The sequence below is a fragment of the Ochotona princeps genome, chromosome 4 (genome assembly GCF_030435755.1).
Source record: "Ochotona princeps isolate mOchPri1 chromosome 4, mOchPri1.hap1, whole genome shotgun sequence".
NCBI lineage: Eukaryota > Metazoa > Chordata > Mammalia > Lagomorpha > Ochotonidae > Ochotona > Ochotona princeps.
This window is the reverse complement of record NC_080835.1, coordinates 96083954-96156042: the sequence shown is the minus strand read 5'-3', so window position 1 is coordinate 96156042 and position 72089 is coordinate 96083954. Positions and strand designations below refer to the sequence as shown.

Here is a 72089-nt window from a genome sequence, read left to right as displayed (position 1 = left end):
GCCATGTGCTCCCACAGGAGGTCATTTCTCTTCCCTTTCTACTCTCCATCAGGTAGGTGTGCAGCGGGAAGACTGCCACTCAATGCTGTTTTCCTTTAGCTTATGCTTCTCAACTTCCAGGACTGTGAAAAACAGATTTTTGTTCTGTATATATTACCCAGTCTTAGGTGTTCTGTTATAGCATCAGAGGAGCATTTGGTATGCAGAATATGCAAAGAACTTTATTCAATAGCAAAAGACAAACAAGGCAATTAAATGGAGAAAGGGCTTGGGAGGATGTTTCTCAAAAGGAAAGAAATACTTCTGACAAGCACATGAGAAGATACTTAACATCATTCATTATCAGAAAGTCATAAATTAAACTCTTAGGGAGACATCACTTTATGTTAAGTAGGGTGACTATAATAAGAAAGATTGAAAAAGCACAAACGTTGGTGAGGATGCGAAGAAACTGAAACCTCCATAGCTTCTTTTCTTTCAGAAAATGGCTTTACTGAGATGTAATTCACATATCACGTTGTTCACCTGTTTAGAATGTATAATCTTGCGATTGCACTAACTTTACAGAGTTGTGCAATCATCTCCACCATGAACTTGAAGTATGTTAATCACTCTAGCCTTCAAAACCTTTAGCAGTTATTGCTAATTCCTCTGTCTTTCCCCTGCTATGCTTTCCTCCGTAGAATCTCTCATCTACCTTCTGTCTCCATGTGTTTGCCTGTTCCGGATTCCTCTGCCCCTCCCCCAGCAGCTACCTGTCATTACACATTCTTTTACCAACATCTCTCCAATTCTTTCCCCCTTAAACACCCAGCTTCTGGTAGCTGCTCTCTTCCTTTGTCTTTCTATGAGAGCAGCTCTATTAGCGTACACACATATGAGTGAGATCGTACGATTATTGGTTTTTCTGTCTTGGGCTTATTTCACTGAATTATTTTTTTTAAAGATTTATTTTATTTTTATTGGAAAGTCAGAGAGAAGCAGAGACGGAGAGGAAGATCTTGCTGTCTGTTGATTCATTTCACAAGCAGCCGCAAAGTCTGGAACTGAGCTGAGCCAAACCCAGGAGTTAGGAGCTTCTTCCGGGTCTCCCACATGGGTTCAGGGTCCTAAGGCTTTGGGCTGTCCTCAACTGCTTTCCCATACCACAAGTTGGTAGCAGGATGGGAAGCAGGGCCGCCAGGATTGGAACCGGTGCCCATATGGGATCCCGGCATGTGCAAGGCAAGGATGTTAGCTGCTAGGCTACTGTGCCAGGCCCTGAATGCTTTTTAAAAATCTAGATTCATTCAGGTTTTGCAAATGGCATGCATTTTTAAATGCCTGATTGAACTTCATTGCATGCATATCCTATTATCTTGAGCCATTCAACCATGAATGAACACCTAGGTCGAGCTCATATCTTGGCTATTGTTTATTGTGTGGCAATAAACAGAGGAGTGCAGATACGTCTTTGAAATATTTATCTCCTTTGGATGTATACCTAGCAATAGGATTTCTGGATCACGCTGTAGCATAGTCCTGATTTTACATAGTCCTGATTTTACAACTTCCATGATGGCTGCATTTATTCACATTGTCTAGGATGAAACTCAGTTACTGTAGTGTGGCCGTTGTGGGAAGGAGTGGCAGTTACCAAGTTAAGCACAATGATACCATTGTATTCAGAAAAGCAGGATGTGTTCCTTTAGAAAGACATAATCAAAACCAGATAAGAAAAAAATGGGAATTGAAAAATTTCATATTAGTCTGTAATGATTATCATTCTTAACTACTTAATGTCCGTTCTGTCAGCTATTATTTTATGGATTCATGTAACTTTTTTCTAGAGTGGATTCATATTATATCTACCGAGAGCAGTTTTATTTTCAGTGTTGCATTGCAAAATAGTAGCTGTCTTTGATTCCACTTGTCCTAATGACCATGCCTACCCTAACCCTGTTCCTTCATTTTAGCTACTAAGGCATCTTCAAACTCTGTGAAGCAGCAGTAAAGATAGGCAGATCCACATTGCCCCATGAGCTTTAGCTCTTGAATCACTGTGTCATATATGATTGCCTCTATTTTTTAAAAATATTTATTTTATTTTTATTGGAAAGTCAGATAAACACAGAGGAGGAGAGACAGAGAGGAAGCTCTCCCAGCTGATGATTCACTCCCCAAGTGACCACAATGGCTGGTGCTGCTCCACTCCGAAGCCGGGGGCCAGGAACTTCCTCCGGGTCTCCCACGTGGCTGAAGGGTCCCAAGGCTTTGGTCTGTCCTTGACTGCTTTCCCAGGCCACAAGCAGGGAGCTGGATGGGAAGGAGGGGGCTGCTGGGATTAAAACTGGTGCCCATATGGGATCCCGGGGTGTTCAAGGTGAGGACTTCAGTCACCTGGCCACCATGCAGGGCCCATGCCTCCATCTTGAGTAAAGGATTTGAAGTTCAGAGAGAAGTGAAATTGACTGCTCTTGTTTATCTTTGGAGTTGCAGAGCCAGAATGGAGAGGAGTCTGATTTTAAGGCTTATAGTCTGAGTACTTACTGGGATCATAGATTTTGTCTCTCAGCTTGGACATATGTGAAAGCAGAAGGTGATGCTTCTACTGTGTTGTCAGCAACAATGGCAGAGTAGCTGGGGCTGGCATTGTGGCAGAGCGGGTTAAGCTACCACCTTGCAATGGCAGCAGCTGATATTACAGCTCCCATTGGGTCTCTACTGCTTCACTTCTGATGCACCTCCCTGTTAATGCTCTTGGGAAAGAGGCAGTAAACGGCCCAAATGTTCGGGTCCCGCCACTCGAGCGGGAGACCATGAAGGAGTGCCAAGCTTAGTAGTTGTGGCCATTTGAAAAGTGTACCAATGGACTGGAGGTTTCTCTCTCTATTGCTCTGCTTTTTCAGGTAAATAAAACAAATCTTTAATAAAGAGGCAGAAGAGGAAAGTCCTAAAGCCCTCTGTCACTCACAAAAGTATAGCAACAAATGATCTGGCAGAAACTTTCAGAATCAACTTTTCTTAGAACTCCAGATACTAATTAAAAAATTGCAACCACCAGGGGAACACATAAAGAAAATAAAGCTGCATCTCAGTAAGGAGCGAGTGGCATTTTAACTCAGCCTGGAAGCATCTCCTGTTCTAGCTGTTGGCACAAGCCTTGCAGATAGCAGCCCACACGCCTGGCACAAGTACCCAGTACTGAAGGCAGCATAACAGATCATATTCCCGTAGAAAATTTCATTTTTAAATGGTGGGAAATTAAGGTGTGCAACATTTTTGATATACATACGGCAATGCTTCAGAGATCTGTGTGTGTGGCTGGGGCAGCGTTTAGTCTCACATTGGAGTGCTTCGGTTTGATTCTCAGCTTCAGCTGCTAACACAAACCACGGGAGAGAGTAGGGATAGTTGAAATAGTTGAGTTCTTGCCACCCACATGCGAGACCTGGATTGTTCTTCTGACCTGGTTCACTCTGTTGGACCAGCCGGTGGGAGCTCTCTGTTTTTCATAAAATCAGTCTATGGGCTTCTTGGTTGTGATAAGGTGCAGTGAGGAGCACTTATTTGTGACTGCAGCCATACAGTCCAAGGGCTGCTGCAGTCCTTACAGGTCTTCTGCCAAGAAGTAGGCTACCAGCTCTAGCACATTGCACAGGTGGCCCCTGGAGCTGATGGAACCATGCATGTTGCACTAGGTTTCCTGGAGTGGACATCTGTGTTTATGAGAAGGGCACAGATTCCATGACCAAGATCTACGTTGCCAACCTATTTCCAAAGCCCCGATGGCTTACTACCGGTGTTTAGTGGCTGTTCTTCCAGAAAGGAGGCTAAAGACGTTTTTATATAATGAGACCTTGCTCATAGTGACCCCTAACTACTACTAGAAACCCTACAGACAAGTTCACCACCAAGGCCATAGGTCACCTTTATAATAAGCTAAGGCTGTGAAACCTTAAAGTTTCAAAAAAACAAAAAATGAAAAAAAATATGCTTATTATGGTGCAAACTTTGATAGTTGCTATGATGTAGTGTTTTCTTAATATTTGTTCATATGAATTTTTGCAAACTCATGTTCATGGATTTCAAGATTTTTTTTTGCACCAAAATAAACTATTCTTTTAATTACATTTTCAAGAAACCTTTTTAAAAGATTTATTTGCTTTTTATTGGAAAGTCAGATATACAGAGAGGAGGAGAGACAGAGAGGAAGATCTTCTGTCCATTGATTCACTCCTCAACTGAGCTGATCTGAAGCCAGGAGCGAGGAGCCTCTTCCGGGTCTCCCACACGGGTAAGGTCCCAAGGCTTTGTGCCATCCTCAACTGCTTTTCCCAACTGAATGGGAAGCAGGGCCGTTGGGATTGGAACCTGCGCCCATATGGGATCCTGGTGTATGGGATCCTAAGCTACCGTGCTGGGCTCCAGAAGTTTTCTAAAGTATCCTTGTATGGAATGAAAGGACTGAAACACTATTAAAGTAACATTTCTGGGCCCGGCGGCTTGGCCTAGTGGCTAAAGTCCTCGCCTTGAACACCCCGGGAACCCATATCGGCGCCAGTTCTAATCCCGGCAGCTCCACTTCCCATCCAGCTCCCTGTTTGTGGCCTGGAAAAGCAGTCGAGGACGGCCCAAACCTTTGGGACCCTGCACCCACGTGGGAGACCTGGAAGAGGTTCCTGGTCCTGGCATCGGATCGGCGTGCACCGGCCTTTGTGGCTCACTTGGGGAGTGAAACATCGGATGGAAGATCTTCCTCTCTGTCTCTTCTCCTCTCTGTATATCTGGCTTTCCAATAATAATAAATCTTTTTAAAAAATAAAGTAATATTTCCATTGTTTCCCATTCTTTCTTTTTGTAGTTATTGTGCCTACAATCTCCTCTGTTAGAAAATTTGTTGCATGTGGTGCTGTAGTATTGAGTCTTTGTACCATACATTAGCCTTCTAGACTTCTTATTCATCCTACATAATTCAAGTTTCGTAAACTTTGACATAGGTCTCCCTTTTGCACCCTCTCTCCACATTAACCACAATTCAGTTCTGTTTCTATGCACTGCACATTTTAAAGATTTTACACATAGCAGAAACCACATACTGTATGTCTTTCTGTACTTGGCTTATTTGACATAGCATAATGTCCTTCGGGTTCATGTTTATACATGTAGTGACAAATGGCAAGATCTCCTCTTAAAAAGCTGAATAATATTTCATTATATACATATGCATATACATATGGAAGGAATATAATTTCTCTCTATCCTTCACAAGTCTGTATTTGGGATAGACTTGTGTAACCAGACTGATTAACAAGAGAAAAGCAAGCACATTTATTAATGGGCACTATACAGGAAAATCCACAATAGTAACTGCAAGCAGTGGCTTGGAACTCTGACTGATACAGGCAGCATCTTCAAGAAGTGACAAAGAAAAAACAAAGTATTTTAGGCTTCCAGAGGTGAGAAAGCGTGGGACGGCAAACATAGGGAAGTAAACTAACAGAGTCAGGTTTGTTTATAGATTCTCTGATCTGATGAATGTTGTCATCTGGTTTTGGCACAGCAAAGGGATTTTCTGTGTCTTCCCATAGGTAGGAAAGAGCAGTTCAGGTTGCTATCTCTGTACCTGCTGCTTTTCAGGTGTCTTTTGTTAAACGTAGTATTCCTTGTAGGAAAATCAACTCAAAGTGGATCAAGGACATAATATGTGCCCTAATAACCACTGAATTACTAGAGGAAAACATTCTGGAAACTCTGCAGGACATAGGCATAGGCAAAGACTTTTTGGAAAAGACCCCGCAAGCACAGGCAGTTAAAACAAAGATAAAGAAATGAGATCCTATCAAGCTAAGAATCTTCAACAAAGAGGCAACCAACAAAAAATATTTGCAAATTATGCAACTGAGAGACTAATATATAGTATCTACAAAGAACTCAAGAAACTCAAGAAGAACAAAACAAAGGATTCTGTTAAGAAATGGACAAAGATAAATGAATAGGTCTTTTTCAAAGGATTAAATGCAAGTGGCCAGCAGACACATGAAAAAATACTCAGGCTCTCTCATCATCAGGGAAACACAAATAAAAACCACAATGAAGTTTCATTGTACTCCAGCTGGAATGGCTAGCACCAAAATTAAAACAACAACAACAACAACAATGAAACAGTAAGTGCCGGCAAGGATGAGGGGTAACAGGTATTAAAGCCTGGCAAGGAAGTAAATGAAGACAGTCAACATGGAGGACAGTTTGGAGATTCCTCAGAGATTTGAAAATGCATCTACCATGTAACCCAGCATCCCACTCATGGGGATTTGCTCAAACAAAATCAAATCAGCATATGAGAAAGATATTTGGACATTCATAGTTATTGTCGCTAAGATATGGAATCAGCCCAGATGTCCATCAATGCATGACTGGATAGAAGCAACACACACACACTATGGAATATTACCCAGCCATAAAAAGGATGAAATTCTGTCTTTTGTAACAAATGGATGCAACTTCAAATCATTATGCTTAGTGAAATAAGCCAGTCCCCCCAAAAAGAAATATTAGGTATTCCTGAAGTGCAGTAACTAATATGCACATAAAATGCAACTTATATGAACAAGGGGTGAGAATTGAGATTTGATTATTGTCTACAACCTGTGTCTATATTCTTGAGGAGTTGGAGATTTTTTCCCCTACTTGTTATTTCTTGATCCAATTATTTCTTTATCCAGTGGGGTGTTAAAGCTGTGATTGTAAAGTGAAATGAAAATACGCCATTGAGGGCCCAGCATGGTAGCCTATTGGTTAAAGTCCTCACCTTGCATGTGCCAGGATCCCAAATGCGTCCTTGTGCTGGGTCCTAAATCTTTTAAGTATTTGAGATGATTTGTTTTGACCACTTTGGTGGTATATAGGGCCTATCTCAAATTCTCCCTGAAGTGAGATGGTTTTGTTGGGTGGAAGAAAGAAGGTGAGGCTTGTTGAATATATTTAAAGGCACACATATTAGTCACAGCCAGAGTGAGAGTCAGTGATCGGGGCAAAGAACAGATGACCCCAGAAAACTCTAAGACTGGAGAAAGATGCTTTGGGGAAAGATTTTGAAAAATCCTCACATATTGCTGGAAACTTGGAGGGCCAGGTGCAAGCCTAGTGCTCAATTTGGCTTAGAGGAGACCCAAGAAAACCCTAAGAGCTCATGTATAACAGCCCAAAAACGGAAGCAGTCCAGATAGCTGTGACTAGAGCAGGAGAGGGTAATGTGGTATCACCACACACTGGAACATGACTTAGTCACACCAAGGAAGGCGGTACTGATAGAAGCTACAATCCACATAGAACCTGAGAACCTTATGCTAGGTAAACAAATTGAACACAAAAGGCCACACATTGACATGAAGTGCTTAGAATTTGTGGAATGGAAAAGACAGGGTTGGAAGCGTTAGGGGAACAAAGGATCTGTTTGTTTGAACTATCCCCAAATAATCTATCTCAACGGAGAGTTGCTCCCACGAAAGCATTGTTTTCTTGTGACAAATAAAAGAGGCGGTGGAAAGATACACTTCCCTAAAGAAAGAGGCAGTTGAGGCAAGGGCTAGGGAACTGTCTGGGATGTGGAAAATGAGGAGAGGGAGGAGTTTCCCTGCCCTAACGTCACGTCTTCATGCGTCATTGCATAGTTGGATCTCCCACTCAGCCTCCCCTCTTACCGCCTTCCCCTTTTGCCATGGTCTGAGTACGGTGTGATAAATTAAGCCCTCCCGGGATTCCTCTGGAAAACAAGCCCAAGCCAGGAAATAATTTCAGATCCTCTGCCCTGTTCTGTACACACCGTTCCCTTGCCTAGATCATATACTCTCGGGCATAGGGGTAGCAGGAAGTGGAGAGTGAGAGGTTTCTTGGGAAATGTTATGGAATGTTCTGGAACTAAATAGGATTGTTGTTTGGACAGCATTGGGAATGTACTAAAAGAAACTAGATGCACACTTTACAAAGGCTTAAAATGGTAAATTTTATGGTCTGTGAATATTATCTCAATAAGGCAAAAGTAAAGAAAATTTTAGAAGCACGGAGGAGCAGATGCTATAATAATGTGATAGTTCATTTGAAATAAGGCCTTCCTGGCAACAGTCTCTTTAAGTGCCTCTGAGTTTTCCCGCTGTTGCAGCATGCAGATAAGAACCGGCAAAGGTTTCTAGAGAAAGTGAACGCCTAATGAATCCCAGAGGACTTTCTGCTCTTGTGTCTCAAGGCAAGCCTGCCTCAGGGGACTCATTTGAAGTTTTTCTTAATGAGCTGTTTTTCTCTATTTGAAAGTTTTGTGCAGTAGGATTGGGATTAATTAGCATCTACACTGTAGGATGTGTCAACATTTCATGTGAACATGTATAAATAAGGTCCTTTGACTGCTGTGTCTTGGTTGCATAAGGGCGAAGTAAGAAGATACGCAATCAGTGATAAGCGTGTGCAACTCTGTCTGTATTCATGGACGTAAACAGGCCTCGAGGGGAGGAACAGGCTCTCTGGCCTTTGTCATATGATTGCATTGCCTCTGTAAGAGGACGCCATTCCTTAGCTCTGATAAGAAAAAATATATATGGGCCCGGCGGTGTGGCCTAGCGGCTAAAGTCCTCGCCTTGAAAGCCCCGGGATCCCATATGGGCGCCGGTTCTAATCCCGGCAGCTCCATTTCCCATCCAGCTCCATGCTTGTGGCCTGGGAAAGCAGTCGAGGATGGCCCAATGCATTGGGACCCTGCACCTGCGTGGGAGACCTGGAAGAGGTTCCAGGTTCCCAGCTTCGGATCGGCGCAGCACCGGCCCGTTGCGGTTCACTTGGGGAGTGAATCATCGGACGGAAGATCTTCCTCTCTGTCTCTCCTCCTCTGTATATCTGACTGTAATAAAATGAATAAATCTTTAAAAAAAAAAAAAAGAAAAAATATATATAAAACCTATATGCTAGCTGAAGTAATTTCCACAGACATTCATTTCTCTAGATAAAAACCCGTCTTTATTAAAATACATCACTTTTGGGGCTTGCTCCATGGCATGGCAGGTTGAGCCTCCATCTGTGGTGCCAGCATCCCATATGGGGCGCTGGTTTGAGTCCTGGCTGCTCCACTTCTGATTCAGTTCCCTGCTAATGACCTGGGAAGGCAGATGAGGGTGGTCCAAGGCCTTGGGCCCCTCGACCACATGGGAGACCCGGAGAGGCTCCTGGCTGTTAGCTTTTTTTTTTTTTTTTAAAGATTTGTCTACTTTATTACAAAGTCAGATATATATAGAGGAGGAGAGACAGAGAGGAAGATCTTCTGTCCGAAGATTCACTCCCCAAGTGACAGCAACGGCCGGTGCTGCGCCGATTCGAAGCCAGGAGCCAGGAACCTCTTCTGGGTCTCCCACGTGCGTGCAGGGTCCCAAGGCTTTGGGCCGTCCTCGACTGCTTTCCCAGGCCACAAGCAGGGAGCTGGATGGGAAGTGAAGCTGCCGGGATTCGAACTGGTGCCCATATGGGATGCTGGTGCATTCAAGGCGAGGACTTTAGCTGCTAGGCCCAGCTTTTTTTTTTTTAAAGATTTATTTATTTTTATTGTAAAATCAGATATACACAGAGGAGGAGAGACCAAGAGGAAGATCTTCCCATCTTCTGATTCACTCCCCAAGTGAGCGCAATGGCCAGTGCTGTGCCGATCCGAAGCCAGAAGCCAGGAACTTCCTTCTGGTTCTGCCACGCAGGTGCAGGGTCCCAAGGCTATGGGCCGTCCTTGACTGCTTTCCCAGGCCACAAGCAGGGAGCTGGATGGGAAGTGGAGCTGCCGGGATTAGAACCGGCGTCCATATGGGATCCTGGAGTGTGCAAGGCAAGGATTTTAGCTGCTAGGCCACGCCGCCAGGCCTGGCTCTCGGCTTTTGATCAACTCAGCTCTGGTCTTTGTGGCCATCTGGGGAATGAACCAGCATATGAAAGACCTTCTTTCTCTGTAAAATCTGCCTTTTAAATAAAAAAAAATATATATATATTTTTTAAAGGAAAAATTGCAAGTGGGACTCAAGGCCTAAACTACATGCAATGCTAGCACTGAAGACAGTGGCTTTCCCTACTACATCACTGTGCTGGCCCTTGTATTTAATTTTTAAAAGTATTTATCTCTCAGCTAAGGAAGCTCAAAGGAAGTTTTGCTAAATATCTGGACTTCTTATAGAAACACTTAAAAATTGGCACACAATAATTGTACATAGTTGTGGGGTGTAGTGTGGTATTTTGATATATGAATACAATGTATGATGTTAGGTTACTATGACTTCTGTCACATTTAAGATGATAGGAACTTGTAGGATTTTATTGCATATAGGTTACTATCAAAACAAAGTAATGGGGGCTGGCATTGTGCTGTAGCCAGCTAAGGCACCGTGTGCAATACTGGTATCCCATACGGGCACTTGTTCTTGACTATCCCACTTCCAGTCCAGCTCCCTGCGAATGCACCCGGGAAAGCAGCAGAGGAGGGTGGATGACCTTGGGCCCTTCAGCCCTGTGGGAGACCTGGAAGAAACTCTTGACTCTGAGCTTCAGCCTGGTCTGGCTCCTGTGCTTACAGCCATTTGGGCAGTAAACCAGGAGACATAAGATCTTTCTCTTTCTCTCTCCCTTTCTATAATTCTGCCTTTCAAATAAATTAAATAAGTCTTTAAAAGCAGTAGAAGATGGATCAAGTGCCGGGCCCCCGCAACTCACGTGGGAGACCTGAAGGAAGCACTTGGTTCCTAGTTTCAGCCTTATGCAGTTCCAGGTGTTATGGCCTGGCCCAGCCCTTGCTGCTATGGCCATTTAAGAAATTAATCAGTCTATGGAGGATTTCTCTGTTTCTGTCTCTCTCTAATTCTGACCTTCACATAAGTAAATAAATCTTTAAAGAAACAAAACAAGACAAAATCCCACAAAATGTCCAAGTTTTGGAGTCTGTGTTGTGATGGGGCATGTTAATTCACTGCTCGAGATCCCAGAATTCTGTTAGTCAGGGAGCCGGCTGCTTGGCTTCTGTTCCTGTTTATGCACCTGACACTCTGCCCCACGCCTGCATCACCCACGTGGGAGACCAGATGGGGTGGAGTTTGGGGCTCTTGGCTTTGGCTTGGCCCAGCCCTGGTCATTACGTCCATTTGAGAAGTGAATTGCAAGTATAAAAATCTCTCTGTCTGCTTTTCCAACAAATTAATACATCTTTTTTATAAGACTAAATCTCAGGTAGCCCTCCACGCAGATTTGTGGATTGCTCTTTCCCAAGTACCCTTCTCTTGCGCCCTGGCACCAGGCTTGGTGCCCCCAGTTCTGCCGTCCACCAGGCCCTCTTAACCTCCTGATCACTGACTCTCTCTTTGGAACATGCCTCCAAGCAGATGGTCAGCGTGATTTCCTTTCTATAACTCTGAAACAGTAGTTTGCCAAAATGAGAAAAAAAAAATCTGCTTCATCCATTTTGGGTATGTATGCAGCAACGTAAGCTGGAGGGGAAGTTTGGCCTTGTTCCCCCATTGTGGTTGGGAGAAAATGTCTCAGTGGTCCTTTTCACGTGCATTCTTGGATGATGGATATGGAGCAGATTTTCCCCATACATTTAAGACCAGGAGCGTTACTATTTTCTTTGAAATTTTGGTTAATATTTCCCATCCATTTGGGGGGAAAATTTGTTTATTTGAAAGGCAGCCCTACAAAGAGACACAGAGAAAGAGAGAAGACCTTCCATCTGCTGGTTGGCTCCCTAACTGGCCACAACAGCTGGAACTGAGCCTGTTCGAAGCCAGGAGGCAGGAGGTTCTTCTGGGTCTCCCACGTGGGTGCAGGGGCCCAAGGACGGAGCCACCACACCCCTGTGTTCCACTTTCTCTAATTCTCAGATTAGGCCTGAGAAGATTTTTTTGATTCTCAAATTCTAGAATCTCTCTCTCTCTCTCAAAAAGATATTTTTCCCATTTTGTAATTAATTGTTGTACTTCTGGGTAATAAGTGCTTTTAAAAATGTAATCACTTTTTATTAAGGTGCCATTTATAGTCTCTGGATTTCAAATAATAGCCAAATATTCTCTACTTTCAGGTTTTAAATAGTTTTATTTATTTTTTGTTTTCTTTCCAGAATGTGTATATAATTTGTAGTCTTTACATTTGGAAGCACATGGAATTCATACTTTTTTTTTTTTTTGGATGTGAGAAATAGCTCTAACTTTATTTTCATTGAACTCTCCCACTGTGCTCCCAACCCTAGAGGTTCAAGATGCTGCCCTCGTTGGCTGTTCCAGCCCGCCTTCTCTTGGGCTGTAGCTGAGTTCCATGTTCTATCCGAGGGCTCTGCCATTTGTGCCTGCATGAACATCCTGTTTGGAGTCCAGAAGCTCTGCGTTCTTTCCTATCATTTAGGGTTGGCTTCTGCATGTTATATCTCCCATCTTCTTCCTCCAACCATGACTTTCCTTTCTATTTTTGCTTAATTGTTCTTTCGCTTAAGCTTTATAATTGGTCTTCTTCCAGAAGAGACAAAACTCAGATGCTGAATTTACTGAGAGCATGTCACACTTTCTGGAAAACTTGGAGAACACTGGTATATTTCACTGGTATATTTTGGTACCTGTCAAACCTTGGGTGAACAGGCCTATCTCCCCACATATTCTCTCTGCCTTTTTGTCCTGTTGGTGTGTTTATAGCTTTAGACCATATAAGTTTTGTGAATTTCTTGTCAGATTTTGATTTAGGAATTTTATTTTACTTCTAGATTGTAACACAGCCTATTATTATTATATATTCAAATGAATTTTTATTTGTACATGAATTGTAACTAGAGTTTTATTCCTACAAATTAGCTGGTTATGATTTTAGTATTTTAAAATTGATTCTTTGAGAGTTTTCAAATGCATACTAATATTATTAGAATTACAAACTGTAAAAGAAATTTCTGATTCTTCTGTCTCTAATTTCTTTCTCTTGCCTAAAATAGTTCCTTTTTAAGGTAGGAGATAAAGTGGGTATCTTGTCTGGTTTAGGCTTTTTGGGGGTAAAATTTATCTATTTGAAAGACAGAGTTAGAAGGAAGAGACAGAAAGAGGGGTGGACATAGAAAGAGAGATCTTTCATTTGCTAATTCACTTGCCAAATGGCTGCAATGGCTAGGGTTGGCTCAGGCCAAAGCCAGGAGCCAGAAACTTCAGCTGGGTCTCCTACATGGGCGGCCAGGACCCACACACTTGGCCACCTTCTGTGACCTCCCATGTGCATCATAGACTGCAAACGGAGCAGCCATGACTTGAAGTGACACACCTATGGGATGCTGGCACTGCAGGCAGTGGCCTAAACCACTGAGCCACATTGCCTGTGCCTTGTTTAGGTTCTAATGGGAGTATATCCATTCTCTCTCCGTTTGTATTTCATTCACTGCTTAAAAACGATGACTGCATAATTCATGAGCATGTGATGAATTTGACTAGAGAAAAGAGATTATTTGGAAGGAACCAAACTGAAATAAAAACATCAAAACACATGGGATACAGCCGAGAAAGCAAACAAGTAACCAAAAAACAGTGTGGATTGGACTATTGGAGTTACGATGGCATCATTTTTCCCAAGAAACTTCTATGTTTCTTTTTTGTCACTCATGTGTGTGTTGGCTACTCAGTGGCGCGCTATTTTTTAAAGGTGCTTTAATTTGTTGTTGATGTTGTTGTTGTGGCTGTTCTAACTCATATCAGTTGTTGACCTTGTTTCATGGCTTCTCATTTATGATAATGTATAGTGATGGAGTACTGGGGTCTATCATATACAGATGGGAGGAATAATGCAACATGCATCCCTGCATCCAGACGAAAGATGGATTCCCAATGAAACCGTTGGACATGTGTAGACAATGAGATGTTGGACTGTCTGACATTGTCTGTATCAATAATGTCGGGGTACACTTAAATAAGAGACTGATAGAATTATGATTCCTTATGAAGGACTACACTATTGTAACAAAATGGGGAAAATCTGACGAGGGGTGGGAGTTTGGGGAGCAAACCAAGCCTATACAAAAATGTATCACATAATTCAAAACTTAAAATAAAAATATTAAAAATAAAATGATGACTGGCATTGAAATTGGTCCTATGCTTTATTGTATGCTCTTTTTCCCACCTCTTCATATCCTCTCTGGTGCTTAAAATTTTTAGTATTTGTGTTTTCCTCTGGCATCTTGAATATTCTTTCAAAAAAGTTTATAATAGCTTCTTTCTTCACTGTGCAAATATGTCTGTGTCTTCACTAAACCAAAGTTCTGTGGAATCCTGTCCTTGCGTTTCAGGCGTATGGCCACCAGGTGGCAGTAGTGGAGTCAGCCTGTGTTTACTGGTTTTTAAACACCATCTTTCAGCTCTGTGCAATGGAAGGAAATGTGTAAGTATAAATGTATATATAATAAACATAAACACACAGTATAGATATTTTTGTATTTGTTTGAAAAAGTAAGCATTCAAGAGCACTAAAGATATAATTCAATAAAAATTTTATTTTCAGAGGGCACTTTAAAAACAAACTGCCCAACTGGGTATAATTAATTCTCTTACTCCAAATTTTACTTAGATTTCCTTGGGAATTTGCACGTACTAAGTGTTCCTTGAGTGAAAGAATGACTTATTCATGCAGAGAGCGTCTGCCTTTCTTGCCCCAGTTTGTGCCTTCCTGGTTTTGATATGATCGTTTCCTGTTGGCTCCAACAGGAGCAACGTTGTTACTCAGAACCATTGAGAAAATAGACATTGACCGTTTCTCCTGTGATCCGTGTGAATATATGTCCTCTCAAGGCATGCAATGAAAGAGCTCAGGAGCTTTGACTAATTCTGTATAATTTCCTTGAAGATGGTGACATGAGCGGGGACTCAGAGAGAGTTAAAACTGGCCAACTGCAGGTGCACAAAGTGTGTTACTGAATGTTGTAGGGTCCACATAGAGATACCCCCTGAGCCTCAGCCCTGGGACCAGGAAGATAGGGGAGACAGAGTGGGACCCTCCCTCTTGCCTTTAGTGTTGAGGGGAGAGTGAGGGGATGTGAGCTTGTACGCTTGCTTCATGGGCAACCCTAAAGGCCTGACTTCTCTGCAGGCGCTCCAGCAGACAGCCGACTCAGGCAACTCAGCATTCCTTTTTTTTTTTTTTTTTAAGGTTTATCTATTTTTATTTGAAAGGCAGTTACAACAGAGAGAGGAGAGATGGAGGCAGGTAGAGAGAGATCTTCCATCCGGTGGTTCACTCCATAAATTGCCACCACTGCCAGAACTGGGCCTGACCAAAGCCAAGAGCCAGAAGTTTCCTTCAGGTCTCTCACATGGTGCAGGGAATCAAGGACTTGGGCCATCTTCCGCTGCTTTCCCAGGCCACAAGCAGGGAGATGGATGGGAAGCAGCTGGGACTAGAACCAGCACGATAGGGGATGTTGATAAACAGGCTGAGGCTTTACTCGATAAGCCATGGTACTGTGCCAGGATTCCTCTTTAGGTCTCAAATATAACTACATTGTAAAGGAAAACATAAGCTATTGTACCTTCTTTGGTGGCTTTATACATGGCATACATATTATATATATATTTGTCTCCAAATTATTCTTGAATTCCCAGAAGCAGATCCAGTTTCTGACCAGTAAAGGCAAACAGCTGAGCTAAAAGGAACATTATCATTTTAAGACTGTGTCTTGTGGCTAGCACTGTGGTGCACTGAGTTAAGCTTCTGTCTGTGGCGTCAACATCCCATTTAAATGCTGGTTCAAAGCCCAACTGCTCCACTTCTGATCCAACATCCTGTTAATGCTCCTGAGAAAGCAGTGGAAGATGACTCCTTGGGCCCCAATGTCAATGTTCAGAGACCTGGATGAAGTTCCTGGCTTCTGGCTTTGACTTAGCCCCAACTGTTGCTGGTCATTTGAGGAGTGAACATGTGGATAGAAGATCTCTCTCATAAACAAACAAACAAATAAACAAATCTTTAAAAAGAATAATACTTTTTATAATCTACTGTAACTGTATACCTTTTTCCCTTTGCTTAACAACCCAGCAAAATCTGGCAGGACAAAGCAAACCTAAAGTACAGTAGGAGTATTGTGTGGAGCGAGAGAGGGGCTATTTTCCAGAAGGTGGTAGAGAGGTTTAGGACCAGCCAGCCATTGTGCCTAGAGAGCCCCACACAGCCTGGTACCACTGCTCCCACACTCGCTGGCTTCTCGGCGCTCCATCTGGCTGAGTTCATGATGGTGCTTTTCTGTGAAAAGCTTAACCTGGTATATTCCTGCAGAAGGAGAGTTAAATGGAAAGATGTGAAATAATTCACAGGCTTAGAATCATTAGATTTCAGGGAAGCCAGGAGCCTCAGCTAGGGCTCAGGGCCTAAGTAAAGAATGTACTGGGTCAAGCTGTGCTGGCCACCAGCACTGGTCCCACCGAGCCCACAGCACACACGGGTACCTCCCAGGAGTTGTCATCCTTCTCTGGTCAGTCAAGGAGGGGGAATGAACTCGCGTCTCCGTCCTGTTTGCTCAGGAGGGAACTCCTGCGCAGCAGCGGCACCTGCTGCGCTGCGGCTGAAAGTTCCGCTGTCCCTGTCGGAATTCGGCAGAGCGAGTGTCTGAGTTTCCTAGGTTCCCAGGGAAGTTATTGCAGCTAGGACTGGAGCTAGCGCAGGTTCTCTTGCTGGAGGTGGAGGTTCTGACGCTGGGAAGAAAGTGTCAATTGCAGCTGTTTGTGCTTCAAGTCTCTTTATCCCAGTCACTCAGCCTCCCCAGTGGGTGCTTCCGTACAGCCCTCACTTGCTGTGGAGCACTGCATGGTTTCAATTCGTTGCAAGTAGTAACAGGTAAGGCTTCTCTGTCACACATTGTTGGTGTGACTCTTCTCGGGAGAGTGTGAATTGCCAGTGAGTGTGGGTGTGGCTTGGGTTCTCAACAGAGAGCATTTTCCAGACTGCCCGCCTCAAGCTCTCAGTCCCATGCAGGGCCAGGGCAGAGGTCACTCTCACCAGCTCCCTGGCAGGGCAGGTTCTTTCCAGAGCAGCGGTTCAGGTCCCACCCCCGGGGCGGTGGATTTGTGAGGGCACTGGGAGCTCACACGGCTTGTGATCCTTCATCCCTCCTGGGTGTCCGTCATGTGTGAATACCCAGGCTCTCGACCTCTGAGAATTGGCACATACTCCTGCACCGGCACTGGTCCCTGACTTCATTTAACACACATTTCTGCGGTTTCATCTCTGTTTTTTTCCTCCTTCACAACAATATCTCTTCTTCTCCTACAATCTCACCATGCAATAGGTCAGTTTACTATTGTATACCCATGATTTGTACATGTGCTTTAATGAGGGACTTTTTAAAAAAAAATCTGATCATGAACATTGAAAAGCCTTTTTCTTTTTAAAAATAATAATTTATTTTGGGCCCGGTGGCGTGGCCTAGCGGCTAAAGTCCTCGCCTTGAAAGCCCCGGGATCCCATATGGGCGCCGGTTCTAATCCCGGCAGCTCCACATCCCATCCAGCTCCCTGCTTGTGGCCTGGGAAAGCAGTCGAGGACGGCCCAATGCATTGGGACCCTGCACCCGCGTGGGAGACCCGGAAGAGGTTCCTGGTTCCCGGCTTCGGATCGGCGCGCACCAGCCCGTTGCGGCTCACTTGGGGAGTGAAACATTGGACGGAAGATCTTCCTCTCTGTCTCTCCTCCTCTGTGTATATCTGGCTGTAATAAAATGAATAAATCTTAAAAATAATAATTTATTTTATTTTTGATGATGTTTACATAATTGAAAGGGATGCATGTCCATGTGGACCATTGCTTAGGGTGGGAGGGTTGAGGAGTGGGGGGAAGTGGATGAGACAATTGCCTCCAATCTCTGTTTTTCTTCCTGAATCTGGGGAAGTGGGGAGAGAGGGAAGCTCCCGACCACATCAGGACCAGGGTATGGGGCCGGCCACCCGATGTCATGCCAGGGTCCCCGATGGTGGTTTCGATAGTTCTGAGATGCTATTTTATTCCTCCAAGGTTGAGGAACTCCTTCCAAAGTCCCTTGGCTGGCATAGTCTACCCTAGAGTCTCTATTTGCCTAGATACTCACTGTCAAAGCTTGGTTGGGAGAGCTGTTGAATTTGTTCTGCCCTCCGTGGTACTGGATATTCCCTGGTAGGCCTCAATAAACTAGTTGTCATGTCTCCCATGTGTATCTGAGCATGCTGTCCACGACACAGGCCTCAGTAACTGAGGAGACCCAGTTTTAACACATGCACTCCTCAGTCAGACCACAGATCCTGTGATTTTCCTGATGATTGGAGTTTTGAGTCCAGTGATCCAGTTGAGGGGATCCCCCAAAAAACCTTACCAGAGGTGACCCTAGATCTGACTCCGGTGTGTGCCAGCCAATGTGGAGTCCAGCTTAGTCCATCACCCATATCAGCCTACATACACACAGGCTGGTGGTTGTGGTCGTCTGGTCAGTTCTGTCCCCAGGCCATTCTCATATATGAACCGACAAATGCTATTCCTCAGCCCAACTCTCCCCACCACACTTGGCTCTCATGCACATCAGTGGGAACTGCAGCCTAGTTGGAGCAACCCCAATAACCTCCACCAGACCCAACCCCAGCCCGGCTGCCACACAAGCTGGCGTGTGCATCAGGCTGGTCCAGTCCATCCCCCAACCCCAGATCTCATGTGTGCTGTGGCTCAGACTAGCATGGCTTGTCTCACCTAAGCATTCACCAGTGGGTGATGTAACCTGGCTTGGCCTGGTCTGACTCCATTCCAGGCTTATGCTGGCAGGAGCTGCAGCCTAGACCAGCCCAGCCCAGCCCGCCAGTCCCCAGACTCAGCCCTAATAAAAGCTAGCTGGTGACATGGCCCAACCTGCCCTGTTCTGCACTCCATCCTAACAGCACTCACGTCTGTCAGTGGGTGCTGTGAATTGACCCAGCCTGGTCTGTCCCCAGACCTGATCCACACATATGGGGGCAGGTGCGGGGATACTGTAACATTATGAGCTCTTTTGTAGCACTGGGAATATCACAGTTCCTGCTGATTATGCTGGAAGCTTCTTACCAGGGTGGTGTCCTAAAGGCAGACTATACTGCTGGCAGTTCACACCTAGATCAAGGGAATGACCTGGAATGGAAAAAGGAGGGGCTGTTTGCAATGAGTACAATGGGCATGAGGGTGTACAAATGTGTGTACTGTTGGCTGGGACAGAAAGGGGAGAGCTTGAATGTCATGGTGGGCAGGATGCTGGGAGCCAGGCAGAGCTCTTAAAATTCTGAAATTTCCAAATTATATCCCAACCTTCTTGCTTGCCTTAAAAGCATAGTTGGCAATAAGGAGAATACTTAATGCTTTGCTAGCTTTATTTGTAAGGTTTAAATACATAGGTGGTGTTTTGTTATGGCTCATAGATCTTCAATGTAGGCCTATTTGTTTCCCTAATCAGTACTGCAATTTTTGATTCCAGTTAAGCCCTCACTGGGTATGTTGACATGGTAACCTGTAGGTAGGTCTAAGAAAAGGAGTTTTTTTCCTTTTTTGGAATTGTTATGGAAATAAATTAATTTAAAAAAATTTTTGGAACTAAAAAGTTATAACAATTTAAGTAAATTATAAGTAAGATAGCTAATTTTGAGTTGTGCTCATGCAGCTCTGGTTTTTCTTGTCTTGAAAATACACTCAGACTCAGCATGTAGCAAGTTCTGTGGTGTCTCGGGGTAGAGCATTCATAGTTTTCATGATATTTGAAACACTGAGTTCTATGTCAAATTCACCTATCCCTTTGTGGGAAAACACAATTAAAATCATTGTTGATCTCATCTTTTGTTATGCCTTCATAAATAAAAACCTATCACTTTTCACATTGGGAAAACAAAAGTATATTACACAACCCAAAGGAGCTAACCATATATGCCCTTGTCAAAAAACACCAGATTAAGTGTGGGAGGATCCACATAGTAACAACAGTCACTATTTATTTGTTTGGCATTTAACTCTGACACAGAAGGCAATAAATACTAATGTGTAGCCAATCAAGGTGTATTAATTCCATACCATATTTCCGCCTATTTTACAAACTGAGAAAACAGGTTTAAGGAGAGGATTAGTGTGACATTATCACTGAAAGACATTTCTTACCGTCAGCACCCAGGAAATAGCCAGAGGATCCTTAGAAAACAGGTCCATTCCTCAAAATGTGAACTTGAACAATTAAACTTTTTTTTTTTGTTCCCATATTGCTCCCTACAGCTGCAATTGAATTGTCTTTGCAGATCGTTTCCATTTTTGCAACTTCATGTAAATGAAAAACCACCTTCATATTTAAATAGAGTAACACCATTTTTTTGAAACTGCACATATAATTTTCATTAGAGAATTGAAATAGCAAATTCTTATACTCAGTTCTTTGCCATTATCAGTGGGTATACCCTGAAGTTTTTGTTTCTTTTTTTCTTTTTGTTCAAGATTTATTTACTTTTATTTGAAAGGTAGATTTACAGAAAGAAGGAGAGACACACACAGAGATTTTCCATTTGCTAGCTCACTCCCCAGATGGCTGGAATAGCTGGGGCTGAGCTGATCTGAAGCCAGGAGCTTTTTCTGGGTCTCCCACATGGGTGCTGGAGCCCATGCGCTTGGACCACTTTCTGCTGCTTTCCCAGACTACAAACAGGGGACTGGATCAGAAGGGGAGCAGCCAGGACACCGCAGGCACTGATATGGGATACCAGCACCGCAGGTGCATGCTTAGCTTTGTAACCCACCATGGCGACCCGCCCTCGGCTTATCTTCAACTCAAGTGAAGATTGGCAGGATTCTGCATTCATTCCCTCATCTGCGTCACTTGATTCAGGCCAGTGGCAGAGACACATCTGGAGACCAGTGGACACGGGGAAGCAGCAGAGACAGCAGAGCAATGCTGCAGTGACCAGATACCCCAGTGGCAATCGAAAATTGGTGATTGGAGCTCCACCAGTGACCATGTGGGAAGAGGAGTACACTGGGAGTCCAGGAGATGTGAACCCAGGCATGGAACGGCCCAGCCTGCTGATTTGCTTGATTTGACTATGAGCAGAAGCAGAGTGGCACAGCCTAAGCTGGTAGAGCAGGAACAGGGTGGATTTCATGACTCAGATACACTCATCAGTGCCACATCAAGTGCTATTTGTGTACTGGGGAAAAGGCTGTGGGGTTGGAGGGACAACAGCGAGCTGCACATGAACTAAGCCAGCAGTAAATTCATTTCTGGCTTAGCACATTGCACTGGTCCCACAGAGAAAACGGTACTGATTTGGCATCCTATGGATTCCACCCCAAACGAGTCTGGGTGGCCTTCAAACCTATGGCCAGCAGGTTCCTGTAAGACCAGCACCACTGACAATCCAGTAATTTAGGACAGCTGGTATCTCCCTAATCCTGGGCACTGCTCAAACTGGGAGTGGGAGAAAGGGTGTGTAGGTAATGTTGTGGCATAGCATGGGATCACAGGGGATGGAGAATGGTGATCCAGGATCTGGCTCTATGGAGACCATGGTGGAAGCCTAGCAGAAGAGTCCGGACCTGAAACTCGCTGGAGGGAGTGGCACAAGTGACTGAAAATGAAAAACCAGGTACTGAATGCAATCAGCAAAATAGACCTGTAGACCAGTGGGCAACACAGCTTAGAAACTGGCCCTAAGGAGAAGAATCTGACAACCAAAAGTACAGTGACCAAGAGAGAAAGAAGAGACAGAGGCACAATGAATATTACTGATGCTTCCCCTACAAAGTAGCAAAAGCCTTTGCCAACCTCACAATCAACTGAGGAAGACATGAAGGAAATGGGGGATAAGGAATTAAAAAAACTTGTTATAAAGCTTCCTATCAACAATGAGAAGCACATAAAAGAGTTCAAGAAATTTATGGAATATGTGACACAGGAAAACAGCAGTACTGACACATAATCAAGCTGAATTACTAGACATGAAGGACACAAAGGAATAAATTAAAAATTCCGTGGAAAGTCATAATAATGTAAAGAGTGAGGTAGAAGAAAGAATCTCAGAATTGGAAGACATTTCCCTCAACAATAAGGAAACAATCATAAAGCTGAAAATGGAACTGAGTCAAGTTAAGTGAAGTATTCAAGAATTAAGGGACATGATTAAAAGGCTGAGCAGCTCCAGCAGGCATATAAAGAGAATCTTGGTTTCAAAATGTATTCAACACATTAATAAAGGAAAAATTCCTTAATCTGGAGAAAGGATTGGAAAACAGAATACAGGAGGAGCACGGAACTCCCAACAGGTTGACCAAAACCGATCTTCATTATGACACGTGATAATCAAGTTCTCTTCAGTTCAATACAAGGAAAATATCCTTAAATATGCATGTGAAAAAAATCGGTTACCTTATAGAGGAACCAAAGTCAAACTTAGAGCTGACCTCTCACAGGAAATTCTACATGCCGGAAGAGAATGGAGCAACATATTCCAGATTCTAAAAGGAAAAGTTGTCAGCTAGGAATAACTTACCCAGCAAAGCTTTCTTTCGTCTTTGAAAAGAAAATTCTTCCATAGTAAAGAGAAGCTCAAAGAATTTGCCACTTTCTGACCCGCTCTACAAGTGATATGTAAAGACGTTCTATTGATAGAGAAAAGGAATAGCACTACCAAAACCAAAGACAAACATGGAAAACATCCCAATAAAACAAAAAAAGAAGACTAAATCAAAACAAACAACCCATTGCTGAAATGACAGTGCCAATACATCTCACCAACAAAGATGTGGAACCTGAAAGTGAGAAGATGGAAGAAAAGATATTCCAGGATAATGGAAAGTAAAAACAGGCTGGTGTAGTCATTTTTGTATCAGATAATATGGATTTTGACCTGAGAAATATTAAAAGAGATGAAGAAGGACTCCACATAATGATCAAAGCAACAATTCAGCAAGAAGAGACCACTTTACTAATTTGTTAGGATGTTTTTTTTTCACCTCTGATTTTACTTGGTCTTTCCCTTTTGCTTTTTTTGCTAGTCTGGCTAAAAGTTTGTTCTGTTTATCTTAAAAAAATCGCTCTTATTGCAATTTGAGGTTTTTTAGTTTTAATTCCATTTATTTTCACTGTGATTTTAATCATTTTTGGCTTTCTGTTCATTTTTTCTTTTTAAATAAGCCCTTAAGATGCATTACTAGATTATTTATTTGAGATAGTCTGATAGCTTGGAAGCACCTGATGTTGTCAATATCCCTTTCAATACCTTTTTTGCTTTACCTTATGGGTTTTGATTTTATTTTCAGTTTTTCTGCTTATTAAGTCTCAGCAGCACACAGGTCATACAGCAACCTTTGCTTCAAGAAGGTTTTTGGTTTTCTTCATCATTTCTTCAGTGACACATGGATCATTCAATAGTATGGTACTTAGCTTCATGGCATTTTGAATTTTCTATTTTTCTTCCTGTTGTTGACTTTGTTTTATGGATTTTCATTTAAAGGGATACATAGTAACTGTGTAATAGGGACTATCATATCCAGATGTGAAGATACAATGAGGTAAGCATCTCTATTTCCGAATCAAGGATGAACTCCCAGTGAAAGTGTTTAATGTATCTTGACATTGGGATGATGGACTCTTTATATCTACAATGTCCGGGTATGCTTAAATAGCAGAATGATGGACTTATGACTATTTATGAAAGACCATATTATTGTATATTATTGTAATAATATTGGAGAAATCAGTATGGGGAGGGAATTTGGGAAAGAGGGGGCAGGAATCCCAGAGCCTATGGAACTGTATCAGGAAACAATATAACAAATAAATAAATATTAAAAGAGAAAAAATGCTCCAGAAAATTCTATATACAGAAACAGATTAATTACTATCATGAAAACATGTAAAATTATGAAACCCACTAGGAAAATAACAAAAGCTAGTAGAAACAGAAGAAATTGTAACAATTCAGATTCAACTCGTTGCTTGCAGGTAATGAACTAAATACTCAGGTATTTACTACAGGTAATGTAAATGAAATAAATACTCCATTTGAAGTATGTAAATAAATAAATAAATAAATTTGTATTTATAAGCATATAAATACAAATACATATATTTGTGTATAAATAAACAAATGTTTCAGTTAAAATATTAGAGTAGATGGATAAATAAAGAATACTAGGTGATATGGTGGTTAAAAAAAAAACTCACTTCACCAGGAAGACAGATGGAAAATGAAAGGATGGGAAAAGATACTGCATGAAGATAGCACCCTGCAGTAAATGGAATAGCTGTACTCATACCAGAAAAAAATCACTCAGAAGAAAAGTTGTTTACAAAAGATAAAACGTCACCTACACTAGACAAGAAAAAAAGAGAAACAACTTAAACTCAGGGATAAAAAAGTTGGTGCTTTAAATGACACCACAGACAAGAGTACAAGGCACAGCAATAAGTTGGGAAATTCAGAAGATACGGATAAATCTATGGAGACACTGAAGCTACTAAAATTGAATCAGGAGGATTTGGAAAACTTGGATAGACCAGTAACAGCAGTGAGATTAAGTCAGTAATAAAAATCTGCTAAGAAAGAAAGACCCAGACTCATGACTTCCCTGGTAAGTCCTGCCAAACTTTTCAAGAAGAACTAACAAAAACTTTTCACAACTATTACAAAATATTGAGACAGAGAGACCATGTCAAACCCATTGTACAAGGCCAGTATTACCCAGACACTAAGGCCAGGGCACAACATATGTCCATGATAAGCATAGATGAAAAATTCTCACAAAAGATCAATTTATCCAGGGATGTGAAGATGGTTCAGCACCCATAAACCAATAAATTTAACATCACATTAAAAATTGAAGGACAAAATTATATATAAGACAATTTCAAAAGTTACAGAAAAAGTGACAACATTCGACATATATTCCTGACTAAAATTCTAAAGAACTTAAGCATGGAAGGTTCCTGTCTCAACCCAATAAAAGCTATGAATAACAAATTCAGAGCAAACATCACACTGAATGCATGAAAACCGAAAGCATTTCTTCTAGGATATAGAAATAGATACCCACTAGTGTCTTGGAAGTCTCAGCCATGATATATTACAAAAAATAAATAAAAGGTGTATAAATAGTAATGGGGAAGTCAAATTGTGCTTGCAGGCAGTATGATTCTATGCACTGAAAATCCTGAAGATTCAGCAAAGTTGCAGGGTGTATGAGCAAAATATAAAAATCTGTAGTACTTTAATACAACAAAAATGAACTTGCTGAAAAATAAGCATAGAAGCAGTGTCGTTAGTACTAGCTTCAAAAATACTCAGGAATCGGTTTATCCCAGGATATGAAAGACTACAGTGAAAATGACAAATTCTTTGACTATACTCATTTTTATTCTCACCAACAGTGTAAAGAAAGCCTTTCTTCACATCTCCAATCAGCATTTGTTATTTAAAAAAGTTCTTGGCAGCAAAAGCAGTTCTGACTTGAGTGGCTGCACGCACTGCAGCTTTTAATAAAATTTTTATTTTTTTTAAAGGCAGAGATAAGAGAGGAGGAAGGGAGGGAGGGAGGGAGAGAGAGAGAGAGAGAAATTTTGTATCCATTGTTTCCATTGTTTCACAGGGATGAGGCCAGGCTGAAGTCAGACATCAGAAAACTCCATCTGGGTCTTCCAAGTGGGTGGTAGGGACTCATATATATTTAGGTATATATACATAGATACTGAAAATGTCGTCCACTGTGTCCCAGACATGTTAGCAGGAGGCTGGATCAAAAGCATATGGTAGCCAGGCTTTGAGCCAAGCACTTTGGGAGCATCCCAAGTATGGCTTAACTGACTCTGCCACAATGTTTGACCTTGTGTTTTCTAGTTTTTTATTCTCTAGTTCTTCTTTTTTCTCCTGATCTGATTTTTGCTTTGTTTTTTTCTTCTACTAATTTTGATTTTCTTTTCTAGTTCCTTGAGTTGCATCATTATGTTTTTTTTCATTTTCTCTTTTAATGTGGGCACTCATTGCTCCAAGTTTATTTTTTAACACTGATTTTGTTTTGTCCCATGGGTTTGCTATAATGTCTTCATTTTCGTTTGCTTCAAGGAGCTTTTCACTCTGTTGCCTTCATCCTTGATTCATTGGTTGTTAGAGAATGTTTTTGATTTCCCTGTATTTGTACAGTTTCTAAAGTCTCTTTTGTTGTTAATTTCTATTTGCATTCCATGGTGATCGGGAAAGAAAATGCTATGATTTCATTAAAATTTTTGTATATGACTTTATGTTCTAATATATAGTCTACCCTGGAGAATGTTACATCTTGAAAAGAAGGTGTACTCTGTAGCTGTTGGATGAAAGGTTTTGTAAATGAGAGGCTCATTTAATCAATAGTACACATACACACAAATACCCTCATATGCTTACACACTTATTTTTGGATATAGCACATTTCTAAAAAGATCTATTTATTTGAAAGTCAGAGTTACAGAAACAATGGGAGAAGACACAGAGCAAGAGGTATTTCATCTGTTGGTTCACTCCTCATTTCTTCTTTGGTAATATGTATCCCTTATTCTCTTTGTCTCTTGATTTTTCTGATTTGGCACTTTTTTGTTTTGTTAAACTTGATTCTCTTTCTCTTTTGTGTATGTATTCCACAGGGGAGTTTTGTATTTTCACAGGTCTTCATGGTGGTAGTTATCATCCTTTAGCTTCTAATGTGGGACTTCCTTAACTTGTTTTCACAGAGGCAAGCTAACGATGATAAACCACCTTGGTTTTTGTAGCTGTTTCAACATATTTCTCTCTGATGTAATCATTCCACCCATATTGATGGATCAGTCTTTAACTCCAATCTTAATGTGCTTTTTTTCCCGTGTCTCTACTGAATTCCTTATTTGTGTTATGAATTACCTTCTTAATTTTATTAAGTTTCCTTAAGATGATTGTTTCAACTAATCAATGATCAATTTCCTTTTTGGAATCTGTTGCTAGAGAGTTACAATGTTCATTTACAGCAACCTGTTACATTCTTGTTACATTTGCTGTGTGCCTGAATTGATGTGTATCTGGTCTCTCAGTTGCTTCCTTAACCACTTTACTTTCATTTTAATATATGTATTTTAAAAGCAGAATGGCAAAGAAGGAGAGGGAGAGAAAGAGGGACAGAGGTAGAAATACCTTCCATCCATTTAGTTACTCCTTAAATAGTCACAAATGTTGGAATGAGTGAAAGCTGAAATCGGGAGCATGAAACTCCATCCAGGTCTTCCATGTGGATGTCAGGGGCCCAAGTACTCGGGACCATCTTCTGTGGCCTTCCCAGGCAAATTAGCAGGCAGCTGATGAGAAACAGAAGAGCTGGGTCTCCAATTTACGTTCTAGTAAGGGCTGCTAGCCATGGCAAGCAGCTTAACACATTGCACCCCAGTGCTGGCCTGCCTTTGCCAATTTTATGGGGCAGCTTCCATAGTAAAAATTTTTCCTAGTGATGTGTCCTAGCATGTCAGTTGTATGGGCTGTGTTGCCCGAAGCTTCAAGTAGTTACTGTAGTAAAGTGTTTATTTAGCTTCTTTAGCAGATGTCAAAGTCTACAGGGCCTGCAAATTTTAATGGCCTGGAAGGCAGAGGTTATGGGATTTTTCTGCCAGCTGGGATGCAGCCTTCGTAGGCAGTGCAGTTTCACTGTTGGTTTCAGGTGTGGTGCTCTCAAAGTGGGTCAACAGTACTCATCATTTTTCATTTGTCATATGGGAGTAGGGCTTCTCAGCTAGACCCACGCATGGTTGGTGAACCAAAGAAAAAATGTGGCACCCATCGGTTTCTAAGGAACGTGTGGGGAGAGGTGTTCCTTCTAACAGGTAGGAGTGCCAGTCAGTGTCTGAGGATGGTATAGGGGCCATGGCACATCAGTGGGACTATATGGGGCAGTGATCAGTGTCTGAAGCATATAAGAGTAACTTTTTAGAAAAAATTATTTATTATTTTTAATTCATTAATTACATTGTATTATGTGACACAGTTTCATAGGTACTTGGGTTCTCCCCACCCCTCCCCAAACCCTCCCACCATGGTGGATTCCTCCACCTTGTTACATAACCACAGTTCAAGTAGTTCAGTTGAGATTCCCCCATTGCGAGCATATACCAAACATAGAGTCCAGCATCTTATTGTCCAGTCAAGTTCAACGGCTTCTTAGGTATACCCTCTCTGGTCTGAAGACAGAGCCACTTCTTATGGACCCTGAACTGACTTTCTCAAGGAGGGTTGCCCATCTGCTTCCTGGCCATGAGAGTATATGGGAAGGGTTTCCCAGACCCTCTGTTGGCTGAGTTTATGTAAACAGGTCATCTTGCTGCTTTTTGGGTGGGTGGGGTATCTTGGATCAGCTGTGGATAGAGTTGGTCATATGACTGCTTCCAGGTCTCAGGGTAGATGGGTTGAGCAGACAGCAGACAGAAAGACAGTCTCAACTGATGTGCAGCACCCATGGGGCCTGATTTATTCAGAATGGATTGCCAGTTCTCTTCCAGGCAGTGTGAGTTAGGTTGGGACATTACACTGGTTCACAGGACTGGGTTAGTACAACTGCTTGGGGTAGTGGCTTGGCTGCTCCGTAGGGCCCAAGGTGGGCAGAACCTCAGGATGGGTTGTGGAGAGCACAGGGAAGACTGGGCCCTTTCTCCAGGACAGCAACTCAGTTAGGTGATCTGGAACTTTGAAAATTGAGAGTTTTAGGCATCTCCACCAGCAAATGCCTCAGGGGTTATGACATGAGCTAGGATGGCCAGAGGGTCTCCTATTTGTCCTTTGCACGGCTCTTGGTTCAGAGCTGATCTCCTGGCATGGGACAGTAAATACTGTGGGCTTAGTTCCCTTCATCACAAATCATCAGGGTATCCCTTTGCTCAGCAGTATCATGCCTTCATTCCCACCGCACTCCTGTGGTCTGCCTAAACACTGTAGTAAAACAGTCCTAGTGTTTCCTGCACTTGGTCCGTTCTGGTGGAGGGAAGAGTGCCAGGCATCCTTAGTCTGCCCTCTTGCATGACAGGAGTTTTTAATCTTTTCCTCAACAACCTATTTACTTTTCCACTTTTATCTCTAATTTTTCATCATTAAAAATAATGGTATAGTGAATGTCTCCCCTAAGGGCCTGAGAGGAAGGGGTGGAATTGGTCCTGCAGTTGCATGGGCTTGTTTTTCTGAAGTAAAACCTTGCACTTTCCATAACAGTTGCAGTGCACGCAGGATTCCAAATCCCTGCCTCCTCACTAATGCTCAGCACCTTCTTGCATTCTTTTCCCAATCTTTCAGATGTAAGAATTTATGTCACTGTTTTAATTTGCACTTCTGTATTTAGTAATCTGAGCACCTCTTCACATATTCAGTAGTTTCTTTAGTAGTAGGTTTTCTTTCCTGAAAGTTGGATGTTCCAAGTATCTTAATGATTTTTTTCTGTTGACACTTATGTCTTTTTCATTGTTGTTGTTGTTGTAGTTTATTATACATGCTGTTAGGATACATTCTCTCAATCTATTATACTTTTGTAACCTATATTCCACAATAGAACAGGAGGGCAGAGAAATCTTCCACTTTCTTAGAGTGTGTGAGGAAGATGTTAAGTATAATCTGTTGAGATTGCAACAGGTGACTTTTAGATAACAGATTCAAAACTGTATTAGCACATAATGCATAATAATTAATAAAAAAACTGTATTAGATATTAGCAAAGACAATAGAGACATACAGTAGGATCCAAGAGCAATCCCTACGGCCTCTTAATAGGAGGTCATATGCACAGAGCATGAGGGGACCCCAGAGCAGAACAGGAGGATAAGAGGTCTGTATCCTAGTCCCGGAGACACCTGGAAGCCTCCCAGGTGCTTTCTCCACAGAAGCAGTGTATACCTCATCAAGGATTGTCAGTATAGGCCCCAAGGACCATATCCCAACTGCCAAGAAGATCACAGGGAGTTTGAGTGCCCTCATAGGCCAAAAACTCTGAGGTCAGCCATTTTCTATCAGATCTCCCACATGGGATTGAAGCAGCCCAGAACCCTCCTCTAATGACGTTGAAACAGCAGGCAGGAGCACTGGGTGGTCCTCAGAGATAGAATTGTAAATTTCCTTCTGGACACAGGAAAGGAGCTTTCTCTGGTTCTTACTTAGTTCCAACTTTGGCTCCCCATCCTCTCTTGCACTGACCATCAGGGTCTCTCAGGAGCCCCAAGTTTAGTTCAGATAGAGAGAGACTAATATATAAAGCTTTGACCAGACAGGAAAAAGTCAGCTGGCCTATAACTGCTCAGCCTGTACCTTACTGGTCAGCTTCCTGACTTGGCTTTTCCTAGACCTCACTAGGTAGGATGCACAGTCCAGTTATTCCTCACTTGCTAAATTATTGGAGATTTCTCTGTGCACCCACCTAAGACTATTCTACTCTTCAACTGTTAATATATAGCTTGTTAGAGTTATAAGTCTGTTTTGATTATCCTAAAATGCATGAAGTTCTGCAAAATCTCAAAAAAAAAGAATTTAATGAGAAAAAAGTGTTCTGAAGAAATGAAACAGAAAAGCCCATCAAAATCCATAAACAGAAGGTATTGAAACTATGAGTGACTCTTAGAATTCATACTGAATGTTTAACATTTATTTTACATTACAACTAAGATAGTAAAGCACTACTGAAAGACTCTGGTTAGAGAAAATGGTTTCCAAATGAAAGAGTAAGGTAAGCAGACAGACTCAAGGAGAGAAGCCACTCACCCACCCATTTGAGAAGTGCCTGGTTTCCACCCATGGTCAGCATTCCTAGGACTTCCCCTGGAGTGTATTTGCAAAGTGAGACAGAGAAACAATGCTCATTCACATCAGTACGGTTTCCTCCCCAGTATTTTCTGCAGGGCAGCCTTCACCTCCTTATTCCTGAGGCTGTAGATCAGGGGGTTCAGCATGGGGATCACTGTGGTGTAGAACACAGAGGCCACATTCTCCTGGGCCAGGGAGCTGGCTGTGGATGGTTTTAAGTACATGAAAGCGGTTGACCCGTAGAATAGCCCCACAGCTGCCAGGTGGGAGCTGCAGGTGTTGAAGGCTTTGGACCTGCCCTGTGTGGTGCTGATGTGGAGGATGCTGGACAGGATGAAGGCGTAGGAAACAAGGACTGTGATGCTGGTGACTATGATATTGAATCCAGCCAGAGAGAAGACTGTCATCTCAACATCGTAGGTACTAGAGCAGGAGAGCTTCATGAGAGGGAGGATATCACAGAAGTAGTGACTGATGAGAACTTCACAATAAGACAGGCTTATCATGAGCCCGGTCTCTATGGTTGAACCAATGAACCCCATGATGTAGACTGTAACCACCAGCAAGGAACACACAGGACGAGACATGATGACGGTATAAAGCAAGGGCTGGCAGATGGCGACATAGCGGTCATAGGCCATCACTGTGAGCATGTAGCACTCAGCAATGACAAAAACAAGGAAGAAGTAGAGCTGAGACATGCACCCAGCATAGGAGATGATGTTCTTCTGTGACACAAAGTTCACCAGCATCTTGGGTGTAATGACAGAGGAGTAGCAGAGATCCACAAGGGACAGATTGCTGAGGAAGTAGTACATGGGGGTGTGAAGCTGTGAGTTGAGACGAATCAGGGTGATCATGCCCAGGTTGCCCACCACAGTGACCAAGTAGATAGCTAGGAAGAGGAGGAAGAGGGGCAGCTGGAGAGCTTGTCTGTTTGTTAATCCCCCGAGAATAAACTCTGTCACTGTAGAGTGATTTCCTGTAGCCATTCTCTTCTAGGTGGCAAGCCTGTGGGGATTGGGAAAAGAGTTATTTGAAATTCTGATCTTGGACTGCTTGGGGACAATGGTGTGAACCCTCAGTGAATCCTTGCTATCAGCTAGGTATCCTTTTTTTTTTTATGGCTCTTTCTACTGTTGCCTCAAAGGAAGACCCTTGTCTTTGGTTTCAAGCATAGTGATGATGAGAGTACAAGGAGTCAAATTGGTGTAAGTAAATTTACTGCTTTCCTGCACCTCATACTGTGTATATCTGTAATTCTGAGAGTACAGTTGCTGATTGGCTGCATCAGCATCACCTTGAAGTCATTAGGGATTCAGTGTGCAAGCCCACATTGAGCCTGTACTTCACTCGCGAGCCCTTGGGATGGGCTCAGCCCATCTCCTCCGTGATGCTCATGCACACCAGTTTTCAAAGTGGCACCCTATGCATAAAATATAGTGTATTTCATAGTTTGTAATTGGGGATAAGTGTTTGATTCAATTTTTCTGCAATTCTAAATAGCTGTCAATCGCAAACATGACTTTCTATCCCACAGTGATGTCACATCAGGTTATATGGTGGTTATAAGATGTACTATGGAGTAACAAGTCAATTTCTGAATGATGAAAAAATTGGTGAGATGGATTTCAAAAGTGATTGTGAAAGTAAGATGGGATGATGCGTATTGTAAAGTCTTTGTACAAATTTTCATTAGATCTAATTTTTAGTTTTTTGCTTAGTCTGAATCCAAGGTCCTAGACAGTGGCTCATCATATTGGCTGGGTATTATAACAACTTGGTACACTTGCAAAATGCCCAGGCCTGGGCTTTACTTGCAGAAGCCATGATTAAGTTAATCTCTGTTATAGCCTGAATTACTGTAAATTCGTATTTTCCTTAGTCAGCGCTCATTACATATGTGTGTATAATAATTATTATTTTTTGATCGTGATATCAAACCATGACACTATTAGATCGCAATGACAAAGTATTCAAATGACAGACATGTGCCTGGGAACCATGAATTAGCATTACTACATGCAGTCATTCTCATTTATTGAATGAATTTATTAAGCTAAAAACAAGTTCTCACTACTTTGTTTCCTTCGTTAATTCTTACCTAATAGTTCCCACACTTTCTTTGAAGGTTAGTTTTTTTACATAATTAAATTTTTAGGGATACAGACAGGAGTGTTGACAGTGGTACTTTTATTTCCATTTTTGTACTGAGATAACTGATGCACCAACTAATAAGTGACTTGTTAGAACCTGCTTAGTATTGGTCACTGTGAAATCAGTCTTACATCTTGTCTCTGCTTGTGAATATCTGTCTTTGCTCAGACATGTAGGTTTGCAATCTACTCCAACAGTTGCTAACAATGTGTGGCTGAAACATGCCTTGGTATCTAATTTATGCATAACACATGAAAGAGGATGTACTACTATTCTTTTTTTCTTCATTTCGTAAGATATTGAAGTCCAAAGATTTAAATAAGCTACACAAAGTAATCCAGCTAGTCAGAGGCAGAGCCAGATCTAAATCTTAGGACTCTTAACCACCAGTCTGTCTGTCTCTGCTAAACTATAATTTTCTGTTGCATTTTATCTTTGAATAGCACAGTGATATTATTTAGTAGACTTAACTTATTTAAGTAATGTAGATGGAATTTATTTGAGTATCATAGATGGAGGATAGATATCACTGTTATTTTCAAGTGTACTTCCTGTAATTTTAAAGAAAAAACACCTGCAACATAATAAAATAGAAACACAAATGAGGAAAATTAAAAAAAAAACTTTGCTTGATTCATGGAGTGCTGGTGGTAAATACCTTTCTGTAGTTTTTCTGTGAATACGTAAATTTCTGTCTATAAATATTTATGTATATTTTAAACCTCCATTTAAAGTAACATTTTGAAATACCGAATCTCAATTCATTCTTACAGCAAAAGTAATTATTCTAACTGCAATATTTATCATTGTCGAATATTCAAACAATTCTTATAATCCCAAGGATTTAGTGTGAATGAAAGAAAATTCTCATTGCATTGTAAGCTTTATAGGTAAATTACTGATTGCAAGGTATTTAGATTTATAAGTTAGTGGTATTAAATATAGCTAAGATTTTCGGATGTTGCTTGCTTTTAGTACAAAGAAGAAAAATCTGTAGATCAAATATATTAAAAGAATATTACACATCTTTATCAAGCATCTGTCTTTAAATATGACAAAAAGGATTGAACATCCAACTTGAACAATTGTTCCCCAGATCAGAGTGCTCTATGAGGCAAGCAATTTGGATCCTGTTCACTTGGTATATTTACATTGCAGTACAAATTCACTCTCTTATTAGAGGAGAATCCTAGAGAGCAATTGGCTGATGTCTTTCCTCTGTAACATAACAATATTATACAGGAAAACAAGAAGCTATTGGAAATATTGATTCTTGTGTTAAAGAATCTTTATAGGTTCAGGATTGTTTCCAATGAGGATAGCACAGAGTGGGAGAAAAAGCTCCTAGAGATAAAAGTAAAAGAAGTATTTTTTCCTTATTCATCGTTTTAAATCTGTAATTAAATACCTTAGCTGGGCCCGGTGCCTTGGCTTAGCGGCTAACGTCCTTGTCTTGAACGCGTCGGGATCCTATATGGGCACTGGTTCTAATCCGGTCAGCCTCATTTCCCATCCAGTTCCCTGCTTGCAGTCTGGGAAAGCAGTTGAGAATGACCCAAAGCCTTGGGACCCTGCACTGGCACGGGAGACCCAGAAGAAGCTCCTGGCTCCTGGCTTCGGATCAGGTCAGCTCCAGCCATTGCAGCCACTTGGGGAGTGAATCATCGGACAGAAGATCTTCCTCTCTGTCTCTCCTCCTCTCTGTATATCTGCCTTTCCAATATAAATCAATAAATCTATAAAAAAATTTTTGCTGTGGGAAAGTTGAATGCTTTGCCTTGAAAGCAGTAGGGATGCCTTGGCTTCAACAATCAGAAAGTGAGAGAAACATGTAGACTTATATCTTATTGAGGCAAAAAGCCATGAGACAATGGTTCACCAAGTTAGTGAGGCTGGGTTCTTATTTATATATGCTAAAGCAGAGCATCTCCTGGGATGCAGTCACTCCAGAGGCAGAGGCCCAAATTAAAGAAGCAATTAGAATCTTGGTTTATACCTGTTCTGTGAATCATTTTTGCCTTCCCAGATGTATTAATTTTCCTTGTATTGGTACAGTAATTTTACTGATGGGTAAACTTGTAAAGACAGGCAAGTATCAGGATATCGTATCACCAACAGCTCCATCATCAACCCCATCATTAACACAGTTGGCTTAGTACCATCACCAACCATCATCATCAGTTACCAGTGATTCATCAGTGTGTACAAAAGACAAATCCCAGCATTTGAACTATAGTTTCAGTAAGAAATATCAAGTTTGTAAGGAAGGCTGAATTTGTTAGCCTGTATACTACATACTGAGGAAGATGAGAAGATGATTAATTGTTAATATATGCTCACTAAGAAGTTTGTTCACAAGAAAAATTTTATTCAATATGTATGCATATCATGTATGAATGTATTGGTAATGAGATTTTGTCATTAACTTTTTCTTTGAAGACAGTTGTAGATTCAATGTAGGGAGAACCCACGTGATAGCCCTACTAAGTTACTCCAAATGGTAACAGTCTGCAGAATGCTATAACACTCAGAATGTTGACATTGGCATCATCCACTGGTCTCATGCAGGTTTCCAGAGTTTTATGAATGCTCATTTGTATGTGTATTTATTTTATGCAAGTTTGTCAGTTGCATAGGACCATGTATTCACCACCATTCATGAGATAAAAATCATATCGCTTTGATTTTGCAATTTTCGTAACAGTAATGTGATTTTCTATGGGTCTTTAAAAGTGATCAGTTATCTTTCATTAGTGGCATTCTAAATTTGTCAACTTAAATTTATTTTATGTGTTTCAATACACGGTAGTTATTATTAGCTCTTTGTTGACCAAACTTTTCCATTTTGTTCTGTGACATTTACCTCAGCATGTGCCTCTGATCATTTGGAGACACTGCTTAACGTCTCTGATATCCTTCCTATATAATGTATCTTCCTACATCATACAGTAAGATATTCTGAACTCAACTCAGAAGTTTCTTTCTTCAGGTTTGCGATCAACCATTCTTCTAAGAAATTTGATTTCTTTTATTATGGAAATGTTATTTTAAGAGTTCAAATTAGGTGACAAGACTCACTGATGCTGTTAGATGTTGTTTCTAAGTCTTTTCAAAGAGAATTCAAAAATTTATGTCTATGGTATTCTCCTTTTAAACAAGTTTCTGTTGTTAGAAATCGAATAATCTTACCAAAGTTTTAATGTTCATTGTGAGTTTTTTTAGCTTTCTTTCTTAGCTGTGGCATTTCTTCTCAATATGCTTCAAAGTATTTTTTTAACGTTAGAAAGTATCTTTTTGACATATGGTTTTTATTATTCTTGCTTCTTCGTTGGGATGTCTCTGTTGAGGCCCCCATTCTGCGTCAAACAGATCTCTTTTTTTTGCCTCTTTTTCTCCATCATGTTTTCTAGAGTGCTGTCTATAGGGCTTATTTACACTTTGTTACTCCTACTTAGGCCTTGCTTTTTGAAATTATTATTCTCTTTTAGTTTTAATACTTTTCTGAGTTACAGTGCTTATTTTATGATGTCTACTAATTCATGGTTTTAATGTGTAGTCTTTCTCTTAACGTGTTTTTATCTCACTTTGAAGTAAGATTACAGTAGTAGCATTTCTGTGGCTTACTTCACAATTTCTGTACAAAGTACTTTTTCTTACCACAGTATTTAACAGAATATCGGTTTGGTTATTTTCTGTTGTCCACTTTACCTTCACTTTTGTGTTTTCCAGCTTCACCTCTGTAACACATCTTTTGTTGCCCCGAAGGAGTGTTAAAAAAATACAGCACCTTACTTCCTGAGCTCACCTGGGTTTGTCCTCTTTGTGCTTTAATCAAGGCTTTCTCCCTGTTTTCTTTGCTTTTCCTGTCCTACTTCATTTGTATTTTATTTCTAGCACTTTATTCTTGTAGGGAGCGTTGGTTGGTTTATTTTGAGTGTTCATAGTGCCCACACAGCTGCAGCCCCTTCAAACATTTCCATGGTTCCATCTAAATGTGTCTTCTAGCAAAACATATACATCTCCAGTTTTAAGTTCTGTTTCAAGATTAACCTATGGGGATTTACAGAGAATCCCTGAAGGCATTTTGAGTTTTTCAGGGTTACCAGCTGTGGTGTACATCTGTATTCTGTGATCAAGCACAGATATCGGTAGCTGCATGGTAGATCTTGATGACTTGTTCCCACTTGCTTATGTTGGCGTTAAAGGGGAATACCGCAGACCTATTTTAGTTGCAATTGTCATATACTTGCAATTATTCCCTGATTGTTCCAAGTTTTTAATGGGAGCAGCTGGGAAAACTAAAAAAACATGGCAAAAGAATCTCAAAATACTCTAAAATATTCATATTTTATCATTATTATTATTAAGAAGAGGAGGAGGAGAGTAGTTTGAGGAATACATACGTAAGTAGGATGTATTTGTATAGCTGTGAAAAGAACATGCTTTTTTTTTTTTTAAAGATTTGTTATTATTGGAAAGCCGGATATACAGAGAGGAGGAGAGACAGAGAGGAAGATCTTCCGTCCGATGATTCACTCCCCAAGTGAGCCGCAACGGGCCGGTGCGCTCCGATCCGAAACCGGGAACCAGGAACCTCTTCCAGGTCTCCCACGCGGGTGCAGGGTCCCAATGCATTGGGCCGTCCTCGACTGCTTTCCCAGGCCACAAGCAGGAAGCTGGATGGGAAGTGGAGCTGCCGGGATTAGAACCGGCGCCCATATGGGATCCCGGGGCTTTCAAGGCGAGGACTTTAGCCGCTAGGCCACGCAGCCGGGCCCAAGAACATGCTTTTAATAGGAACAATAATAAAGAACATATTTTGTTAGTATTTTGAGTATGTTTCAAATATTTTTACAAATGGAACATTTGAGATATTAGTAACTAGCATTTACTAAATAACTGCTTTGTTCTAGGTAGATTTTCTTTTGAATATGTGTATATATATATAATATATTACTATATATTACCTAACTAACTATCTTTTTCTTCTGTCATGTGCTTTGGGAAAAATCCACAAAAGTCCAGATAAAGAGTGATGATTTCTTAGTTTTTGCCATCTAAATAAAATGCTAAAGTACTTAGTATCCTATGGAAATAATTAAACTTGGTAAAACAAACATACCAAAACTTTTAAGATACTGAAGAAAAGTAATGATGAAGGCAGCCAACACAGTCTTTTTGGCAGTGATTTTGTCTACAGGTAATGTCTGTATTGTAAACCAAGCAAGGGCAATGCAAGCAAAGCACAGCGTTTTTGCTACATTGAGATGATGGACAGATATTTGTGATACTGGATGTTTGGGAACATATGGAGAAATATGTGGATGAAACTCAGAAAAAAAGCTATAGAAGTTTGTATAGATCTGCTGTGTTTTTGTCCAAGCTGTGCATGAATAAGATTAATCTCTGGGCTTGGTGCAGTAGCGTAGCAGTTAAAGTCCTCGCCTTGGATGTGCCGGGATCCCATATAGGCACTGGTTCTAACCCTGGCAGCCTCATTTCCCATCCAGCTCCCTGCTTGTGGTCTGGAAAAGCGGTAGAGGATAGTTCAAAGCCTTGGAACCTTGTACCCACATGGGAGACCCAGAAGAGGCTCCAGGCTCCTGGCTTCAGATTGGCTCAGCTCTGGTCTTGTGGCCACTTGGGGAGTGGACCATCAGTCAGAAGATCTTCCTCTCTATATCTCCTCCTCTCTGTGTATCTGCATTTCCAATGGGGAAAAAAACTTTACAAAAAAGGTTAATTTCTAAGAAGCTGGGCAAAGAACAATTGGCTGGAATTTGAAGCTGAAAGTGTAAGTTCCACAGCTCTCGCAGGTCTGTGACATGCTTATTCCAAGTCAGTGGGAGTGTTTCTATAGACAACTACAGCATCTCTCAGTAAGCCTGCCAATTTCATGTCTTAGTATAAGAATTAACTTATTCCAAGACTGGAAACTATACTTGTTATTTTTTTTTATTCATTGATTGCATTGTTCTATGTGATACAGTTTCGTTGGAACTGGGAATCACCCCACCCCTCCCCCTGCCCTCCCCCCATGTGAAATATTCCACCTTGTTGCATATCCACTGATCAAGTACAGTTGAGAGTCCCTCTTTGCAAGCATAAACTAAACATAGAGTCCAACATCTTATAGTCCAATCTAGTTCCTCAGCTTCCTGGGGAGACCCTGTCCGGTCTGAGGGCAGAACCATCAGATTATCAACCCGATCAATTAAAGGCTCCAATGTACCCTCAGCAACAATTAACTTCGTTGTGTAACTAATAGTTACAGTATTGAGTAACCAGTATGTTAAAAACAATTGCAATTTCTTAACCATCTTCTGTGATCACCTCATTGTCAATTCAGTTTTAGTTTATACACAACATATAACATAATATACATAAAATAACATGTTTTACATAACATCATATCCTCTTAAATTAAGGCAAACATGTGGTATCTGACCTTTTGGGATTGGCTCATTTCCCTTAGCATTATGGTTTCCAGTTTGGCCCATTTGGCCACAAAGAACTGCATTTTGTGTTTTTTAATAGCTGACTAGTATTCCATAAGCATTAAAATAAATTTGGAAATAATTAAGGTCCTCCAAAAGCTGCTTAACTGACTCTCCCCAACGTTACAAAAATTTAAAAGAAATAAATTTCATTTAGCAAACCGTAATATCTAGCATTCTGTCAAAAATAAATAAACATTCAAATAAGTAGGAAAGTACATCCAAAATCTTAGAAAAACTGATAGAACAGATTTATTGATATTAGGAAAAGGCTTTATACATTTTTATGTCCCTCAAAGCAGTTGAAGAAAAATGTGAAAATGATGAAAAGAATGGAACATATACAGCGGTTAGTAGTTTCAGAGGTAAAAACTGCAGCAGAAACATAAAAAATGGTGATTAATGTGATTAGGAACAGATATTGTTAAAACACGGAAAATCTTTGGAAAAGATGTTGAACGTGCAAAATTGACTCATGTTGGATCTGGGAGTTTACACATGAAATTTCAATACTGTTTTCTGTGCTTGTAAATGTTTATATATTTTCATATTCAAATATCATAAAAACAGCTTTATAAAAATAACAGAGTGAAAAGAAATTTAAACATTTCTTAAAGAAAAAGTATATGGTGCACACTAATTGATACTTGACTATGCAAAATATTAACTATCAAAGAAAAAGCAATAATTGCATTTAAAATTAAAAAAAATCTGTTTAAATATACCATTAAGGAAATGAAAAAGTAAGACACAGATTGTGAGAATAGATTTAATGTATATTTGTCAAAAATTTTTAAATATAATGAACTCTCTCACAATTAATTAACAAAAAACCCAGGACAATTAAAAACACCACTGAGAGATGATTGGATGAAGAACATGTGATATACTTATATATAATGGAATAGTATTTATATAATATATAGTGTGATATATAAAATGGAATAGTATATATATCTAATGCGATATATATAGCACATGAAGAACATGGAATAGTATTAAAACATAAAAAATTAATTCCTGATATTTGCAATTAAATGGATGGAAATGGAGATCATTATGTTGAATGAAATAAACAAGCAAAGATATACACTATGTTTTTTTATTTTTAAAAGATTTTCATTTATTCTTGTTGGAAAGGTAGATTTGCAGAGAGAAGGAGAGACAGAAAGATCCAGCTGCCTGTTTTCACCTAAATGGCCACGACAGTTGGAACCAAGCGTGTTTAAAGCCAAGAGCCAGGAACTTCTTTTGGTTCCCACGTGGGTACAGGGTCCCAAGGCTTTGTGCTATCCTCCAGTGCTTTCTTAGGCCATGAACAAGGAGCTGAATGGGAAGTGGAGCACCCACTTGGGATGCCAGGTCTTGGAAGTGAAGAATTAGCCAATTGAGCCATCCTGGTGGGCCCGCTGTCATTCTTTTATACATGTAAGTTCAAGAATAGCTTCTTTGAATGTAGAGTAGTGATTACTATAGGTTCGCAATAATAGTGGGAATAAACACAGGAGGTTGGACAGGTATGAAAACACAGATAGAAGTAACATGCTCTGCACGATAGTGAGGTCACTAGAGGCCACGGTCAGGTTTTGTGGCGATGAGGAACTGGAGGACACGGGCAGTGGTCTCCAGCTGCAGAAGAATGAGAACGATAGTGAAACTGCTTGCCTGGCTGGATTGGCTTTGTCTTGCAAATGCACTGAAATGTGCTGCACCTCAAAACATGTACAGACAATGCATATTAATAAAGGATTTGAAATAAAATTCTGTCAATATTGATGCAAACCGTTTTGTCAAACTATTTTGTAACTTTTTCAAGTGCAGTGAGATAAGCTGCTCTCTGTAATGCCGACATCTCTATGGGAGCACCAGTTACAGCGCTGGTTGCTCTGCTTCCGATCCAACTCCCTGCTGATGCACGTGGGGCATCAGGAAGGAAGTCCAAATGCTTGTCCCTGCCATCCATGAGGGAGGCTGGAGGAGTGCCACCTGGCCATTGCTGCTCTTTGGAAGGTAGGCCACACTCTGTAACCTTCTCTATCATTCTGACTTTCACATAAATAAAACAAATGCATCTTTAAAAAGTGCAAATCAAAAACAATCAATTCAATTATCCACCAACAAGTGAATAGATGAATAAGTTTGTGGGTGTATGCATGCGATGAAATACTACCAGCAATAAAAAGCAATACACTATGGTTCACATAATATTGTGGATGAATGTCTTAACTGTTGTACTGTGCAAAATATACTAGTTAGAAAAGATTACATATTGTACGACTCAATATGAAAATCTGTTAAGCAATAGTGTTAAATAGCAAGCCAGCGTTTGAGCTCAAAGGAGTAAAGATGCATAAATGGCTTTTATCATGTGCTGATGGAAAAGGTTTATGTACAACAGATGCATCATTTATTGTGCTTAATCATTTATTGTATTTACATCAATAAAAACAAATAGATAATTAAAAACACTCAAAATCCAACAACACTAGTAATTAAATAAATGTAATCTTAGAAGTTACATGCGGTTTTCAGAACCAAATTGAGCTGAGATGTATGGTTCATAATATAACTGGCTAGGTATGGTAACAGATACACTTATTTATTACTTATAGAAATAAATATTGACAACCCTTAAAAAATAAAATTCAGCAGCAATACAAAGACAGTGGTACTTCTAAGAATTTATCCCAATAAAATAAATTATATTCCTAAAAAGTGCCTATTTCTTTCAGCCTGACGCTGTGAATAGTCAGACACACAAAATTTCTGATGATTAAGAACTGACAGATTTAAATATGATGCTCCCAAGGAAAGCCCAGGCCCGTTAGAAATGATGCTTGCTTTCATGTATATATGTGGGAGAGTTAACATTTTAAAATTTAAAAATTTTAAATCACATTGACAATATGACCTAATTTCCTTAGAAAGCACTACTCTGTTACTTAAATATATTGATTAATGTACAGTGCAGTATACGTTTAAATAGAACTATGAGTTGTAGAAATTTAATATGGGTTTTATGATATAAATTTATACTTTCTAGTTTTTATAAATCAAGCATCTACTACTTATAAAAATCCCTTAAAATATAACTAAATTGAGCAAATTAATCATTTTACAATTTGAGTATTAGTGATGACTTTCTTCAAATTGGCTATTTGTAAATTGGTTTGGAGGGAGTTGAGCATGGAGAAGAATGAAAGATTTAAAAAAATGATGCTATATTTTGAGGTAATGTGTCATAGGGAAATGAGAAAATTTTAAAGGAAAATTCATTTTCATTGCGTTAAAGCTGAAGTGTCTTTGGGACACACAAATAGAGATGGTCTGTAAGTTATTGGCATCTCAGCTAAAGCTGCCTGTCTAGAGATACTAGCTTGACTTTCCCCAGGCCAAATCATTCAAGGCATAGCAGTGTCTCACAAAAAGTTAAATAGGATGAAAAGAAGATTACCAAGTCATCAGCAGCATTTATGGGAAAATGAAAAAGAAACCTGGAAGAGGAGTGAAAAAGAAAAGCATTAGCTGCAAGTTGGAGGAAAATCAGAAAGCTCCCATGTCCTGGAACTGAATGTGCATGAATTATTTAAGAACTTATCTGTCAGTGGCATCATTAAAATAGGACTGAAAAGCACATCTAGGCTCAGTGGCATTTGACTTGATTTAATCAACGACATTGCAACTTCAATCAATCAGGTTTAATTATCGTTTCTCAGAAAGGGTGATGTCAGGTCACAAGAACTTAGTGTCTTAGTGCAATATAAGCAGAGCTAAATCATTAGACTTAACTGCTTTCACAATACCTCATTGCCTTTTCATTTAAGATACATGATACAACAAAACTCCTGAAATAAAGCTTTGTGAAAATCTGGGACTTCTTTTAGAAGAATTTGTTTTTACTTTTGTCCTTCCCTGTATAGGTCTTTGTAAACTGAAGATCACTCATTCAATAATTGTTTTCTGCTTATCTAAAACTTTCTGTTAGATGCATGTATAACAACTAAAGCAGCTATTTAGTCAGTAGAGGTTTAAGCTTCAGAAAGGCAAAAATGCTGCATTCTGGAAGGTTGCTTGTGCTAGGGCATGACATCATGAATCTGACTTTGCATACACCAAAGCTGGGATGCATTTGGAGTCGAGCTTTCCATGGCAGCTGTCTCTGAGATGAGACAGCTGGAGGAACTTGCCATGATGTTGCATCATCCAGACAAGAAAACCCCCAAGGGAGGTTTAGAGAAAAGTCAACTTTTAATGAATCCCTGAGGTCTGCCTTTGTGTCCCTAGGAGAGTTGCCCTAGACGACTACTTTTCTCATTTTGTGACTTACACGAGGTGAGGTGAAGATCAGGCTTTGGGTTTCATCAGAGTCACTGTAGGACACAGTCATGTCCTAAGCGTAGTTCTGCAGACGAGGCATCATTGGCTGGAAGTGTCTTACAGAGGGGACAAGAAAGCAGGCACTGATCTGAGACAGCACCAACAGTGGCTGCCGTGGTTGGGCTCTGCTTGGCAGGACTTGAAAAACTGGGTTTCTGCCTCTGTGTTAGAGTTTCATAAACTTCTTGGGCGAAACCAAATAGCTTATACACTTGCTGAGTCTTGACTTACTCCAAAGAGAGGATTTTAGTTTTTCTTTTGCTAAAGGCATCATTAGTAGCCCTATGCAATATTTTGGGATAGTTGGCCATATGCCAGGTTAATTTGCCTCTGTGCAGAGAATTTTACCACATTCTTTCCTGAGAGCTGACTGGAACACTTAAAACATTTAGGTCAATTTGTGTTTTGGTGTTTAAAGACAGTAAGTGTGCACAGGCAGATTTTTTATTGTGGAACTTGTGATTTTGCAAAATGCTTAGAGATCTTTTGCTTCTCTCATTTGGCTGTTTTCTTTTTTCCTTTCATTAACACCAATGGTTTGGGTAGAGCTGTTGTCTGAAGAAGGGAGAAAAACATATTAAGCAACATTACTCAGTGGCCCATCAGACAAACCAATACCAAAAACTTCAACTCTGGCCATTGTCTTTCTTTTTGGTACTTGTTCATAAATAAATTTTCTTTTAAAAATAACTACTAATGAATAAATAAAAGAAATATTAATTAAATGGTCTGTAAATTATTTGTGTGAACAAGATCATCAAATCTGCTCAGTGTGATGGTTGTCAAGTTTAAGAATATTTTCATATTAAAGTAGTATGCTTTCTCAGCATGCTTTACCAATAAAATGCATGTCAGTGTAACAAAGTAAATTATTAGTGAATTATTAATTTATCATTAACACATATAATATGATTATATATTACAGCATGTATGATTAATATGTAAGATACTTATTAACAATGAATTATTAATTGCATATTTTAAATTAATATAAATAGAATGGATTTTATTTATTTCATAGGTATAATTCAAAGAAGAAATTTCCCATCTTCTACTTTCTCTTTCTCAATTCCAGCCTGGCCTAACCCCAGCCCTGACGCACACATATGTCAGAGGGGACTGTATGTAAATCTGTTTTGGGCTGCTCCCAGCCTCAGCTCTCACGCTCACCAGTCGGGGGAAACTGTGTTCTGACAGATGAGCTCCCAGTTTCCTCTATCAGGCCACCTCCCAGTTACAGATTTCACAGGTACCAGTGGGTGTTTGGCTCAGGCTGACTTGGCCAACCTCCTGTCCCGGCATTCACTGGCAGGTACAGTGGCCTTGCCCCATGGGCCTACACCCATTCCAGCTCTCACCAGTGGGTGCTACAATCCAGCCTCTCTTGGCTCACCCCCAGACCCAGTTCTCAGTGGATGCTGTGATCTAGACCAGCTTATCCTGTGTTCACTTAGACTCTTGAGAGCACCAGTAAGTGCTGGAGCTTAGCCAAGTTTGGCATACTCCCAGACCCAGCCCACCCACATGCCTGGGGATGCTCTAGTCATGTCCAGCCCAATCCACCTGCTCTCATGCTCACCAGTGGGAATCACAGCCTGGCAAGGGAGTTTCCTTAGCTCCTTATCTAAGCCTGTTCCAAGTCACAAAATTTGTGCATGCTGGTGGTTTCTCTAACCTAGCCTGGCTTGGCCTGGGCCTGCCCTGTCTTCGCCTTTGCTATCAGATGCTTAAGCCTTGCTTGGCCTGGCCTGCCCCAAACCAACTTTTGCTGGTGGGTGTTACAGCCCAGCCCTGTCCAGCCTGTCCTCATAAACCAGCTCTCATGTTAATAGGCAGATACAAAAGACTAGCCTGGTATAGCCCACAAACTGTCCTGGCTCCCATGCGTGCCAGTGTGTGCTATGGCTTGGCTTGGCCTTGCCAAATCCCCTGCTTGAGCCAGTCCGCAACTGGAGCAGCCCTGCCTGGTCTGGCCCACACCAGGCCCCAATACTTGTGCTCACCAGTGAAACCTACAGCCTAAGGGGGAAATTCTCCACGTTCTCCCATAAGGACTGCTTCAAGACCCAGATCACATGTTTGTCAGCAGGTTCTAGGGTCCTGCCCAGTGTAGTCTACCCCCCATTCTTGACCTTTGTGAGTGCTGGTGGATGCTGTGTCATGTGGGTGCTGTATTTTGAGCCAACTTGGCCTATTTGGAACCACAGTTCCCATAAGTTTTGATGAGTTCCACAATCATGCCTAGCTTGGCCCTTCACCACCCCCAGTTTTCATGTAAACCAGTGGGTATTGTAGTGCCATAGGGATGAGCACATGAACTCCCCAAAGATTCTGCCCTCTCGACCTGTTTTTTTTTGTTTTTTTCCATGGAGGTTAGTGTCACGGCTCAGTCTATCACGACCCATCTCCTGGCCGGATGCTCACTGGCGGTTACTGTGGCTTAAATCTGCCAGGCAGGCCCACCAGCCCTGGCGTTCTTGTGAGCCAGTGTGCAGTGAGCAATGACAGCTTGCCCAGCCCAAGACTTCCATGTGGGCAGATGCCCCGGTCTGACCCAGGCATGTCCTCTGACTCCTCCCACATCCAAACCACCTGGTCTCAACCCCCTCAGTTACCTGCAATTGCAGTGACTTGCTCTGTGGAAATCGCCCAGAAGCCATTCTTCATCTGTAATGTATTTTGTTAGCGGTGCCCCAACCAGCACATCCCCACACCCCACTTTTAGGGCAATGCAAAGCCACCATGCCAGCGGCTGGTCTTCCAGCAGGCCAGGGGGTACCACCTGCCTGCCCAGGGTCTGTGCCTCAAGACAATCTAAGTTTCTGCGTGTGATTTGGGCTTTGTAATATATGCATTGAATGTTAAAGAGTCAGGAACAAAAGAATGTAACCCTACACAAACATTCAAATTTGTGACAGTTTAAAAAAGTACTTGGGAGAGATGTGGTATCTGGGACAGGTGTTAAGACCCCTTTTGAGAGGCACAGGTACTACATGCTGGAGTGTCAGGGTTCAAGTCCTGATGATACTGTCAATGCCAGCTTCCTACCGATTCCTACTCTGGGAGGCAGCAGGTGATGGCACAAGTACGTGGGTCCCTGACACCCGCAGCAGAGACCATGATGGAGTTCCCAGCTTCTGGCTTGGTGAGGCTGTGACATCCCAGAGAGGAAAGAGCACACACAAAGGCTCAGAGGTGGCCCAGTGTCTGGGGGGGAAGCCAGATGGCTCAGTGTGTGTGTGTGTGTGTGTGTGTGTAAGGAAGGTCCTGGGGTTCCTTGGCGGTCCTGGCTCAGGAGACCTCAGACGCCACCTTGTGGGATGCTCTGGGAAGGAAGCTCTTCTTTTCCTGCAGCTGGCTTGGTAGGAGAAAGCAAAGCCTATGGGTCCCTTGGAAGGAGGCTTGGGGTTCAGGCTTCTGGGGGCCCTAGAAGGTCGAAGGATGGGTGGCAGTGTGTGTCAGATTGACTCAAGATCCCCCTGGAGTGGGTGGCTGGGGGGGAACGGCGGGAAAAGCACACACCAGGGCTGTGGGTTGACTTCCAAGACAAGCCCAGCTTCTTGAGATGGCTCCAACTGTTCAGAAGGAACGAAGGCCGCCAAAACGCGGGGTACTGGGGCACAGGGTCTGGCGTCCTCTTTTCCCTGATGCCAGGCAGCAGGTAGAACTCCTTGAGGTACTGCCTGGCTTTTGGTCTTGGGGAAATTCAGGACCTCCACAAAGGTGACGGGGCTGTCAGGGCACATCTCGCGGTGGGGGCCAAACACCAGTGTGTCCTGGAGACTTCCGCCCTCAACCTCACCAGGCTTCCACTCTGAGCAGCGAGCCCAGGAGCTCCTTTAGGGCCTGGCTGTAGGACCGCGGCAGCACGTAGCTGCCGGACTCGTACACTGTTGCAGCTTCACCGCGTTCATCCCTTGCAATGGCAGCGTTGCCGTTAGCATCTCAAAGAGGGTCACCCCAAACTCCACATATCCGCCTGAAAGGCATCATTAAACCTTTATGGAAGGGCCCGGCGGCGTGGCCTAGCAGCTAAAGTCCTCGCCTTGAAAGCCCCGGGATCCCATATGGACGCCGGTTCTAATCCCGGCAGCTCCACTTCCCATCCAGCTCCCTGCTTGTGGCCTGGGAAAGCAGTTGAGGACGGCCCAATGCATTGGGACCCTGCACCCACGTGGGAGACCTGGAAGAGGTTCCTGGTTCCCGGCTTCGGATCGGCGCGCATCGGCCCGTTGCGGCTCACTTGGGGAGTGAAACAGCGGACGGAGGATCTTCCTCTCTGTCTCTCCTCCTCTCTGTATATCTGGCTGTAATAAAAAAAAAAAAATGTTAAAAAAAAAAGCCTTTATGGAAAACACTTACGGGGCATAGTACTTTTGGGTCTCGTGTAAGCCCCTTACCCGTGTCCTCTGGGGCAGCTGGACGCTCAACTCAAAGTCGGCCAGTTCGATTTTCATGTTGGAGTCCAGCAACATTTTGCCTGGTTTGAGGTCCCTGTGTGTCATGCTGCTGTTGTGACAGTAACCTACTGCCGACAGAATCTGGGCAAACAGAGAGCGGGCCTCGGGCTCCTCCAGGCCACCCAGCTCCCACACATATTGATGGAGGGTGCCCCTGCTGGGTAGTTCCATAACCAGGAACACAAAGCCGCCCCTCTGCTCCATCAGCTGCGCGCTGTGTTTGTGCTGCAGGCTGTCCATCGGGCTCACTTCCTGTGCCGCATCCTGTCAAGGTGAGGCTAAGGCGGGTCTGCAGGAGGGTCTTCACCGCCACGTGTCCTTGCCCGTGGTTAACTAGCAGGTGAGCTTCACCACGTTGTAGCTGTCCCCGAGGAGGATCCCAAACTAGTACCCGGGAAGCAAGGGGTGGAAGGTCCAGGGAGGACGAGTTGTACGCATGGGAGTCATAACCAACTTTCCCTCGCTCTGTTCTCTGAACTGCACTCTACTCACAAGCACTAATTACCCTGACTGAGCTAGGTAAGAACAAAAAGGGATCACAAGAGGACTGTCTCTAATGTGTGACTTTAGCTAGACTAACTAGACTAACACGAAGCACGACTATCTCAATAAAACAGAAAACAAGAGGGAAAGCCACTAAATACGTTATTGCTGACAAGCCTGACCTAGCTGGCTAACTAGCAATGGGGAGAGTGAAAGTAAGCAAAACTGCAAAAAAGGACAAAATGGGCAAAACAACAAACAGGTGGAAAAAAGCAAACTAAATAAAATGAGCAGAAGAATACACAAAATAGAACAAGAAACCAACAACCACCACCATCACGACAAAAACACACACCACACCAACAAGCACAACCGCTGGGGTAGATGGGTCCAAGTCAAACAGGTCACCAAACATAGCTCCTTGAGTAAAGCAGACAAAACTCTGGGCCAGCTAGTGGCTGGATATACAGTTTTGGGAACTGTGGTCAGAGCAAGACATGGACCAGTCAGAGCCCAGCTAGGAACTTGCAGACATGTGAGTTCATAACAATGGCTCCTTATGAAGTCAGAGCAAGACATGGACCAATCAGAGCCACAGAAAATGACAGGGAATTTTCTCCAGAATTTTCTTTTCTTTTCTTCTTCTTCTTTTTTTTATTAATTACATTGCATTATGTGACACAGTTTCATAGGCTCTGGGCAGAATTTTCTTTTCAATTTTCTTTTCAGTTAAGATGAGGACCCCTAAAGCTTTCTGCTTTGCTTGGTGTTGGAGTTGATGTCAATTTAAGACATTAAAACATGTAGGATGTTCAGTGGCCTTTTCATTCCTAGTTTAAAACAGTGATAATAACTTTTGTCATTTGAAGACTTCTTAATGTCTATACTTGAAATTTCCGTTCTCTCTCCTATAACACTGAGTGATGGGTCTCAAATGGTGGTTCATTTTTCTGGCATCATGAGGCTGAGACCAAATGTTCATTTGCCCAAGACACCATCAGGCACTTGATTCATATCTACAGAGCCGAGGGAAGGGCATCTTCAATGATCATTTCCTCCTGAGATCATCACCAGGGTGCTCATCAGAAGGTCGTGTGGCTTTAGAGTCCTGGCCCAGAAGCCCACGTAGTGTCTGCCCAGAGAGCCACATCTTCCACCGTGGTCCTTGGAACAGCACAGAGGCATGGAGTCTTTGCAGATGTCTTAGAATTCTGGGCTCATTCCTCAGCGTTCTTGAGGTTGGGGCATCTTATATTGAGGCAACAGTAGAGCTAGTGTCTGGGAAGAGTTCATTCTTTTCTAAGGTACTGCCTTCTTATGGGAACAATGAGGAAGCCAAAAGGCAGGTGGCCTGGTATGGTCAGTTGAAGCTGTGTATGTGTGTTGAAATGGTGCATTGCAACTGTTAAGAAATGTACATGCTTTATATCTTAATTCAAAGCTCAAAAGTAAATTTATAACTAAGATAGTATATTCCTAGGGTGTCCTCAAAAACCCATTACAGTGCCATCATCGCCCAATATGGTGGCATCCCATGTGTGCATCAGTTAGAATCCTGGCTGCTCCACTTCCAATCCTGCTGCCTGATAATGTGCCTGCAAAAGTGGCAGAAAAGGGTCCAAGAGCTAGGGTTCCTGTGACCCACATGGGAGACATTTGGAGTTTCAGGCCTAGCCCACCCCTGGCCATGAGGCTGTCTAGGGACTGAATGAGTAGATGGAAGTTTGTGTGTGTGCTTGTGCGTCTGTGCGTCCCTGCCTCTCTGTAACCTTACTCTTCAACTAAATGATCTTTTTGTAAAACAGCCAAGAACATCAGTCCTCCTGATTGGGACAGTGGAGCCCTGCGGCTTCATCACATTCTCGAGTCTCCTAATTTATGAATGTGACGCTGAGTTTGGAGTTTAACGTGAAGTTTGGATGGCTCCTGACATTTGTCACCACTAGACCTGCCCTGCATGAAGAGAGTCTTTCAGGATGAACTGTAGGACACCAGAGAGGAAGATCAAGACGTAAAACATAAGCTCTCTGGGGTGTGTAGTACCTGGTATGGTTGCTTATACTGAGTCTATGTGCTGAAATAATGTAGTGTCGTCCACAAGACTACATGTGTTACATGCTAGCCCCAAGTTTAAATATGCTCTTCAATGTCTTTCATTGATGATTTTTAGTTTCATGGTAGAGATCTTTTATCTCTGGTTAAATTTGTTCCTGGGTATTTTCTTTTTCTTTATGGTAGCTGTTGGACATGGGGTTACTTGATGCTTTCTGCAGATGATTCATTGCAGGTGTATAATGATGCTACTGCAATTTTGCTGAATTTATCAGCTGTATCAGCACTTTGGAGGCATCTTTGGGGGCCTTCTATGGAATCATGTCATTTGTGAAGAGTGACAACCTGGCTTCTTTTTGATTTGGATGCCCCTTCTTTCTCTTCCTTTTTTCCTTCTCTTCCTTTCATTTCCGTTCCCTCTTTTCTTTTTTTCCTTCCCTTCCCTTTCCTTTTCCTTTGCTAGGTTCACCATAGTATTTTCAAAATTTAGATTTTAATCTTTTGCTGTGCCTATGTGTGCATGTGTTTGGTAACTTGTGTACATTCTATTATCAAATTCTTCCGTTTTTGGGCTCAGAAACAAGGGGCACCAGTACTTGTAGGGTAGCCAACTCCAGTTTGTGCTACTAACATGGTATTACATGTGGATCTGTGACATGTGGATTGCATGCAACAATGACATGAGCCAAGATAATGACTAACAAGTCACATGTTGGACACATGTGGTGGTAAGGAGAGGTGGCAAGTGATTTTTGCAACTTGTTTGGAAAGCAACACAGCCAGCATGCCGTTTCCCAGTGTGCTGCCCTGAGCAGTCCATTGTTACCCCATTCTCAAGCTTCCTGTGTGCCATACTGTTTGCCTTCGAATCTACTTGGCTGTTCACTTTTATTTTCCAAACTGCATTAGCTCCTGAAAATTTCAAAAGTTGTACTTCGTTACAGACACATGAAAACAAAAGCAGCAGATTTTGAGGCTGGTCAACTCTGGCAGAGCTGAAGGAAGCTCCCATCCTTACCCAGAGAGCAGTTAGCCTTGTGGGAAACAGGGGGCAAGAGGAGGGTGGAGGAGGCTCCTGGTTGGGGGCCCAGAAGCCAAGAGAAGGGAGCAGGCAAGGCTTTTCTGCGCAGAGCCTGGAAAGGCAGTCAGCCTTACCAAGCAGAGGAACCCCACACTTTGGGGGGTACTGCTAGAGGAGGAAAAGCGGGACATTCTGGCCCCTGTTGCCTTCTTACAGCTCCGCCCCCCCCCCCCCCCCCCGCCCCCGGCACTCTGTCCAGGTTACACTTGGTTTCCCTGCTTGTGAATCCAGCTCGGCTTGGCTGCACCCCAAGCAGTGAGCTCCCAACTCTCCCTGCAGTCGGTATCACCGCCCAACTGGGATCTACTCGGCCGGGGGATCCCCATCTGGCGCTGAAACAGCCAGCCTTACCACCTGACCCGGGCCTGCAGCTGGGCACAGCCCAGGCTGCCGCTTGATTCAGCCGCCAGGGCCCAAAGCGGCCACAAGTCCGCAGTCCCCGCCCAAGAGGAAGCAGAGGCCGCTTCTGACTCTGACCCAGGCAGGAACCTGAACCCCAATGACCGTGGCTTCAGGACCCCAAACCCTGAGCAGTGCCTCTACCACAGGCTCCAGAGCCCTGTCCCCGACCAGCTCAGCCATTTGGGTGCTGTCCTGGCAATTGCCTCAGCCTGGGGGTGGCTGGTGTTCCCACCCAGTGTGGCTCAGGGCAGATCAGCCACAGCGCGGGCCCCAGGCAGAGGCTGCCAGGATGCCTGGAGAAGCACTGAGCAAGAATCCTGGCCAGGGCTGTGGCGATGCCTGGGAATAAGCTAGTTCTGGCTACACCAGATGTTCAATGGACGCAGGACTGCTCTGCTTCTCTCTCCTTTTCCACTTTACCTTTTATATCTTAATACAACAACAACAACAACAGCAAAATAATCCTGACTATAACTTCTCTAGGTCCGGACAGCCCAGCGCGTCTCCACCATCTTCATGGCCAGTGGCAGAGTGAGATACGACCTCGCGTTCAAGTTGCAAGACCAGAGTTTGTTCCGGGGAAGGTTCACATCTTCTCCCAGGTGAGAATGAAGTCCCGGAGCTACAGTCCAGGTTGGAAGGTCAGCGGTTTCGCCTGCAGTTCCTGAGATGTTCGCAAGGGGCAGGGCGGCTGCCTGGCCCAGGATCATAAAGGGACACTCTGCCGGATCCCTCCTGGGCTCAGCAAGCTGGATCAAGACTGCCTGGGGAGGTGGCTTTCCTCTAGGATGGCCGGGATCCTGGAACAGCTCGGCTCTCCATGGTGTCCTGCATGCTGGTCCCTGCCTCGGGGAACGCAGGAAGCAACTCCCAGCCCCGGACTGCTCAGCCATATACAGTCATGCCACTTAAGCCAAAAGAAAGAGATAAAGTATGAAGAATATTTAGACGGTTTTCCTTGAAGCACAGGTGAAGACCCATCTTACCAACAAGGTTTAAGTTCTAGAAGGTAGATAGAATAAATGAAGCACAGGGTATCTGTACACTTCGCCAAAAACACAATTCAAAATGTCTTTAGCTGTCAAGCATATTTTTGAAGCATGCATGCAGTTTTTTTTTTAACATGTACTTTTTGTAACTGATTGTAGACCCTCTCATAGGCATGGATCTCAAAAACTTTTCTGTCAAAGTAAGCATATCCTTCGATTTCATTCCCCAGTCCCTTTCAAGTAACACAGTGCAAGGAACAATGGAGTCCCCATATAGACTGGACATTAGTATCAGGATCCCCAGTGTCACCCATCTGCACCCAGTGGTGCCTTCAGCATGCTATGAAAAGCTGTGCTTGTCCTCACTGGATTGAAATGAGGGGCTATGTACATCACCAAGAATGCAATTTGGTTTAAAATCCAAAGGGAGTTCCTAAGGGAATGTGTTCCGTTGACTTCGTTAAAGATGTGTGTGTTTGAAAGGTAGCATGACAGGAAGAGATAGGGACAGAGAAAGAGATTGTCCATATCTGGTTCACGACCCGCTCCTGCTGCAATGACAGCTGGGACCAGATGAATCTAAAGGTAGGTTTCTGGAACTCCATCCTGGTCTCCCCCTTGGGTTTCAGGCAATCGGGTACCTTGGACCATCATCTACTGCCTTCCCAGCTAATGTGGCAGGGAGCTTGACCACAGGAAGAGCAGCTGGGAACTAAACCTGCACTCCTACATGCCTTACTGGAGTCGTATGTAGTGAGTTCTCTCACTATGGTGCCTGCGCATGGCACTTTAGATTCTTAATGTATGGAATAACAGACACTACCACCTAGTCCTGTGTCACAGGCTCACATTCTAGTCCTAATTGGGCTTTTAAGAGGTTTACACATGCTGTTTCCCCAAGCACATATATCGTGTCCAAAACTCAGTGGCCCCAGTTCCCGCTCCCTAAGCACAGCTGTCACATAGGCGGAGTGGTCATAAACAGAGTGAAGACACAAACCTGCCTCAGATGGTGGGTCTCACACTCAGGGTCCAGGCAGGACGGGGGTGGGGTAGAAGGCAAGATCCCACCTGGGCAGGGGAGGAGCTGAGTCCGTGACTTTACATTCACTGGGGCATAGGTTTCTGTTTCATCTTGGTAGGAAAGGGGGGATCCAAAGTCCCCTGTATTATACACATAATGTGGTCCCTCAGGCTTCATGGCACAGGGTGGCCATGGCCCTCCCCAAGACAAGCAGAAAATGCACTTGCCCTGGAAGCCCTGGACAGACCTATCTACAGAATCCCTCTCTTCCCACATGTCTTATTCAGCAAGTGCCATGAACAGGTACAGAGAAGCCAAGAAATCTGAGGGGTGGGTGAGGAAGTTTCTGGAACAGAAGAGGCAACTCCAGTGGACACATGCTGCCCTTAGCAGCCGATGCTCTTCCCTTTGAGAGCTATCCCAGCCCCTCCCCTGAGTGGAGCTGTGAGCGAGAGCAGCACCCTTCCCGCGTCCACTCAGCATCAGGGATGCTCCCTCATGGCTCAGTCAGGTGCACACAACCTCTTGAGCTGTTGATGGCATCCGTGCTTCGTCCATAGCCAGTAGGTGGCCAAGGAACAGCAGAGCCCACAGAGCCCTTTGGTAACAATGTGGTCTGTGTTGGTCAGCAACTGCTCAGTTGTGTTGCGGTAACACACTCCAGTTAGCTGTGGATTCCAGCAGCCAAGGCTCCTTCATGGTTTTGTTTTGTCTTGAATGTTTATTGCTTTTTAAAAAATCTGACTGAGATAGGGGGAGTCAGAGAAAGCAGAGAGAGAGACAGAGAGAGACAGAGAGAGAATCTTTTATCTGTTGGTTCACTCCCCAAGTGGCTACAGTGTCAGGGGTCTCCCACATGGGTGACAGAGCCAAGGTTCTTTTTTTTTTAATTTTTATTAATTATTTTGCATTATGTGACAGTTTCATAGGCTCTGGGAATCCCCCCACCCCTCCCCACGCCCCTCCCCCCTGGTGGATTCCTCCACCTTGATGCAGCATTACAGTTCAAATTCAATCAAGATTCTTTCCTTGCAAACATATACCAAGCATAGAGTCCAGCTACTTATTGTCCAGATGGGTTGAACAGTTTCTTGGGGAGACCATTTCTGGTCCGAAGTTAGAGCTGGTAGAATATCATCACAGTCAATTAAGAGTCCCAATATAACATCAACAGCAATTTGCATGGTTTTGAGTAACCAGTATGTTAAAAAAAAAAAAACCAAGTTCTAACCACAACCTATGATTAGCTCATTGACATTTCAATTTTAGTTTATATACAGGACCGGCTGCTATATACCTTAAAATGGCTATAGGGTACCATTCAGCTGTCTCGTGTCTATTTCATTTTAGTATTTAGCCATTTGTTGTGTTGAAGTATAATTTTGTTGATCTTGGCAGATTTTGGGATAATCTAGACTGAGAAGCCAAGGTTCTTGGCCCACTCTTGGCTGCATATTAGCAGGAAGCTGGATCAGAACCATGATTTGAACCAGTACTCTGATTGTGGGATGCTGACTTCATAAGCAATGGCTGAGATCACTGTGCCTTTTTACTGGCCGTCCAAGAACCAAGGTTTCCTTATTGCTCCAATTCTGGCTTTGGGATCAAAGCGGGTTTTGGTCTTCCCTCCTCACAGAGGTACCATAGGACTTATGATCACACTCAGAGTCAACAGGTATGACAATGCATCAACTGGTTGGTGTAAATGCAGAACAATGACAGTCATGTTATCCATCACCAAGAAACTGTCTCCAAAATGCCATTTCGAGTGAACAAACTGCCTGCACACATGGCTGGGAAGGTTACGGGATCCAGGGACAGCTCCCTGGGGGGTGGCCACCACTAGCAACAGTGACTGAGCTAGATGAGCTCATAATTCCATCTGGCTCCACCCCAGGGCTTTGCTGGGTCGACAGCTCAGTGTACAGAAAGAGGTTCACTTTCATGTAGGGTTTCCAAACTGGGAGATGGGAGTTCAGGATTGGAAGCTGTCTTTCAGGTGAGGAAAGCCTGTATGTTAAGAATGAAGCCAAATGGAGAGTGGAGATGGTTCTGTGTCCTGGAGAGCTTCATCCTCATTCCTAATGTTTGTTTACTAAATGTCACCCTGGAACCTGTGAGGCATTTCAGGCATAGATTAAAAACTTGTGTTTTTTTTCTCTCATTGTCACTGTTATTTATTGATCCTGATGTTGGTTGAATGGAGACCATCCTGGATAATGGAAGTTCTGTGCTGTGGGATTCCTGGACTAACATAAACTGCGTGGGTTTCTGTTTCTTCTGACGCGATGCCTACCTTTCCAGACCCTTCTTGGACATCCTAGCCCTACGCGCATACTGGCCCTTTCCCGGGATGCCTGCTGCTGCTTGTTGCCTTGAGCCTTCGGGGATGCTATTTCTAGCCCCTTGGGACGCTGCCCTCATGTGCACCCACAGCACTGCCTGCAGACTCATATTTATTCACTTTTTGTCCTGGGGAACAAGGAACACATGTGTTCATGGGTTGACGAGAGTACTTCAGAAAGTCTGTGCAGAAATGGAACTGAGGGAAGGTGTTTCTCAGTTCAATGTTTTTAACCAAGCATGATTTCCATAATATGTATTTTCACGAACTCTTTGAAGACTTCTTCTACACATACATTTTTGATGTTTGTACCAACAGAAATATTATCTTTTGACCCTATTTTCCATGAAAATTTTGAAGTATCTTCATATGTATAATTTTACACTTATTTATATTATATTTAAAAGATGAAGCGGAGAGACAGAAAAGTTTTCTAACTGCTAGAAAACAGAACCAGGTCAAAACCAGGAGCTCAGAACTCAATCCAAACCTCCTCTGTGGGTGGCAGGGACACCATCGTTGGGGTTATCACCTGCTGCTCCCCAGGACGCACCTTAGCATGCAGCTGGAATTAGAAGCAGAGCTTCAACTTGGACCTGACATCCAGATATGAGCTGACGGTCACCCAAATGGCATAACCATGACAGCAAACATTATCTCCTCAAGTTATTTGTGTCAATAAGTGGAATCAGTCTAGACACACCTGGGTTTCTGGTTGTGTGCTCCACTGACAAGAGAAGGAAGTGTGGCTATTCCTGAAGAAAGGGTGGGAGTCTCACATGCATGTGTATTAATACTTTATGACAGCCATAGATCAAGGAAATTCTTGGGAGAAAAAGCTTCAGATCCAGCTCTTGTTCTAAGAGCTTGTCAACTATCTTACTTTTCAGAACTGCCTCCACTTTGTCACTCTGTTATTCAGAGAAACATCCTGACTTCTGGTTGTTGACCATGAGAGGCACTGTGACATAACAAAAGTAGAGTCTGCAAGGTCAAGATGTATCAAATAAGATATTTTGAATGAAGTTTCAAGAAAGGGGGTGCTGAGAAGTGAGGACACAGGGAAGTATGCATCTTCTTTGTTTTCTCCACAGCTATTTTTTAAAGCTTGTGAAGGATTGGTGTAAGTTGAAACATTTGGTAGAATTCAGCACTGAAGTCTTCTTTCTCAGCTAGTGATGAAGCTGGGCTGGAGTAACCACTGATAACTCCCAGTAAGCAGCAGACTGGTCCAGTCTGTTCTGCATCCCATTCAGCTCTTGTACATATCCACGGACATTGAAGCTTAGTTCAACTATCCAGCCTGCACTCATGCTTGCCAGTGCCAGCACCTGGTTAGCCATGCCTGTCCCAGACTCGCTTACCGGCAAGTAGAGTAGCCTTGTCAGTAGAAATTTCCCAGAAGTCATCCCTTACCTGAAACATACTTCCTCAGTAGTTCTCCCTCCGTCACATCCCCATACCCCCTTCTCTGATGAATCCACGGACCCTATACCTGTAGGGTATACCTGGGAGCACATGGGTTCCCCAGGGTGATCGTCCCAAGCCCAGTCTGGGAAGACCAAGTGGTATGGCATGCTGGTCTGGAGCTCTGCCTGTCCCTTAGAGACCATGTGTTCACCAGCGGGAACTATGACCCGCCAGGGGAGTTTCCCAAGTTCCTCCACTTGACCCACTCCTGGACCCGGTTCTCATACATGCCATTGGGTTTTAGGCCAGTGTCCAGCATAGTCTGGCCTTCCAATTTAGGCCACTTCTTGACATTGTGTTGTTAAGCAGGGAGTTAGAAATTAGCACACGTGTGTGAGGGACCTATGGAACACAGCATCAGAAGAAGCTCAGAAGCACACCTTGGAAGCAGCCTGGTACTTCACATTGCAAAGTCCTGCCCAGATCCCCTAACTTCATAGGTCCTCTGTCCTCCCCAACCCCGGGAGAAACCTCTCTGCTCAGCACCGAAGTAGTGACCTCTGGCAGTACAAGCTTTGTGGCTTTCCCCCAAGGAAGGCACCTTAGAGGAAGAAGTGCCCGTACCCTGGGCCAGCTGGGCTGCACAGGCTAATGGCAGAGTGCTGCAACCTTGAAAGGAATGTTGCTAATTCACACTCTGTCCTGGAGAAGATGGAGGAAGGGAAAGAGAAGATGGAAAGAACTGGGCTCCCTTCCCCTGAGTACAGACTGCCTGCATGGTATATTCTGCACATTAAACTATGTAACCGTTATAAAATTAAAATTGCACTTTCAGTATGACTCAATAATTTACTCCAGGGGCATAAAAGCATTTATTTACAAAAACCTTGCATATAGATATTCATAGTAGAACTTTGTATTATTGTAAAATTAGGAACAGTCCACATTCTCTCAGCTTGTGAGAGAATAAATAGATTGTGAGATAGTGATAATGTAGCTAACTGATGACTAACTAGATGCATGTTTAGCTTAACAGATAACTGGTACTTGTTTAAGAATTCCAGAAACTGATTTTCAAAATCTGGCTGAAGTTGAAGAATCAACTAGTTGCAGTCAGCATGATAGAAGATTCAATATGTATCTGTAGGCTGAAAGCAACCATTGTTATTTTAATAGCACTGTAATTTAATAACTTCAACCAGCCCCACATCACTTGGTCTCACTCATTGTGTAACTGGCCCTGTCATTTGTCCCCCACGTTCCCACCACTTCCCCCTTTCTCTTCCCTTCTGAATTTCTTCAAAAACTTTCCAGCTAATGGAGAACCAGTGATCCTGATGACAAATATGTCCATCATCTCTTGAAGATCACCAGTCTTCTGAATACACCTGGCTTCCTTTCATCTACTTTTGTGTCTCAAGTACCGGTTTTCAACTGGCATGCAGCCTCGAATTTGTCTCTGATAACAATGTGGTTGAATATTATCAATAATAAAATATGGACACTCTCAGCAACATGAATTTATCTCAAAACTTTACACAAGCTAAAAGGAGCTTGACACAGAAGTGTCCATATTGGACAGCATTTTTGTAAATTCTAAATCAGACAAAAATGATAAAATTCTAAATCAGTGTTAAGGTAGAAAGCCCATTTTTTATACCAAAGAACTTTTTGAAGTAATAAGAATGTACAGATGTTGACTGAGTAATGGATATATTTTTCAAAAATTGCTAAACTGTACAGATAAATTGGATTCATTTTATTGTGTTTCAATTATACCTCACTTAAACATTTAAATATTAAAATGCAACATATAAATAGCGAAGGCCAAGAAATGTAAGAAATCTGTTCTTGAATCCCAACCTAACTTGTAATTAAAGAAATCTAAATTTAAAAACATAATTGTGTTTTTGTAAAAGATTTTTTTTATTGGAAAGTCAGATGTACAGAGAGGAGGAGAGACAGAGAGGAAAATCTTCCATCCTTTGATTCACTCCCCAAGTGGCTGCAATAGAAGGAGCTGAGCCAGTTCTTTATTAGACCCTTTCTGGCATAAGTCATATGTTTTATGTGTCAGAATCTCTTATATTCTCTAGCATATAACACCTCCTAAAATTAATTTAACCTTAAGTATCATACCGATCGATATGACTTATCATATTTATCTGATTTTACATACATTTCCTGGAGCTAAACTATTTTAATGAAGATCTTTCACTAGCCATGTCTTCTTTCTGACCAAGTCTAAGCTTCTTCTTTCTTTAAAAAAAAAGATTATTTGTTTTACTTGAAAGAGTTACACACAGAGAGAAATCATACATCCACTGCTTTACTCTCAAAGGGCCACAGTGGCCAGAATTGGGCTAGTCTGCAGCTGGTACCCAGGAGCTTCCCCTGAGTTTCTCATGTGGGCACAGAGCTCAAGCAATTGCGCAATCTTTTGTTGCTTTCCCAGGCCACTAGCAGGGAGCCAGATCAAAAGTGGGGCAAATGGGACTCAAACTGGTGCCCACACTGGATGCCTGCACCATAGCAGGTATAGCTTGCTATGCCACAGTGCCAGCCTCTGGTTGAGCTTCTTCACATGGAAACAGAGAAACAGAGCTATAATGGTTAGTGATTGACTTTACACCACAATTCACTGAAAGTCTGAGAGCTAATACACGTACATGAGATGTGTAAGCAAATTTTAAATAAAGATTAGAAAGAGAGAGAGAGAGAGTGAGAGAGTCTTCTATCTTCTGGTTAACTCTCCAAATGTCTGCAATGGCTGGGGCTGGGCCAGGACAAAGCCAAGAGCCAGGAGCTTCTTCTGTGTCTTCCACACAGGGGGCAGAAGCCCAAGCACTTGGGCCATGTTCTGCTGCATTTAACATTAGCTAAATAATATTTTTTCCCTTTTTGTACTGGAACATCAGCCAACCTGGATACTTAGTGTCTCTCCTTAAGTACATGTCTGGAAATGAGGTTGCCATGGAAACTGTCTCTGAAGTAACAGACAAAATCTCCCTGGAGCACCCAGTGCACCTTCAGTCTCCCTTGCACTTAGGTTTCCAGGGCAAACTGGCTTATGGGCTTGTTTTAATGAATTGCTTTTCCTCATTTGCGATTTTCTGTGCAGTGGGATTGAGAACAGGGTTTGGATTCATTAGAGGTACTGTAGCATGCAGATAATTCTAAGTCAGTCAATTGGATAGCATCACTGAGTCGTGCCTCAACAGCAGGCCTGTGTGCAGTGGCTTCAGTCAGGTTTGCCAGAGAGAAGATGAACTTCCTCCCTTGTGTTATGAATTTATAACGTGTACAAGAAGACCCCAGCCCTGAACTCTGACCAACCCACATACCAAGTGAAGCTGAAAATTGTCCCAATAGAGATTTACTTCTTGGAATATCTGACCCTAAATATTTTTTTTAAAATCCTAATATGTGGCGTGGAATGGAAGTTACTGCACAAAGGTATATTAGTTTTTGTATTGATCTGCACCAACAATCTAACTTGTGTGATTTGTGATTGCCTAAATGTTCAACCTCTTAATTTCTTTCCTGTTACTTCATTCAGCATTTTCTGGGTCAAGATACTGCATTTCATGTGAGGAAGATGAATGTGATGCCTTGGAGGGATGCTCTTGATGTGTAGGCATCAGGGAGCCAGGAGAAAATGAGGCCTGCCACTATAGGTGTTGCAACACCATGCACATCACCAAAACCCCACCCTCTCTGTGCAACTGTGCTGGCTAGGAATATCCAACACGGCTACAAGCTCAGCATATCTACTCCCATCATCCACCTGAGCCTCACTCCTTGTTGTGCACCAGGTACCAGCACACTCCCAACATTTCCAGGACCCCGTGTTAATATCTGAAGACCCTGAGTTTAGATAACTGGTCTTACTGAGCGGCACTTTCAAGATTCTTTTGAGTCATTGCTGACACCCCCTAATTTGGCCTTTCTTGGTTTTAATACTTTTTACCCTGCCCTTAATCTCTTGACTAGCTTTGTTAGTGGTCTTATCAGTGTGTCCCTTGGTACTGGGATTCTGATTGTTGCCGTTTCCATCTCAGTTTCATTCTTTCCAGCACTCTGTGTGTATTAGCTCCAATTGAGAGCAGGTCCAAAGCCCTTTGTATTTGTGGTCCACATATACTTGTTGTTTCTCTTTCCTGTATGTTAGAAGTAGGTATGTACCTTAGACCACCTTAACCAGGGGGATAATGTCCTCTTTGTTCTATACCATTGTTGTGCCCATGTTCAATCCATTAATTTGTGGGCCAAGGAGTAAGGATGTTAAATTTGTTCTGTACAAAATGTGGACCCAAATAATCTGTGCTTATAAAATGAGAAAACATATTCAATGTTTTCGTTATTAAATATTTTGGTTACAATTACCTTTCCAAGAGAAGTTTAAGACTGGACCCAGCATGATGGCTTAGTGACCAACTCCTCACCTTGCGCGTGCTGGGATCCCATATGGGTGCTGGTTCGTGTTCCAGCAGTCCTACCCGCTCCAGCTCCCTGCTTGTGGCTCGGAAAGCAGTCGAGGACGGTCCAAAGCCTTGGGACCCTACAGCCATGTGGGAGACCTTGAAGCAGCTCTGGGCTCCTGACTTTGGATCAGCTCAGCTCTGGCCTTTGTGGCCAGTTGGGGAGTGAACCAGTGAACGGAACATCTTTCTGTCTCTCTTTCTCTCTGTAAATCTGTCTTTGTAATAAAAATTAAAAACTCCTTATATAGAAAGGCTGTTGTAAAGTGGCTTTATTCTCCTTTACCTTCACACCTAGCTCTTCTTTATTTTGTGATAATTTCAACCATATGGAATACTCAAGGTTAAATGTGAATTAGGAATCATTTTATTCACCTCCCAGTTATTCAATATCTGGTATTTTGGGGGCGAAGAAATGTTTGTGAGCTGTCCAAGAAAAGTGAGTATCTGGTGAAAGATGCTTTCACTATCTAGAAATAGAGTCCTAGCTTGACTCCCAATCCACTTTCTCTTTTTGCCATGTTTTCTTGTCTCTTCCCTGAAAGATTTCATTTCGCATGTTAGTTGAGCTAGCACATTTAAGTTATGAATATATTCACAGTAATTTCATGCCATTTTTCACAGGACAATTTTAATATATTACACTTTGCAAGAATGTAGGAGGTGAAACATTTTGTTAAGCTGGTCTTGGCAAAAATGACAAGATCAGTGTTTGATGAATTCTGTCGCGTATATGTGGGAAGTATGTTAGGTTTCATACAGTAGCAACCATGATGCCTACTGATGTGATAAGTGGAACTCTAAGGACACAGTCTAGTAGGTTAAAACTTCCAAGGGACAAAGAGAACATTTTCAGAACTGCAAAGAAACTGAGTAGAGGTATTTTAATACTAAAAGGAAGAATTTGGAGTTTCAGGTCAAGGATTAACTTGGTGTTAGAAGCCTGATGGGAAAGTAATGCAGTAGTCACTGGCTGTGTCTGTTTTTTGGGCATTTGGAATGGGGTCTCTGATACCAAGATGCACTGTTAGTGTACAATAACTGCAGGATTTTTTAATTACTTAAAATGTAAAATATTCTGTGAATAACATTTTGGACTTGTTATGTTAAACAAAATGTTAAAATTAATCATTTGGTTTGAAATGCGTTGTTTTTTAAAAGAAATGTATTTTTTATATGTTGCTTACATAGTTGAGAAGGATGTATACCCTTGTGGACCACTGATTAGAATGGGGGGGCTCAAGCACGGGGGAAAGTGGATGACACAATTGCTTCCATCTTTTTTCCTGTAACTGAGGGTAAGAGGGAGAGCAGGGGAAAGGACTTCTCCCAGTAGCCTAACCTCATCAATACCTGGGGATGGGGGCCAGCCTCTTAATGCCACCCTAGCGTCCCCAATGTGGAGCACATTCTGAGGGTACTGCTTAAGTGGTTTTTAATAGTTTTGAGATGTTGTTGACTTCACTGCTTCAAGGTTGAGGAAATCTTTCCAAGGTCCGTTAGCCTACATAATCTCTCCTAGAGTCTCTACTTGCCCAGATACTTGCTGTCAAAGCTTGGTCGGGAGAGTTGTCCAATTTGTTCTGCCACGCAAGGTATTTGATGTTCTCTGCAGGCCTCAATGATCTGCCGTGTCCGCTAAGTGTATCTGGGCATGCCATCCACTACATAGGTTTCAGAAACCGAAAAGACCCAGTTCTAGCACATGTACTCCAGTCAGACATCAGATCCTGTGATTTTCCCCATGGTTGGAATTCTGGGTCCAGTGATCCAGTCACCAAATAAACCTCACCAAAGGTGACTCAACCTGACTCCTGTGTGTGCCAGCCAATGCAGAGTCTGGTTAAATCATAACAGTCTACACACATACCGGTGGTTGCAGTTGCCTGGTCAGTTCTGGCTCCAGCTCCATCTATTATGTAAACCGACATATGCTCCAGCCCAGTTCAATCCTGCCCTCCACACTCAGCTCTCATGCACACCAGCAGGAACTACAGCCCAGTTGGAGTGACTCCCAATAACCTCCACCAGGCCTTCCCCAGCCCTGCTTCCTGTGCATGCTGGTATGTATAGCACACTGGTCTAGTCTGTCCAATATCCCATTCAGCTTTTGTACACATCAATGGGTCCTACACCCTAGTTAAGCTTAAGTGACCCCACTATCCAGTCTACACTTATACTGGTGGGTGCTGTCTTCCTGGCCAGCCCCGGTTCTCATGTTCGCTGGTAGGAGATACAGTCCAGCAAAGGGATGCCCACATTTTCTTTACTAGGCTCCCTCCTAGCTTCAGATGTTGCAATTTCCAGGTGGTTCTGCAGTCTTGCCTAACAGTGCTTGCCCCCATTCCCAGCACTTGCCAGCTGATGGCAAGCCTCTCCTCTCCCTACTAGCCTATACTTACTCTGGCTCATACATTCACCACTGCATATGGTCACTAGGCCCAGACTGGCTCTCCCTCTAACCCAGCTCACATACAGGCCAACAGATGTTGTAGCCCTGCCCAGCCTGATCTGTGTGCAATCCTAGCTCTCACACGCACCACAAGAACAGAGGCCCAGCGGCGAAACCCCTGTACTCTAGGCTTCCTCTAGTAAATTTTCTTAGTAAATTATGCCTTGAATTAGCTTTCTACATGTAGAAATAGCCATGATTCACAGGACTCTATGGTTTCTGAATTCTTTGGTCAACATAAACATGATGATGCTCATTTATACGGAAAGCTTATTTATTTACTTATTTTTTGCTGCTGTATATTCAATTGTGTCATCATGGATTTGTGTTGTTGTTATTCTATCAGTGAACAGAAAATTCCAAGGTTTTTCCAATTATTAATATATCTTCTAAGAACATTTTAAAAAAGATTTATTTATTATTTTTATTGCCAAGTCAGATATACAGAGAGGAGGAGAGACAGAGAGGAAAATCTTCCGTCTGATGATTCACTCCCCAAGTGACCACAACGGCTGGTGCTGTGCTGATTCGAAGCCAGGAACCAGGAACCTCTCCTGGGTCTCCCACACAGATGTGGGGTCCCAAGGCTTTGGGCCATCCTTGACTGTTTTCCAGGCCACAAGCAGGGAACTGGATGGGACAAGGAGTTGCCGGGATTAGAAATGATGCCCATATGGGATCCCGGCGCGTTCAAGGAGAGGACTTCAGCCGCCTGGGGCCCTAAGAACATTTTTAAATTTGAGAGATAAAGAGAGAAAATGTGTGTGAGAGACTCCATCTGCTGGTTTATTCCCAAAGGCCCAGAATGGCCAAAGCTAAAGCCAGAACCAAGGGGACTTCTCCAGGGGTAGCCAAAATCCAACTAACCATGTCAGCACTCTGCTTGCTGAGAAACTGGAGTCTGGATCTGGAAACAGACAGCCACTCCAGAATGAGATATGGGTATCTCGGCAGGTAGGAAAAACACCCCACATGAACATTTTTTTTGTGAACATTTTGAACATGAATTTTTGCTGGACTATGCAAGCATTTCATTTGGGTATGTATCTAGATACAGATTTTCTGAAAATCAGGATAGCTAAATGCGTAGCTTTTGTAAATAATGACCAGCAGCTTACTTTAAAAAAAAAGATTTGATTAATTTTGCATTGCTGTTGACAATGTCTGAAAGTCCCTGTTGCTCTGTAGGTTCAACTCCTGCCATGTCCACGTCACACATCCTGCTGTAAGGAACGCAGTGTCTTCTGATTTCATTTTCATCTTTCTGATGAGTAATGACAGTGAACATCCTTTTATGGTTTACATATCATTTGTGAGGTAACTATTAAAATATTTTGGCCATTTGAAAAATAAGGATTCTACTTTTTCTTGTTGGTTTGGAGAATCAGAAAATTCTGTATAACCTTATATATGTGCATGTGTATATATTCTGGGATCTTTATGGATGTGTTTCAGCAACAGGTCCATATGTAAGTGTACATATACTCATATACATAGGATGCATATTTGGTGAAATACATATTATGTATTTGTAATATATGCATACATTACATACATATTTTTATATGTGAGGGTACTGCAAAAAGCACACGGAAAGTGGAATTAGAAGGTTAATTTTGATGCAAAAAGTTTTTGAAATACGATCTTATGAGGGCTGTCTTCCAAAAAAGGTTTTCTGTAGCACTTAAATATATGATAGTGATTGCCAGGGTCTGGGAGGGAAGAGAGAAAGAGGGGTAAGGAGAATTTGTTTGATGGCTATTAAGTTATAGCTACACAGGAGTAAGAAGTTCTGGGTTTCTGTTGCATATTAAGGTGACTATACTGCTAATGAGTTGTGTATTTGTCTTCAAAAATCTTGAAAAAATAGGATGTTGGATGCTTTTGGTGTAAGGAATACTTGGAAGGTAAAGAAAAGTAGAAATAGAGACACAGAGAAAGTAACTGTCTCTCCTAGTTTACTTGCCAAATGCCTGCCATAGACAGATCTGGGTCAGACCAAAACTGGTTGCTGGGAACTTAATCCAGGTGTCTCACACACAAGGCAGGTACTCCAGTATTTGAGCCATCACCTGCTCATCATTATGGGTATTAGCAGGGATTTGCAGTTGAAAATGGAGCCAGCACTTGGACTAATACTCTCTTATAAGATATATAGCATTCTGTTGTCTTAGCTACTGTGCCAAACGCCACTCCAAATTTTTAGCAACTGAAATACATGCAGGTATTTCAAAAATGTGACTCTAACATAAAACACTTTTATTCCATTTCCATGAGGTTTTTGAATTTCTCTTGTCTGTACAGTGTGTGTATACATGTAAGTAGATTTACATAATCATGCATACTCATATATTACACTCTATATTCATATTCTCCTATACTTAGTGCAAGTCTACAGTAAATGTCATCTTAACCATTAAGCCATATTCCTGTGCTGCCTGACGTCCCATTATTTCTGATTTAATCGTTCAGAGGTATTTGAAGCTGTTTATGGAAAAATGGAATCAAAATATACGCTGACTTCACCACAGACAGTGGCAATACTGTTTTCATAATACATATTTCCATGGATGCCATTGCAGTGTCCTTCATAGTTAAAAGTGTTTTAGCCCCTCTTTCGTTATGAGGATATTCACTCAGTGTTTTTTTTTTGCTCATTCTGATATGTGTTCACCTTTTTGCCTTTGGTTGCCTGATGCATTTAGGCATTGTAACAATGTATGGTGTGAGGAATGGACCCAACTTTATCTTTTCCCATATGGTTCATCTAGTTGTTCTATCACCATGTATAACAAGGTCTGTCTTGAGGGCTGCGGGAGAGGACGTCTAGCTCGGATCCCGAACCCAGTCCGCCATGTGCCCATGGCTCATGGCGGGCTGGGCCCGGACATGCCTGGGTGCGGCCTGCTTCCTTCTGGGGTGAGTACGCCGAGGGGGGAGGCCTCCGTGACTGGGCATGTCCGGGACCCACCCAACACCCTCATTGGGTGGTGGGTGAACGGGATTGGGGAGGGGCGCAACCTCGGGCCTGCAGGATTTAACCTCCGGCTGCCAGAGGCGAGCCGAGGGCTGCGGGAGAGGACGTCTAGCTCGGATCCCGAACCCAGTCCGCCATGTGCCCATGGCTCATGGCGGGCTGGGCCCGGACATGCCTGGGTGCGGCCTGCTTCCTTCTGGGGTGAGTACGCCGAGGGGGGAGGCCTCCGTGACTGGGCATGTCCGGGACCCACCCAACACCCTCATTGGGTGGTGGGTGAACGGGATTGGGGAGGGGCGCAACCTCGGGCCTGCAGGATTTAACCTCCGGCTGCCAGAGGCGAGCCGAGGGCTGCGGGAGAGGACGTCTAGCTCGGATCCCGAACCCAGTCCGCCATGTGCCCATGGCTCATGGCGGGCTGGGCCCGGACATGCCTGGGTGCGGCCTGCTTCCTTCTGGGGTGAGTACGCCGAGGGGGGAGGCCTCCGTGACTGGGCATGTCCGGGACCCACCCAACACCCTCATTGGGTGGTGGGTGAACGGGATTGGGGAGGGGCGCAACCTCGGGCCTGCAGGATTTAACCTCCGGCTGCCAGAGGCGAGCCGAGGGCTGCGGGAGAGGACGTCTAGCTCGGATCCCGAACCCAGTCCGCCATGTGCCCATGGCTCATGGCGGGCTGGGCCCGGACATGCCTGGGTGCGGCCTGCTTCCTTCTGGGGTGAGTACGCCGAGGGGGGAGGCCTCCGTGACTGGGCATGTCCGGGACCCACCCAACACCCTCATTGGGTGGTGGGTGAACGGGATTGGGGAGGGGCGCAACCTCGGGCCTGCAGGATTTAACCTCCGGCTGCCAGAGGCGAGCCGAGGGCTGCGGGAGAGGACGTCTAGCTCGGATCCCGAACCCAGTCCGCCATGTGCCCATGGCTCATGGCGGGCTGGGCCCGGACATGCCTGGGTGCGGCCTGCTTCCTTCTGGGGTGAGTACGCCGAGGGGGGAGGCCTCCGTGACTGGGCATGTCCGGGACCCACCCAACACCCTCATTGGGTGGTGGGTGAACGGGATTGGGGAGGGGCGCAACCTCGGGCCTGCAGGATTTAACCTCCGGCTGCCAGAGGCGAGCCGAGGGCTGCGGGAGAGGACGTCTAGCTCGGATCCCGAACCCAGTCCGCCATGTGCCCATGGCTCATGGCGGGCTGGGCCCGGACATGCCTGGGTGCGGCCTGCTTCCTTCTGGGGTGAGTACGCCGAGGGGGGAGGCCTCCGTGACTGGGCATGTCCGGGACCCACCCAACACCCTCATTGGGTGGTGGGTGAACGGGATTGGGGAGGGGCGCAACCTCGGGCCTGCAGGATTTAACCTCCAGCTGCCAGAGGCGAGCCGAGGGCTGCGGGAGAGGACGTCTAGCTCGGATCCCGAACCCAGTCCGCCATGTGCCCATGGCTCATGGCGGGCTGGGCCCGGACATGCCTGGGTGCGGCCTGCTTCCTTCTGGGGTGAGTACGCCGAGGGGGGAGGCCTCCGTGACTGGGCATGTCCGGGACCCACCCAACACCCTCATTGGGTGGTGGGTGAACGGGATTGGGGAGGGGCGCAACCTCGGGCCTGCAGGATTTAACCTCCGGCTGCCAGAGGCGAGCCGAGGGCTGCGGGAGAGGACGTCTAGCTCGGATCCCGAACCCAGTCCGCCATGTGCCCATGGCTCATGGCGGGCTGGGCCCGGACATGCCTGGGTGCGGCCTGCTTCCTTCTGGGGTGAGTACGCCGAGGGGGGAGGCCTCCGTGACTGGGCATGTCCGGGACCCACCCAACACCCTCATTGGGTGGTGGGTGAACGGGATTGGGGAGGGGCGCAACCTCGGGCCTGCAGGATTTAACCTCCGGCTGCCAGAGGCGAGCCGAGGGCTGCGGGAGAGGACGTCTAGCTCGGATCCCGAACCCAGTCCGCCATGTGCCCATGGCTCATGGCGGGCTGGGCCCGGACATGCCTGGGTGCGGCCTGCTTCCTTCTGGGGTGAGTACGCCGAGGGGGGAGGCCTCCGTGACTGGGCATGTCCGGGACCCACCCAACACCCTCATTGGGTGGTGGGTGAACGGGATTGGGGAGGGGCGCAACCTCGGGCCTGCAGGATTTAACCTCCGGCTGCCAGAGGCGAGCCGAGGGCTGCGGGAGAGGACGTCTAGCTCGGATCCCGAACCCAGTCCGCCATGTGCCCATGGCTCATGGCGGGCTGGGCCCGGACATGCCTGGGTGCGGCCTGCTTCCTTCTGGGGTGAGTACGCCGAGGGGGGAGGCCTCCGTGACTGGGCATGTCCGGGACCCACCCAACACCCTCATTGGGTGGTGGGTGAACGGGATTGGGGAGGGGCGCAACCTCGGGCCTGCAGGATTTAACCTCCGGCTGCCAGAGGCGAGCCGAGGGCTGCGGGAGAGGACGTCTAGCTCGGATCCCGAACCCAGTCCGCCATGTGCCCATGGCTCATGGCGGGCTGGGCCCGGACATGCCTGGGTGCGGCCTGCTTCCTTCTGGGGTGAGTACGCCGAGGGGGGAGGCCTCCGTGACTGGGCATGTCCGGGACCCACCCAACACCCTCATTGGGTGGTGGGTGAACGGGATTGGGGAGGGGCGCAACCTCGGGCCTGCAGGATTTAACCTCCAGCTGCCAGAGGCGAGCCGAGGGCTGCGGGAGAGGACGTCTAGCTCGGATCCCGAACCCAGTCCGCCATGTGCCCATGGCTCATGGCGGGCTGGGCCCGGACATGCCTGGGTGCGGCCTGCTTCCTTCTGGGGTGAGTACGCCGAGGGGGGAGGCCTCCGTGACTGGGCATGTCCGGGACCCACCCAACACCCTCATTGGGTGGTGGGTGAACGGGATTGGGGAGGGGCGCAACCTCGGGCCTGCAGGATTTAACCTCCGGCTGCCAGAGGCGAGCCGAGGGCTGCGGGAGAGGACGTCTAGCTCGGATCCCGAACCCAGTCCGTCATGTGCCCATGGCTCATGGCGGGCTGGGCCCGGACATGCCTGGGTGCGGCCTGCTTCCTTCTGGGGTGAGTACGCCGAGGGGGGAGGCCTCCGTGACTGGGCATGTCCGGGACCCACCCAACACCCTCATTGGGTGGTGGGTGAACGGGATTGGGGAGGGGCGCAACCTCGGGCCTGCAGGATTTAACCTCCAGCTGCCAGAGGCGAGCCGAGGGCTGCGGGAGAGGACGTCTAGCTCGGATCCCGAACCCAGTCCGCCATGTGCCCATGGCTCATGGCGGGCTGGGCCCGGACATGCCTGGGTGCGGCCTGCTTCCTTCTGGGGTGAGTACGCCGAGGGGGGAGGCCTCCGTGACTGGGCATGTCCGGGACCCACCCAACACCCTCATTGGGTGGTGGGTGAACGGGATTGGGGAGGGGCGCAACCTTGGGCCTGCAGGATTTAACCTCCGGCTGCCAGAGGCGAGCCGAGGGCTGCGGGAGAGGACGTCTAGCTCGGATCCCGAACCCAGTCCGCCATGTGCCCATGGCTCATGGCGGGCTGGGCCCGGACATGCCTGGGTGCGGCCTGCTTCCTTCTGGGGTGAGTACGCCGAGGGGGGAGGCCTCCGTGACTGGGCATGTCCGGGACCCACCCAACACCCTCATTGGGTGGTGGGTGAACGGGATTGGGGAGGGGCGCAACCTCGGGCCTGCAGGATTTAACCTCCGGCTGCCAGAGGCGAGCCGAGGGCTGCGGGAGAGGACGTCTAGCTCGGATCCCGAACCCAGTCCGCCATGTGCCCATGGCTCATGGCGGGCTGGGCCCGGACATGCCTGGGTGCGGCCTGCTTCCTTCTGGGGTGAGTACGCCGAGGGGGGAGGCCTCCGTGACTGGGCATGTCCGGGACCCACCCAACACCCTCATTGGGTGGTGGGTGAACGGGATTGGGGAGGGGCGCAACCTCGGGCCTGCAGGATTTAACCTCCGGCTGCCAGAGGCGAGCCGAGGGCTGCGGGAGAGGACGTCTAGCTCGGATCCCGAACCCAGTCCGCCATGTGCCCATGGCTCATGGCGGGCTGGGCCCGGACATGCCTGGGTGCGGCCTGCTTCCTTCTGGGGTGAGTACGCCGAGGGGGGAGGCCTCCGTGACTGG

At 43.9% G+C, this 72089-nt stretch overlaps 1 protein-coding gene across 1 annotated transcript; it reads right to left on the bottom strand.

The window, feature by feature from the left end:
- Positions 1 to 30844: 30844 nt before the first annotated feature.
- LOC101524441 (olfactory receptor 8A1) lies at positions 30845 to 31774 on the bottom strand. The gene has a single exon (XM_004597711.4). It carries the CDS (start codon positions 31772 to 31774, stop codon positions 30845 to 30847), a length of 930 nt encoding a protein of 309 aa, XP_004597768.3.
- Between the last annotated feature and the right edge of the window lie 40315 nt (positions 31775 to 72089).

Bases quoted from the DNA above. Each gene is read 5' to 3' on its own strand.
- LOC101524441 (XM_004597711.4), bottom strand. From the start codon at position 31,774: ATGGCTACAGGAAATCACTCTACAGTGACAGAGTTTATTCTCGGGGGA.